Consider the following 72,089-nt stretch of genomic DNA (forward strand, 5'->3'; position numbering starts at 1 on the left):
ACTGTTTCTCTTCCTCGTCATCTTATTCTAAGTGTAATAGGCCTGAAGCTACCCTATATCATTGTTTCTGGGATTGCTCTCTCATTAGGAAATTTTGGCTTTAAATTAAACAATTTGCTCATTCAGATTGAAAAATTAGATTAACACCTGAATGGGCTATTTATAGCATTCTAATAACTCAATCTAGGATTTCATCAGGTAAATTGCTATTGGTACTCTGTTATGGTGAGGAAATGTATACTCCAGCAATGGATACAGTACACCCCCCACCTTTGCAAATATTTAAGGATAAATAATTTTATGTATTCAAGATGGACTGGTTGGAAACTTCTTTACATAAAGAACACAGAATTGAAAAGTTCTTTTCTGTTTGGGAATCCTTTATTGATACTTTATAAACAGGGCCGGATTAAGGTTTGTGGGGACCCTGGCACAACAACCTTGTTGGGGCCCCTATCAATATACAGTCAGGTGCATAAATGTTGGGACATTGACAGAATTTTCATATTTTGGCCTCTATTCACCACCACAATGTCTTTGAAATGAAACAAACAAGATGTGCTTTAACTGCAGACTTTCAGATTTAATTTGAGTGTAATTACATCCAAATCAGGTGAACGGTGTATGAATTATAACAGTTTCTATATGTGCCTCCCACTTTTTAAGGGGCCAAAAGTAATGGGACAAACTAATCAATCCTAAATCTAACTTTCAATTTTTAATACTTTGTTGCAAATCCTTTGCAGGCAATTACAGCCTGAAGTCTGGAACGCATAGACATCACCAGACGCTGGGTTTCATCCCTGGTGATGCTCTGCCAGGCCTCTACTGCAAATGTCTTCAGTTCCTGCTTGTTCTTGGGGCATTTTCCCTTCAGTTTTGTCTTCATCAAGTGAAATGCATGCTCAATCAGACTTAGGTCAGGGGATTGACTTGGCCATTGCATAATAATCCACATTTTAGCCTTAAAAAACTCTTCGGTTGCTTTTGCAGTATGCTTCGGGTCATTGTCCATCTGCACTGTGAAGTGCCGTCCAATGAGTTCTGAAGCATTTGACTGAATATGAGCATATAATATTACCCGAAACACTTCAGAATTCATTCTGCTGCTTTTGTCAACAGTCACATCATCAATAAATACAAGGGAACCAGTTCCGTTGGCAGCCATACATGCCCATGCCATGACACTACCACCACCATGCTTCAATGATGAGGTGGTATGTTTTGGATCATGAGCAGTTCCTTTCCTTCTCCATACTCTTCTCTTCCTATCACTCTGGTACAAGTTGATCTTTGTCTCATCTGTCCATAGGATGTTGTTCCAGAACTGTAATGGCTTTTTTAGATGTTGTTTTGCAAACTCTAGTTTGGTCTTCCTGTTTTTTAGGCTCACCAGTGGTTTACATCTCTATATTCACTCTTGTGAAGTCTTTTCTTGATTATTGACTTTGACACATATACACCTACCTCCTGGAGAGTGTTCTTGATTTGGCCAACTGTTGTGAAGGGGTTTTTCTTCACCAGCGAAATAATTCTTCTGTCATCCACCACAGTTGTTTTCCGTGGTCTTCCGGGTCTTTTGGTGTTGCTGAGCTCTCCAGTGCGTTCTTTCTTTTTAAGAATGTTCCAAACAGTTGATTTGGCCACACCTAATGTTTTTGCTATCTCTCTGATGGGTTTGTTTGGATTTTTCAGCCTAATGATGGCTTGCTTCACTGATAGTGACATCTCTTTGGATCTCATATTGAGAGTCGACAGCAACTGATTCCAAATGCAAATATCACACCTAGAATCAACTCCAGACCTTTTACCTGCTTAATTGATAATTAAATAACAAGGGAATGGCCCACACCTGTCCATGAAATAGCTTTTGAGTTGATAGTCCCATTACTTTTGGCCCTTTAAAAAGTGGGAGGCACATATAGAAACCGTTGTAATTCCTACACCGTTCACCTGATTTGGATGTAATTACCCTCAAATTAAATCTGAAAGTCTGCAGTTAAAGCACATCTTGTTTGTTTCATTTCAAAACCATTGTGGTGGTGAATAGAGGCCAAAATATGAAAATTCTGTCAATGTCCCAATATTTATGCACCTGACTGTAATTGTATTAATAGAATATACTTATGTATATTTGTGCAGGAGAGCTTTATAGGCAGGCAGGACAGGGAGTGGGTGTGCTTGAGCAGGTACGGACACTTCCCCGACACGCCAGGATACGAGGGAGCACTTAGTGGTCAGGATCTCCATCTCCACACTGCGGCCATCCTGGAGCACGGATACAGTCAGCAGGGGCAACCACAGGATTTTACCAGGAGGGGGGGTAGGTTATACTGTATATATTCATGTGTGGTGTGTGTATGTATATACAATGTGTTTATGTATGTGTGTGTATATATATATATATATATATATATATATATACACAAACACCACACATGCATAAATTTATATACTTACACACACACATGCTGTACATATAGATATACACACATACATACATATATTCACACAGAAAAACACATATATACACTACACACACATTACACACACACTTAAATTGCAGCATCTGCAGACTGCATGTTGTGGATGGGATGGGGACGAGACCTTGCAAGCTGGCACCATGTTAGTAAGCTCCGCCTCCCTCACAGCAAAATGGCGCGATTTGCGGGTCAATCGGAAAAGGGCGGGGCCAAATTAAAAAATTTTATGCAATCGCATCATATTGCCTACGCCTCCAACCGAATGACCCTCGAATCACGGCATTTTGCAGCAAGATGGATGGGGCTTAATAAAATAGTGCCTGCTCAGGTGCAGCTGCTGCTGCTTTGTGGGGGCGCCCCATTGCCCTCCCCTTTAATCTGGTCCTGTTTATACACACATGTTAAACAACAATTTCAAAGTTGGTTTCAATCCATTTTATGGTATAATCCATTTTATGGTATGAGACAAGGTTATTTTTGTTGGATCCTCTTATCCAAGTTTGATGTTAATCATGTTTAGAAGTGTTTATTAGTTGTAGGTGATCTTTCCCTATATTCCCCTCCTCCTCCTTTCTGGTTCCTATCTCCTCTCACCCCAATAAAAATGGTCACATGCACACACTACACTAATTTAAACAGAAAGTAATACATTTTTGTTAATGGAATAATGCAATCCATTAATGTCTCTTTGATCTTTGAATATCTACCTGGACATATATGTTTGTATTAGAGATGAGCGGGTTCGGATTCCAGAGATCCGAACTCACCCGAATTTAGCAGATCCGAGTCGGATCCAAGCAGGCTTGGAGTTTCCCGCCTGACTCGGATCTCGAAACCGAGGCAAAACCATACAGTTGGAAATCTCGCGCTTCGCGAGCTTTCATCTCTATGATCAATGTAGTATATAAGGGACCACGCGACGGACGCCGTTTCACTCCTGCTGTGGAGACTGAACAGGGAGGGTGGGTAGTGTAGGGCTGGGACAGGTGCTGGTGCTGTCTGCTGTGTCCTGGGCTGGTGACTGCTGATCCATTCTGGGCTGGTGCTGTCACTGTGCTGTCTGCTGTGTCCATCTGGGCTGTTGCTGATCCATCTGGGCTGTCTGTGCTGTCTGCAGTGTCCTGGGCTGGTGCTGCTGATTGATTCTGGGCTGGTGCTTTGCTGTCTGCTGTGTCCATCTGGGCTGGTGCAGAACTGCAGATATATCCGGGCTGGTGCTGTGTCCATCTGGGCCCCAAAAAAAAAAAATGTATATAGTCAAAAGAAAAAATCAATCACAGTGTCTTTTATATTTTTCTGTGTGTGTGAGCGTGCGTGTTAGGCTTAACCACAGTACCGCGCAAGATCCAACCAGCAATGCAAATTTCAACCTAGTGCTGCCCGACTCCAGTCGTGATCAATCTGTGCTCTGGGCCCAAGTTCTATAGCTGAAAAAAAATATAAATCAATTGTCTTTTTTTCTAATAATTGTCTGTGTGTCTGTGCATGTTAGGCTTAGCCGCACAAGATCTAGCAAGTCGGCAACGCAACCTAGTGCTGCCTGACTCCAGTCATGATCAATTTGTGCTCTGGGCCCAAATTGTGGCCCGGCAAACAAAAAAAAAACATAGTGTATTTTTTTGGTCAATTTTTTTTCTGTGTGCGCATGACTGCACGTGTGTGAATTTTGTAACCGCACCTTGGCTACACTATTGGTGCTTGTGACACTGCTTCAAGACCGCAGAAAATATGGAGGGCTGTCACATGACAGGAGAGCAAGGCCAAGAACTACATGTTGTAGCTGCCGCCAGCAGTGCAAGGCCATAAACTTACTCATCCTCTATGAAGGCCCATGCCCAGGGCTTTAGTCACGCCATCGATATGGTAAAGCTACTTGTACTGAAGTTAAGAAAAAAAATTGAAAGGAAATTTGCCTTTAGATAAGCAAAAATTGGCATTATGCCATTCACTACACAAAGTGGCAAGGAAAGGATAAGGTCTTGGCCTTTCTTTATGAAGACTGCTGGTTCTGATTCTGATAGCCCTTTTGAAAAAACAACTGTGTGCCCTGAGAAATTGAAATCACAAATCCCAGAGGAGAGTGCAAGTGTGTCCGCGGTTGCCATGTGTGAACCAGACCTAAATACTAGTGTACCGGAGGATCCACCAAGTTCTAACATTTGTGTGCCCTCTGTAAATGTGGGGAAGGGCAGTCAACATCTTGCATCTTGCAGACATAGTCAGTGAGGATGCTTCTGTGGAATTGCACATGGAGGAGGAGGATATTTTGGTAGTTGAAGTTGCTAAGGATGATGAGGATGTTGATGATGAAGATGTTGGTGATGAGGATGTTGATGCCGAGGATGTCCTTTGTGTAAGTAAGGCAACCACTGTTGCCCATGGATTGAAAAAGCCAAAGCCCATTGTTGTAATGCCGGGCAAAAGACAAAAAAATCCACTTCTCACGTGTCGAATTATTTCCACCACAATCCGGACAACAGTTGTCAAGCCATATGTAACCATTGCAAAGCAAGAGTGAGTAGAGGGAGGGACCTAAGCCACCCAGGAACCTCCTCCTTGTTATGTCACTTGGAGCGCATTCATCAAATATCAAAGTGTATGTCGCCAAGTTCCAAAACTCAAAACGTAACAAGTTCAGTGTCACCTACCTGCTCCCTCTCTGTGGGATCCAAGCACCTTCGATCTCCAAAACCAACACCTGCATCATCATCAACCTCCTCATTTGTGATCGGAAGTAATTTAAAAAAACAATTGACTATTAAACAGTCCTTTGATAGAGGAAGTAAGTATAACAGTTGTTACCCAGTTTCACAGCGGATCACTGATGCCATGACGGCTGTGCTAGTATTAGATGGTGAAATAATAAAAAATGAGGATGATAGTGTGGAGGAAGTGCAAAAGGAGGATGAGGGGGAAATTTGTGTCCTATCTGATGCTAATGTGGATGTTGATGATAAGTATGTGGTTTGCGTAAATCAGACACAGGTGGCAGCAGTTCTTGCTAATGATAAAAAGGAAAGCCAGAAAAGCAACATCTTGGGTGTGGAATTATTTTAATTTAAATTCTGACAACAGTTGTGAGGCATCTGTTCCATTTGTAAAGCCAAAGTTAGCAGAGGAAGGGACATTAACCATCTAGGCATCTCCTCTCTGTTACGTCATTTGCAGCGAGTTCATGCAATTTGTTTAACAAAATTATAATTTGTAAATTAATAACAAGCAGTCAAGTATCAGCTACCAGCAGTTTGGACCAGCACATGCAATCTCCACCACCCTTATCATCAACCTCCTCCTTAATAATTGAAGGTAGTCCTTCCAAAAAAGTTTTGTGGGGCTCCAAACAAACCAAGGAGTTCAGCCACGAAAGTGTCAGTCCTAGTGGCTAAAGTGCTTGGTTTGTTAAACTGTGCATGTCCTTTTTAATATTCCACATAAGAGTGGGTGGGAGGGACAATTCCATCTTGCACCTCTTTCCTTTACATTTGGCACAATTTGGGGCATTGCCGACTGACATTATTATGGTTTATTAAACTGCCATCCTGTCTGCCACTGCTGTGTGGCAATGTTTCATAGATGTCCTATATTGTTTTAAACTGCTGTGCATTTGTGCTGCTGCTCTGTTGCTTACTTTAGCCAGCCAGCTTGCTGCAGCCTTTGGTCTGTATTGGTGAAAAATAGTGATATCAATATTGTGAGCTGTGAGGTGTTTAAAAATGCCTAGAAATACATGAAAATGATTGTTATTAAGGTTAATAATACTGTAGGAACAAAAACAGGCCCAAATTATGTAGTTTTAGCTGTTTATATAATTTTTGGGAAAAAATACAGATCCAAAACCAAAACCTAAAAACAAAATAACAAGGAAAAAAATCCAAAACCAGGTTCAGATCAAAAACCAGGGGAGATCCAGATCCAAAACCAAAACACGGGGTCGGCACACATCTCTAGTTTGAATATATTATTAGTGGATCCATCAGCTGCATCTTATGCGGATACTCTGTATCTCAGTTTATGCATTGGATATTTATTTTTACTGATTCAGTGTAGTATGCGCATGTGGCTATTTTTATTGTATTGTGATTGTCATTAAATTTATATATATCAATCTTGGAGTAGCACTCACTTATTGAAGTTTGCAACAGCTGGGGTGCTTTACTATGCTTCAGGCTTTGTCCATAAGACCCAGTCCATATTATCCAAATAGAGAAGCGCACTCACCAGACTTGATTTACAGCAGTAGGTAGTAGAAAAAACTTTTATTCTTTATTTTATTTATTTATTTATTTTACAATCTATAGCACAATTCTTAGATTCCTATCTGCAACCTTTTGTTAAAACTACTGATAGTTTTTTGCATGACACAGGACATTTCCTAAATGAACTCAACCAGATTGGGGACTTAGACCCTGATACCTTGTTGGCTACACTTGATGTTGTATCATTGTATACAGCAATTCCACATGCTGATGGTATTATTGCGGTGAAAGAAGCACTTACACAAGGTCCATACGAAGGTCCTCCAATAGAATTCATGTGTGAATTATTGTCCAAGGTATTGATGTGCAATCATTGTTTATATCAAGGTGAATACTATATTCAAGTAATGGGGATGGCGATGGAATCTAACATCGCGCCCGCTTACGCAAATATATTTATGAACAGGTATGAACAGAAATATATTTTGAGTACATTTTCAGAAAATATTGTATATTACAAGCGGTTCATAGATGACATCTTTATATTATGGAAGAAGGATGCTGAATCCTTTGACACTATGATCCAGAATCTCAATGAATTAAGTAGCCCTATACGAGTTACAGAGTCAATCGATGCCACTAAGATGAACTTTCTGGATGAACCAGTAATAAAAAGTGGGTGCACACTTGAATATACGCTCTACCATAAACCAACAGACAGGAATACATTATTGAGGGCCTCTAGCCACCACCTAGACTCCCTGAAATCAAAACTGCCAATTTCGCAATTCTTGCGTATTATGAGAAACAACTCCAACATCATGAGGGCTGATGCTCAATTGGCCGAATGCAGACAGAGATTTATATTGAGGGGTTATCAACCTAAAACTGTGATGGACTGCCTCACTAAAGCAAGAAACATTTTCTATAGATGATCAAAAGAGATGACACAGTCTGATAAAACTTGTAACCGGATGATTTTCAGTACTCGCTGCAACACAGGTCTGAGATCGGTACAGAGTGCTATTAAGAAACACTGGGCCTGATTCAGACCCGCTCGCGACTGCTGAGCACTCGCAAGTGGGTCAATGGTACCCTAGTGCGCACGACGGAGGGAGCTCCGTCGTGCACATGCGCGAGACCCGAGGAGCGATGGGGAAGCCGTCGCTCCAGGTCTGCAACCAAAGGGGGCGTGCTGTCGATGTTGATTGACAGCACACCCCCTTTGGTGGGCGTGCTGGGGGTGTGGCTGCCAGACAGAGGCGTTCCCATGGGAATGCCTACAGTCTGGGTCCGGCCCCACTGACATCACTAGTGATGTCACTGGGAGTGATTTTGGCTCTGATAGAGCCAAAAGCACTCCAGGGCTTGCAGTCACCGAGACCCTACCACAAGGGTCTCATCGCAAGCCCGATGATCGCGATGGTCTTGACCATCGTGACCATCATCATGGAAGCTCGCATAAGCTGTGGGTGGTCACCCACAGCTATGCGAGCGGCCAGGAGGCCGCACCAATTTTAGATAGGAGGGCCATGATTCAGAGCGAGCACTCTGGTCAGAGCGTCTGGCTCTGAATCAGGCCCACTGGCCTCTAATTACTAGTGATCCAGCTTTAAAGAAGCTGCAAGGTCAGAACCCACTGCTGAGTATTCGGAGAGGTCCTAATCTAAAGGATGCCTTGCTGAGACCTAATATGCAACCTCAGAGATTAACTGAGAGTAACTGGCTGATACAACAAAATGGCTGTTACAGATGTCTTGGCTGCACTAGCTGCCATGGGATGAATATTGGTAAATTTTTCCATCATCCACATTCAGGATGAAAGATTTACCTCCGCCACCGATTAACATGTCAGATGGACGATGTGGTATATATGCTTACCTGTCCGTGTGGGCTTGTATACATCGGTAAGACTATCCGTACCTTCCGAGAAAGGATGACCCAACACAGGTCTTCTGTTCACCTGGCATATAATACAGGGTCCTCAGATAAACCTGTGATGCAACATTTTGTGAAACTGAAACATCATATATCTACACTTGGGTGTATGATTATCGACTGGATACCCCCATTACCAAGGGGAGGTGATCGTGGCTTAAAATTGTTGAAAAGAGAGGCGTGGTGGATTCACCAACTGGACACTTTGGCCCCCAAAGGGCTAAATGAGATGAACCCTCTGTCGATTTTTCTATAATAATGGGCTGCTTAATATGGATCTAGAGTGGTAGATGGTCGTCACTTTAAAAGCGTCACTTTCTGGAATTAAGTTTCTCTATTTCTTGGCATAAGGGGGTATAAAGGCAATCTGGTATAGTTTTTACTTTGGTTTTTGTTATTTTTCTGATTATTTGCATTTGTTTAGAATATAAATATACGTTGTGTTTTTTATGTAATATGTTTTTTGTGTGTATATATAATGTTGATACATGACGTACATTATGTTATGCTTAATGTATATAACACTGTGGTTATGTATCACATCAGGCATCTGTCCAGTTAGATTTGATATGGCACACAACACCCTGCTTTTGGTATGTTCTTAAGTTTTGGCTGCGGGGGAGTGTGTAACATAACCATACATGTGACTGTTAGATGGTGCGCTGAAACACCATGCAGGTTATGTTACGTGACTCATAATGTGGTACCCCTTATTTGTTATGCTGGGGTTTATACTGTATGACATAAACCTATAGCTGGCCATCGATCGTCTATGCTGGGGCTTTTGTTGTGTGGCATGGCCTGTGTTAGGTTGCCGACTCCTGACAGCACACGGTATTTCGTTTGAATGTACTGTGGTTTATGAGCTGTTTTGACAACTTCCGGTGTTTGTGGCACTGGTGGAACGCAAGCCTGCCCAATGTTGCTATGCGTTCCAATACACTTCGCACCACGTGGTGTTGCACTTGGTGCGATACTTCCGGTTTCCCATGGTGGTGACGGAAAGGGTTGTACAGCTGATTACTCAGGTACACGCATGGAGAGTGACCTAATACTAATGAAGGTAATGTGCTTTTGAGAGACAGGTGTGCTTAATTGGATGTAATTGCTTAATGTGACTTCCTGTTAGATCTCATTTGTGTGCTATATAAGAGTGTACAGATGCCTGATGTGAGTTATGTGTACATGGTTGCTGACCTTGTGGTTGAGTGGTGGTCTTGAGAAAGGTCCTTGTATGGGCCGATACGTCGACCAATAACAAGCTACTGGTGTTTTTATGAAAGAATAAACGTTTTTTTCTACTACCTACTGCTGTGAATTAGGGGTGTGCACCGGCCACTTTTCGTGTTTTGTGTTTTGGTTTTGGATCTGGATCTTTCTTCGTGTTTTGGATCTGGATTGGTTTTGCCAAAACCACCCTTCCGTGTTTTGGGTTCTGGGTTTTGTGTTTTGGATCTGTATTTTTTTTTTAAAAAGCATAAAAACAGCTAAAATCACAGAATTTGTTGGTTTCTCTGCTCCTATGCTATTATTAACCTCAATAACCTTAATTTCCACTCATTTCCAGTCTATTCTGAACACCTCACACCTCACAATAGTGTTTTCATGTCCAAAAGGTTGCACCGAGGTAGCTGGATGACTATGCTAAGCGACACGAGTGGGCGGCACAAACACGTGACCCATCTAGGAGTGACACTGCAGTGGCAGACAGGATGGCAGTTAGAAAAACTAGGCCCCAAACAGTACATAATGCAAAGAAAAAAAAGAAGTGCAAGATGGAATTGTCCTTGGGCCCTCCCACCCACCCTTATGTTGTATAAACAGGACATGCACACTTTAACAAATCAATCATTTCAGCGCCAGGGTCTGCCACACAACTGTGGCTGAAATGATTGGTTCGTTTGGGCCCCCACAAAACAAGCTGGCAATTAATGTGTCCCTGCACAAACTGGCTCTACGGAGGCAAGATGTCATCCTCATCCTCCTCATCCACCGATTCCTCACCCTCTTCAGTGTGTACATCCTCATCCTCACAAAGTATTAACTCGTCCCCACTTGAATCCACCACCACAGGTCCCTCTGTACCTTCTGGAGGCTGGTCTGCCTGGAAGAGCTGATAATTCATTTTGATGAACATCATCTTCTCCACATTCTGTGGAAGCAACCTCCTACGCCTTTCGCTGACAAGGTTCCCGGCTGCACTAAACACTCTTTCGGAGTACACACTGGAGGGGGGGCAACTCAGGTAAAATAGAGCCAGCTTGTACAGGGGCCTCCAAATTGCCTCTTTTTCCTGCCAGTACAGGTATGGACTGTCTGACATGCCTACTTGGATGCTGTCACCGATGTAATCCTCCACCATTCTGTCAATGGTGACAGTATCATATGCAGTGACAGTAGACATGTCAGAAATTGTTGCCAGGTCCTTCAGTCCGGACCAGATGTCCAAACTTGGTCCTGCCTGCCCTGCATCACCGCCAGCGGGTTGCTTAGGATACCTAAGTTTTTTCCTGGCAGCCCCAGTTGCGGGAGAAAATGAAGAAGGAGCCGTTGACGTGTCACGTTCCGCTTCAGCTGACAGTGTGTTCACCAGCAGGTCTTTGCACCTCTGCAGGCTTGTGTCGGCCGGAAAGAGAGACACCACATAGGCTTTAAACCTAGGATCAAGCACGGTGGCCAAAATGTAGTGGTCTGATTTCAACAGATTGACCACCCTGGAATCCTGGCAAAGCGAATGAAGGGCTTCATCCACAAGTCCCACATGCCGAGCGGAATCGCTCCGTCTTAGCTCCTCCTTCACTTTCTCCAGCTGCTTCTGCAAAAGCCTGATGAGGGGAATGACCTGACTCAAGCTGGCTGTGTCTGAACTGACTTCACGTGTGGCAAGTTCGAAGGGCTGGAGAACCTTGCACAACACGGAAATCATTCTCCACTGCGCTTGAGTCAGGTGCATACCCCCTCCTTTGCCTATGTCATAGGTGGATGTATAGGCTTGTATGGCCTTTTGCTGCTCCTCCATCCTCTGAAGCATATAGAGGGTTGAGTTCCACCGCGTCACAACCTCTTGCTTCAGGTGATGGCGGGGCAGGTTCAAGAGTGTTTGCTGGCGCTCCAGTCTTCGGCACGCAGTCGCTGAATGGCGAAAGTGGCCAGAAATTTTTCGGGCCACCCAAAGCGTCTCCTGCACGCCCCTGTCGCTTTTCAGAAAATTCTGCACCACCAAGTTTATTGTGTGAGCAAAACATGGGACGTGCTGGAATTTGCCCAGATGTAATGCCCGCACAATATTGGTGGCGTTGTCAGATATCACAAATCCCCAGGAGAGTCTAAGTGGGGTAAGCCACTGGGCGATGATTTCCCTCAGTTTCTCTAAGAGGTTGTCGGCGGTGTGCCTCTTACTGAAACCGGTGATACACAGCGTAGCCTGCCTTGTAACGAGCTGGCGTTTCTGAGATGCTGCTACTGGTGACGCTGCTGCTGTTGCTGCGTAAGGTGATACATCTACCCAGTGGGCTGTCACAGTCATATAGTCCTTAGTCTGCCCTGTTCCACTTGTCCACATGTCCGTGGTTAAGTGGACATTGTGTACAACGGCATTTTTCAGGACACTGAGGACACTTTTTCTGACGTTTCTGTACAGTCTCGGTATCGCCTGCCTAGTGAAGTGGAATCTAGACGGGATTTGGAACCGGGGACACACTACCTCCATCAATTGTCTAAATCCCACTGCACTAATGGCGGATACCGGACGCACGTCTAACACCAACATAGCAGTCAAGGCCTCAGTTATACGTTTTGCTTCAGGATGACTGCTGTCGTACTTCATCCTCCTCGCTAAGGACTGTTGGAGGGTCAATTGTTTAGTAAAAGTAGTGGTGTTCCTACTTCCTCTCTGGGATGATGAACGACTCCCAGCAGCAGCAACAGCAGCAGCGGCAGCAGTAGGCGTAGCAATGCAGGATCCTCCAGAGGAATCCCGGATAGGAGAGTCAGTCATGCCAGTGACATGGCCTGCAGGACTACTTCCGATCCTGACTAAGGAGGAAATTGACGAGGAGGGAGTTGACGGTGTGGTTTGCAGGCGCTTGGATACAACAGGACAACGGGATTTAGGTGTCCCTGGACTGCTTACGGTCTTAGCCAAAGTTTCTGAACTTGACAGTAACTTTTTATGAACGCGCTGCAGGTGCCGTATAAGGGAGGATGTTCCTAGGTGGTTGACGTCCCTACCCCTACTTATTTCACCTTTACATATGGTACATATGGCAAGACAGTTGTTGTCCGGATTTGGATAGAAATATTGCCAGACCAAAGAGGTGGAATGTTTGGTCTTCTGCCCAGGCATGACCGTGATGGGCTTTTTCATCCCACGGACAACAACTGTCTCCCCCGGAGCCTGATTTAAACAAACCACATCACCATCAGAATCCTCCTCGCCAACTTCCTCCTCAGCGCCAGCTACACCAGTATCCTCATCCTGTTGTACTTCAACAGTGACATCTTCAATTTGCATATCAGCAAGTGGACTGTGGGTGCTCCTTTCAGCACTTGCAGGGGGCGTGCAAATGGTGGAAAGAGCCACCTCTTCACGTCCAGTGCTGGGAAGGTCAGGCATCGCAACCACCACCACACTTGGACTCTCCTTGGGGATTTGTGATATCTTCTTAGAAAGCACAGTTCTTCGCTGTGCTTTTGCCAGCTTAACTCTTTTGATTTTTTTAGTGGGAGGAGGGCTTCCATCGTCATGTGAAGCTGAACCACTAGTCATGAACATACTAGGGATCGACCTTAGCCGTTCCTTGCCACTCCGTGTCATAAATGGCATATTGGCAAGTTTACGTTTCTCTTCAGCTGATTTAAATGTCTTTTTCAAGGTCATTTTCCTGAACTTTGCCATTTGGGATTGTATGTGCCCTCTACTATGACATTGGGCATCGGCCTTGGCAGACGACGTTGATGGCATGTTATCGTCTATGTCATGACTAGTGGCAGCAGCTTCAGCACTAGGAGGAAGTGGTTCTTGATCTTTCTCTATTTTATTTTTATCGGAGAAAGTTTGGTCCTCCATTTATGTTATATCGATTTGATATATACGTGCGGCTAAACACAGAAAATAATTTTTTTTTTGGTTTGGACTGGAGTGTACTTTGTGGGTTACAGCACCCTTTAACGGTCAAGCCAGCCGGCCCTTTACTTATGACACAGGCGCACTCTTGGCACTACTTTGTTGATGCACGTGCGGCTACTGCGCACACAATTCACAAACACAGAAAATAATTTTTTTTTGGTTTGGACTGGAGTGTACTTTCGGGGGTTACAGCACCCTTAACGGTCAAGCCAGCCGGCCCTTTACTTATGACACAGGCGCACGCTTGGCACTACTTTGTTGATGCACGTGCGGCTACTGCGCACACAATTCACAAACACAGAAAATAATTTTTTTTTGGTTTGGACTGGAGTGTACTTTCGGGGGTTACAGCACCCTTTAACGGTCAAGCCATCCGGCCCTTTACTTATGACACAGGCACACGCTTGGCACTACTTTGTTGATGCACGTGCGGCTACTGCGCACACAATTCACAAACACAGAAAATAATTTTTTTTTGGTTTGGACTGGAGTGTACTTTCGGGGGTTACAGCACCCTTTAACGGTCAAGCCAGCCGGCCCTTTACTTATGACACAGGCGCACGCTTGGCACTACTTTGTTGATGCACGTGCGGCTACTGCGCACACAATTCACAAACACAGAAAATAATATTTTTTGGGGTTTGGACTGGAGTGTACTTTGGGGGTTACAGCACCCTTTACGGTCAAGCCAGCTGGCCCTTTACTTATGACACAGGCGCACGCTTGGCACTACTTTGTTGATGCACGTGCGGCTACTGCGCACACAATTCACAAACACAGAAAATAATTTTTTTTTGGTTTGGACTGGAGTGTACTTTCGGGGGTTACAGCACCCTTTAACGGTCAAGCCAGCCGGCCCTTTACTTATGACACAGGCGCACGCTTGGCACTACTTTGTTGATGCACGTGCGGCTACTGCGCACACAATTCACAAACACAGAAAATAATTTTTTTTTTGGTTTGGACTGGAGTGTACTTTGGGGGTTACAGCACCCTTTAACGGTCAAGCCAGCCGGCCCTTTACTTATGACACAGGCGCACGCTTGGCACTACTTTGTTGATGCACGTGCGTCTACTGCGCACACAATTCACAAACACAGAAAAATTTTTTTTTTTTGGTTTGGACTGGAGTGTACTTTGGGGGTTACAGCACCCTTTAACGGTCAAGCCAGCCGGCCCTTTACTTATGACACAGGCGCACGCTTGGCACTACTTTGTTGATGCACGTGCGGCTACTGCGCACACAATTCACAAACACAGAAAATAATATTTTTTTTGGTTTGGACTGGAGTGTACTTTGGGGGTTACAGCACCCTTTAACGGTCAAGCCAGCCGGCCCTTTACTTATGACACAGGCGCACGCTTGGCACTACTTTGTTGATGCACGTGCGGCTACTGCGCACACAATTCACAAACACAGAAAATAATATTTTTTTTGGTTTGGACTGGAGTGTACTTTGGGGGTTACAGCACCCTTTAACGGTCAAGCCAGCCGGCCCTTTACTTATGACACAGGCGCACGCTTGGCACTACTTTGTTGATGCACGTGCGGCTACTGCGCACACAATTCACAAACACAGAAAATAATTTTTTTTTTGGTTTGGACTGGAGTGTACTTTGTGGGTTACAGCACCCTTTAACGGTCAAGCCAGCCGGCCCTTTACTTATGACACAGGCGCACTCTTGGCACTAATTTGTTGATGCACGTGCGGCTACTGCGCACACAATTCACAAACACAGAAAATAATTTTTTTTTGGTTTGGACTGGAGTGTACTTTCGGGGGTTACAGCACCCTTAACGGTCAAGCCAGCCGGCCCTTTACTTATGACACAGGCGCACGCTTGGCACTACTTTGTTGATGCACGTGCGGCTACTGCGCACACAATTCACAAACACAGAAAATAATTTTTTTTTGGTTTGGACTGGAGTGTACTTTCGGGGGTTACAGCACCCTTTAACGGTCAAGCCATCCGGCCCTTTACTTATGACACAGGCGCACGCTTGGCACTACTTTGTTGATGCACGTGCGGCTACTGCGCACACAATTCACAAACACAGAAAATAATTTTTTTTTTGGTTTGGACTGGAGTGTACTTTCGGGGGTTACAGCACCCTTAACGGTCAAGCCAGCCGGCCCTTTACTTATGACACAGGTGCACGCTTGGCACTACTTTGTTGATGCACGTGCGGCTACTGCGCACACAATTCACAAACACAGAAAATAATTTTTTTTTTGGTTTGGACTGGAGTGTACTTTCGGGGGTTACAGCACCCTTAACGGTCAAGCCAGCCGGCCCTTTACTTATGACACAGGCGCACGCTTGGCACTACTTTGTTGATGCACGTGCGGCTACTGCGCACACAATTCACAAACACAGAAAATAATTTTTTTTTTGGTTTGGACTGGAGTGTACTTTCGGGGGTTACAGCACCCTTAACGGTCAAGCCAGCCGGCCCTTTACTTATGACACAGGCGCACGCTTGGCACTACTTTGTTGATGCACGTGCGGCTACTGCGCACACAATTCACAAACACAGAAAATAATTTTTTTTTTGGTTTGGACTGGAGTGTACTTTCGGGGGTTACAGCACCCTTAACGGTCAAGCCAGACGGCCCTTTACTTATGACACAGGCGCACGCTTGGCACTACTTTGTTGATGCACGTGCAGCTACTGCGCACACAATTCACAAACACAGAAAATAATTTTTTTTTTGGTTTGGACTGGAGTGTACTTTCGGGGGTTACAGCACCCTTAACGGTCAAGCCAGCCGGCCCTTTACTTATGACACAGGCGCACGCTTGGCACTACTTTGTTGATGCACGTGCGGCTACTGCGCACACAATTCACAAACACAGAAAATAATTTTTTTTTTGGTTTGGACTGGAGTGTACTTTCGGGGGTTACAGCACCCTTAACGGTCAAGCCAGCCGGCCCTTTACTTATGACACAGGCGCACGCTTGGCACTACTTTGTTGATGCACGTGCGGCTACTGCGCACACAATTCACAAACACAGAAAATAATTTTTTTTGGTTTGGACTGGAGTGTACTTTCGGGGGTTACAGCACCCTTTAACGGTCAAGCCAGCCGGCCCTTTACTTATGACACAGGCGCACGCTTGGCACTACTTTGTTGATGCACGTGCGGCTACTGCGCACACAATTCACAAACACAGAAAATATATTATTTTTTTAGCACTTGGTGGGAGCGCCCCTGATGGACAGAGCACCCCCTGGACAACACTACAGCTCTCCTTTAGGACTGGGACACTGCACAGGACTTTGGAGTGGACACAGCCCCTATGGAGAACTGACTGCACAACACAGTCCAGCCAGCCCCTATGGACTTTGAAGTAGTGGACACAGCCCCTATTAACAACAGCAGCACAGCACAACACAGCCAGCCCCTATGGACTTTGAAGTAGTGGACAACAGCAGCACTACACTACACTACACTACACAGCCCTAACTCCCACCCTCCCTCTTCACTGTCCACAGCCGAGTGAGAAAATGGCGCCGACGCGGGTACCTTATATAGGATCCAAAACCCGCGAGACTCGGAAGGCGGGATGATGACGTTTTGCCTCGATTTCAGATCCGAGTCAGGCGGGAAAAGTCGAGCCTGACTCGGATCGGACTCGGATCGGGGGGGCTCGGGGGGGTTCGGATTTTAGAAATCCGAACCCGCTCACCCCTACTGTGAATCAAGTCTGGTGAGTGCGCTTTTCTATTTGGAGATATATATATATATATATATATATATCTCAAGTGTCGGACTGGCAATCCAGTAAATATCAAAGCTGCTTGGGTGCCTTCAGTGATGCATGGAAACAGTAGGAAAAAACACTGCGGCACTCCAAGTCTGATGCAAATAAACGATATTTATTGGCATGAAAAACTGACGTTTCAGAGCCACCAGGCTCTTTTTCAAGGTTCACATAATATACATATTTGAATCTTGAAAAAAGAGCCTGGAGGCTCTGAAACGTCGGTATTTCATGCCAATATAGATAGTTTATTTGTATCAGACTTGGAGTGCCGCAGTGCTTTTTTCTACTATATATATATATATATATATATATATATATATATATATATACACATATATATATATATATATATATATATACACATATATATATATATATATATATATATACACATATATATATATATATACACATATACACATACAGACATTTTTCTTGTGTTCAAGAAATACAATTATATTGTTAATTGCAGAAGTACTATATCCTATTAGGTTTCTGTCAGCGCAGTGACTTTTGTTTATACTAGTCCTCTCTGGGGCTGGCAACCTACTATATTTCCTTTGTTTTTCTGGTGCTTAGTTATTTTTAATTTTTATTTGCTATTCAATAATGAGAACCACAACACCCTGGGCATCGGCCATCAGCCAGTTAGGATGCACATTGAGCTGGTTCTGCTCACATATCTTTCTGCTGCACACTGCAGTCATTAAAATTTCACATTGTGGCCATGTCAGATCCTCATTTACATATATGTGACGTATTTATGTTTTTACCTTGAAATGTGTAAAAATTAGGGGTGAGCGGGTTCGGATTTCTAAAATCCGAACCCCCCCGAGCCCCCCCGATCCGAGTCCGATCCGAGTCAGGCTCGACTTTTCCCGCCTGACTCGGATCTGAAATCGAGGCAAAACGTCATCATCCCGCCTTCCGAGTCTCGCGGGTTTTGGATCCTATATAAGGTACCCGTGTCGGCGCCATTTTCTCACTCGGCTCAGGACAGTGAAGAGGGAGGGTGGGAGTTAGGGCTGTGTAGTGTAGTGTAGTGTAGTGCTGCTGTTGTCCACTACTTCAAAGTCCATAGGGGCTGGCTGTGTTGTGCTGTGCTGCTGTTGTTAATAGGGGCTGTGTCCACTACTTCAAAGTCCATAGGGGCTGGCTGGACTGTGTTGTGCAGTCAGTTCTCCATAGGGGCTGTGTCCACTCCAAAGTCCTGTGCAGTGTCCCAGTCCTAAAGGAGTGCTGTAGTGTTGTCCAGGGGGTGCTCTGTCCATCAGGGGTGCTCCCCCCAAGTGCTAAAAAAATAATATATTTTCTGTGTTTGTGAATTGTGTGCGCAGTAGCCGCACGTGCATCAACAAAGTAGTGCCAAGCGTGCGCCTGTGTCATAAGTAAAGGGCCGGCTGGCTTGACCGTTAAAGGGTGCTGTAACCCCCGAAAGTACACTCCAGTCCAAACCAAAAAAAAATTATTTTCTGTGTTTGTGAATTGTGTGCGCAGTAGCCGCACGTGCATCAACAAAGTAGTGCCAAGCGTGCGCCTGTGTCATAAGTAAAGGGCCGGCTGGCTTGACCGTTAAGGGTGCTGTAACCCCCGAAAGTACACTCCAGTCCAAACCCCCAAAAAAATTATTTTCTGTGTTTGTGAATTGTGTGCGCAGTAGCCGCACGTGCATCAACAAAGTAGTGCCAAGCGTGCGCCTGTGTCATAAGTAAAGGGCCGTCTGGCTTGACCGTTAAGGGTGCTGTAACCCCCGAAAGTACACTCCAGTCCAAACCAAAAAAAAAATTATTTTCTGTGTTTGTGAATTGTGTGCGCAGTAGCCGCACGTGCATCAACAAAGTAGTGCCAAGCGTGCGCCTGTGTCCCATAAGTAAAGAGCCGGCTGGCTCATTTCTTAAAGGGTGGTGTAACCCACAAAGTGCACTACTCTCCAGCAAAAATAAAAAAATATTTTCTGTGTTTGTGTGCGCTTTAGCCGCACGTATATATATCAATATAACATAAATGGAGGACCAAACTTTCTCCGATAAAAATAAAATAGGGAAAGATCAAGAACAACTTCCTCCTAGTGCTGTTGCTGCTGCTGGGAGTTGTTCATCATCCCAGAGAGTAAGTAGGAACATCACTACTTTTACTAAACAATTGACCCTCCAACAGTCCCTAGCGATGAGGATGAAGTACGACAGCAGTCATCCTGAAGCAAAACGTATAACTGAGGCCTTGACTGCTATGTTGGTGTTAGACGTGCGTCCGGTATCCGACATTAGTGCAGTGGGATTTAGACAATTGATGGAGGTAGTGTGTCCTCGGTTCCAAATCCCGTCTAGATTCCACCTGCTTCCTCAAAGCAGCAGCGACAAGCGTGCGTCTGTCTGTTAAAGGGTGGTGACACCCTCAAAGTGTGCTACACAAACAATTAAAATATTGTTCTTTTTTTTCTGTCTTTGTGAATTGTGTGGGCTGTAGCAGCACCTGCATCCTTAAAGCAGCAGCGACAAGCGTGCGTCTGTCTGTTAAAGGGTGGTGACACCCTCAAAGTGTGCTACACAAACAATTAAAATATTGTTCTTTTTTCTGTCTTTGTGAATTGTGTGGGCTGTAGCCACACCTGCATCCTTAAAGCAGCAGCGACAAGCGTGCGTCTGTCTGTTAAAGGGTGGTGACACCCTCAAAGTGTGCTACACAAACAATTAAAATATTGTTCTTTTTTTTTTGGTCTTTGTGAAATGTGTGGGCTGTAGCCGCACCTGCATCCTTAAAGCAGTAGCGACAAGCGTGCGTCTGTCTGTTAAAGGGTGGTGACACCCTCAAAGTGTGCTACACAAACAATAAAAATATTCTTCTTCTTTTTTCTGTCTATGTGAATTGTGTGGGCTGTAGCCGCACCTGCATCCTTAAAGCAGCAGCGACAAGCGTGCGTCTGTCTGTTAAAGGGTGGTGACACCCTCAAAGTGTGCTACACAAACAATAAAAATATTCTTCTTCTTTTTTCTATGTGAATTGTGTGGGCTGTAGCCACACCTGCATCCTTAAAGCAGCAGCGACAAGCGTGCGTCTGTCTGTTAAAGGGTGGTGACACCTCAAAGTGTTCTACACAAACAATTAAAATATTGTTCTTTTTTTTTCGGTCTTTGTGAAATGTGTGGGCTGTAGCCGCACCTGCATCCTTAAAGCAGCAGCGACAAGCGTGCGTCTGTCTGTTAAAGGGTGGTGACACCTCAAAGTGTTCTACACAAACAATTAAAATATTCTTCTTCTTTTTTCTGTCTTTGTGAATTGTGTGGGCTGTAGCCGCACTTGTATCCTCAAAGCAGCAGCGACAAGCGTGCGTCTGTCTGTTAAAGGGTGGTGTAACCCTCAAAGTGTGCTCCACAAACAATAAAAATATTCTTTTTTTTTTTCTGTCTTTGTGAATTGTGTGGGCTGTAGCCGCACTTGAATCCTCATCACAGCAGCGACAAGCGTGCGTCTGTCTGTTAAAGGATTACATCGGTGACAGCATCCAAGTAGGCATGTCAGACAGTCCGTACCTGTACTGGCAGGAAAAAGAAGCAATTTGGAGGTCCCTGTACAAACTGGCTCTATTTTACCTGAGTTGCCCCCCCTCCAGTGTGTACTCTGAAAGAGTGTTTAGTGCAGCCGGGAACCTTGTCAGCGAAAGGCGTAGGAGGTTGCTTCCACAAAATGTGGAGAAGATGATGTTCATAAAATGAATTATCAACTCTTCCAGGGAGACCAGCCTCCAGAACGTACAGAGGGACCTGTGGTTCCAGCAGGGACGAATTAATACTCTGTGAGGATGAGGATGTACACACTGAAGAGGGTGAGGAATCGGTGGATGAGGAGGATGAGGATGACATCTTGCCTCCGTAGAGCCAGTTTGTGCAGGGACAGATAAATTGCCAGCTTGTTTTGTGGGGGCCCAAACGAACCAATCATTTCAGCCACAGTTGTGTGGCAGACCCTGGCGCTGAAATGATTGGTTTGTTAAAGTGTGCATGTCCTGTTTATACAACATAAGGGTGGGTGGGAGGGCCCAAGGACAATTCCATCTTGCACCTCTTTTTTTTCTTTGCATTATGTACAGTTTGGGGCCTAGTTTTTCAATGCCATCCTGTCTGCCACTGCAGTGTCACGCCTAGATGGGTCACGTGTTTGTGCCGCCCACTTGTGTCGCTTAGCATAGTCATCCAGCTACCTCGGTGCAACCTTTTGGACATAAAAACACTATTGTGAGGTGTGAGGTATTCAGAATAGACTGGAAATGAGTGGAAATTAAGGTTATTGAGGTTAATAATAGCATAGGAGCAGAAAAACCTACAAATTCTGTGATTTTAGCTGTTTTTATGCTTTTTTCAAAAAAATACAGATCCAAAACACAAAACCCAGAACCCAAAACACGCAAGGGTGGTTTTGGCAAAACCAATCCAGATCCAAAACACGAAGAAAGATCCAGATCCAAAACCAAAACACAAAACACGAAAAGTGGCCGGTGCACACCCCTAGTAAAAATAAACATAATGTATATGCAGTAAAACATCCTCACATTGAGATCTGAGCGGCTTAACATCATAGGTAAGAAAAAATAATATTGAACAAGATTAATAGGTGTTTGCTAAACAGTATGTGTAGAGATCAGAATAGGTAGCATAAATTGTCCCATATTCATGGCAGTGGGATTAGACTAACTCATTTTCTTTTCTGCATTGTATAATTGGCAATGGGACTCCTCTCAATGCTCAAAGTATTGCAGAGGTTACATTACCCACTGATGTCCAAACACTGGGGGCGATTCAATTCAGCGCAATGTTGAATAGCTCCGGAAAGGAGTTCCTGGGACTATTCAATTGACTGCGCTAAATCTGCCTACAGGACTTCTGCTCGCACCCTCCTGAGGTGTGAGCATAAATCCGACGTAAGTGCCAGCCACAATGCTGTATTCCGGCTTAGTGCAGCCCGAACAGCCTCATGGCTGGCACTTTTGTCGGAAAACGCTGGTTATCGCGACTAAACATCCAGTCTAAGGCATGGTAACAACCATAAAATCAGCAGCTCATTTATCAGGATGAATTTCAGCAATGTCAAGTGGTTAAGGCAAGATTATAGTGGTAATATAACTCAAACAACCTATATTATAAACTTTCATCACAGGGGTGTTTTAAGAGAGGGGGCCCGTGTGCACTCCTCGTGCGGGGTCCCCTCCTCTCTCCATGGTGGCTGTCAGCCGACTGACGTGGCTGGCCAGCCACCGGAGCATTAGTAGACTCCGGGCACTAGAGTGTGCCCGGAGTCTACTGCGCATGCGCAGCACGCCGAAAAAATGGCCGCGGTGGTCATTTTCCGGCGTTCTGTAGACTCCGGGCGCACTCTAGTGCCAGGAGTCTACTGCGCATGCGCAGAACACCGGCAAATGCCCGCGGCGGCCATTTTTCCGGTGTTCTGAGCAGCAGTGACACCTGACGCGGGACCTCGGACAGGTAAGTTTAAAAAAAAAAATGGGTGCAGTGTGTGCAATGCGGGGCCCCCCTGGACCCGGGGGCCCGTGTGCCCCGCACACACTGCACCCATTATAAATATGCCACTGTTTCATCACAATGTACAGTAGCGTGTCATTTCCCTTATGTACCAAACATTGCAAATGTTCTCATAGCAAATGCTGACAACTTTTACACACACAAATTAAATTGTGCAATGTAACTTATTATGTATTTATGGAATTATACACAGTAAGACAAGCAGCCTTGCAGTTACACTTCCCATTTTATAAGAATACAGTATAAGCATTAAAAAAAACAGCACTCATGTTCACCAAAAACAATGTATATCTGCAGTTATAATTCTGATTGGCTATTGCTTTATTGTATATATATAACATGCCTTTTTGAAATGTATTTTAAACTCCTATTAGTCAAGTTAATTGCAAAAACATACTCTATATTATACGTGTCCACTAATTGTTATATAGGTGTTTCATGAATAGTGCTTATAAATGCAGATGATCATTGGCTTTACAAAATTACCGGGACACCCAATATTTAAAAGGTGTAATACTCTACAAACTGTTTATCAATGAAAAATTTTTTAATGCGTATATTTTCATTTTAATAGATTTTTTAAAAATGTTTTAAAACTTCTGTTATCCTCTTAAGGATTAAAGCTCTCTGGAACCATATTACACCACTTACCCCTAGACATGTTTGCAGTAAAATCTGTCTCTGATAGCTTGATATGGTGATTTAGAATTACTCAATCCACATCTGTTCATCATGCAAGTTGATAAATGCACTTTTTTCTTCTTATTTTTTTCTTACAAATAGAAAAGTAAATTTTACTAATCTCTCTTTTATAGAAAACACTTTGCATTTTAGATTTACTAATCCCTCAGCCACTTGATGACTACCCCTAGCAGATTTGCATCTAGGTTACACATACCCCTGAAAATAGATAAATAGCAGGCAAGTTAATGTATCAGTATGTACCGTGGTGTGTTGATAGTGTAGGAATGGAATTATTTTATTATATATAATGCTTCAGTATAATATCCCTTTAAGACTAGAAGTGATGTACAGTAATTGTCGGTCATGTTACATATATTTTCCCAGGACTTACTGAAGAATCACTCTCCGATAATGGCTAGTAGTGCATGCGCAGCTGTGTATGAGATTTACATCAACCGGATCAGAAATCTGTAAGTGAAAACTTTGCCAGGACAGTGGGGTAACGTGGAGCTGTCCGGTGAAAATAAAATTATGGATTCCATCTGACCTTAAAGCAGGTAAGTATTGGGACGCTTATGACATTAAATGTGATTCTTAATACATCTCGTTCAATGTATATGATGTCCCATAACAACATGAGGATTCCACGTAGTTGAGTAGGTGGGCTTCTAAGGCATTCAAAGTGTATCCATGTTCACAGAAAACCAATTCACATGTCTTATTTGTGTTTTTATTCAGGCATTCTTTCAAAATGGATGAATACATGCAGCTTAGATACAATACTGGATAACACTGTTGGAAGAAATGTGATTAATATTGTTTCTGATTCTTGCTTAAGAAGGACTATACTTTATGTACTGTACAAATATTGACCATTTCTGTTTCTACTGAAGTGAATCATTTGCTTTAACAGAATAAGATACATTAATCATTCATAACTTGGCCAGAGAATAATCTTTCTTATTTCCAGATTTCCTGTGTCTGTTTATGAATATAATCACTACAATCAGGAAAACCACAAGGGCAGGAACTGCTGCAATGTACCAGGCAGAAAAGGAGGCTGTGGAAATATATAAAAAAATAACAAATATGCTTACTAATATGCTCAGCAGCAAAATTTATACAGCAACGTCAAGTGACAGGAACAGGATAAATCACAATTGTATGCAGGCCAAATGAACAATGGGGGCTCAAATATAGTAAATTAAACCAATACTCTAAAAAGATAATGTATATGTAAGTACTTAGTATGGCATATGGGCAATGTTTAACACCACAGCTGTTCCTGTCTACTGTACATCTGCGATGATGTTCAACAAGTGGTGGTTGCATCTAAACTAGGGATGTGCGGGCTCGGATTAGTTTGGATTTTCCCGCCAAATTCGGATTTTCGCTGACAAAAATCGGGTCTCAGAAAGAGGCAAAACGTCATCTTTCATGGACAAACATCATCATTCCTGGACTGATGTTTGTCCATGAAAGATGACGTTTTGCCTCTTTCCGAGACCCGATTTTTGGCAGCGAAAATCCGAACTTGGCGGGAAAATCCAAATTTATCCGATCCCGCACATCCCTAATCTAAACACATTATTGTGGGGAAACCACTGATTTAAAAAGAAGAAATTAACTTTTTCCCAGTAGGATAAAATTCATTTAGCTGCACTATAAAAGCAGCCTCATAGTGGGTTATGTAATAGGTTACAAGATTACTGAAACCATGGAGAGATTTCAGCAAGTTTGCTGTTAAATTTAAAGCAGCAAACAGTTTTACGTCTAATACTGGTGTGTCCTCAAACACCTAGCCTCAATTTAGCCAAACGGGAATACGTTTTAAACACGTACAAAGTTGGAAATGTACCACAACGGAACTTGGTGTGAGAAAAAGCTGCAGTCGCTGCATCGTAGCACTTCATATACAGATTCAGACTCAGAAGCACACAGATGTACAAATGTTGCACATCAAATTGATCAGTGTAGTCTAATAATGTAGTTTTATTTGTGCGAATAAGATGTACATTTTGAGCAAAAAAGCTATTTGCATAATTACCCCCACAAACATAAAAAAAATAATGGGCCTCCTTTACTAACGAGCTTTATCACCAAAACGATTCATAAATGTCACTGTGTATGATAAATGGTGCTCCAGCCAATCAGCTCCCAACTGTCAACTGTTAGAAAAATGACAGTTGGGAGCTGATTGGCTGGAGCACCATTTATCATACACAGTGACATTTATCACTCGTTTTGGTGATAAAACTCTTTACTAAATGGGGGCCTATATGTGCTAGATTTCCAATTACTTCTGACAGGGCTGCCATCAGGGGGGGGACTGCCGGGACTGGAGTCCCGGGCCTGAACCCTGGCTGAACAGGGGGGGGGGGCCCGTCGGCTCCTACCGCCACTGCCCAGCCTGCTGCAGCCCGCACTATCCCGCCGCCGACCCGGTCCTCATTAATTAAAAGGAGGAGGAAGCCAGAGCCCGCTCAGGCCGCTCCTCCACCAACATACAGGACACTCCGTCCTGACCCTTTACATGGGGTTGTCGCGCATGACGTCACGCCGGAGGGAGCCGCGTCTGCCGGGGAAGGAGGAGAGAAGCAGCCAGGTGAACTCGGAACTAAGGTAAGTGTGAAAAAGCGGGCAGGGCAGATGACCGGCTTTATTAACTGGGGGATTGTGAAGTAAACTGCACAGAATGGGGGGTAGGGTAGGGGTATAGGTCAGTAATCACGCTGTGTTGCTTCCCTTTATAAAAATCAGTACACCACTTCTGTTATAAATGGGGGCCTATTTATCAATGGGAAAAACTGACCAATGGTTTTTGTCGTGTTTTGTTGTCGACAGACAATGCAATGGTGCTGATGCACTAGCTTTCCCATATAAAGCATGTGGAAGCTAGCTACTGCATTTTAAAGATTAACAGATGTTTTACAGAGAAAAAATCAAAAACACTTTATTCAAATAAGCTAATTTTTAATGCTTAGAATAGAATTAGGCTACAAAGTATTAAATCCTAATATACAACCTCTTCTATTGGACATTTTGTTATAAACCAAAAAAACGTCAAATAATGATAATAGATCTAGGGCAGGCATGTCAAACCTAAGGTGGGGCAGGGCAAACACAGGAATTCTAGGAGGGGGGGTTGTAGGGGGGCAGGGGCAAACCCAGGAACTCTAGAGAGGGGCTTCCCAGTGACAAATGCAGGAAAGTGAAGGATAGGGACACAATGCAGGCACATGGTGGCAGAGGGCAGAATGTGAGGGATACATATGGGGAGAGGGCAGGGAGTTAAGGCCCCCATACACGGCACGATATATGTGCCGATCCGACGGATCGGCACAATATAGGTGCTATATCGTGCCGTGTATGGGCACGATATCGTACCTGATATCATGCTGCATGCTCCGGCGGGGTCGTACATCTCATCCCCAGGTCTTCCTGCAAAACCATCTGACCTGGAATGTGATGTACGATCCCATTCAGATGAAGGAGGGGGACGCTGGCATATCGTGTGGTCTGCGGGGAACGTACGATTGCTGGCAGTGACAGCACTATCCGTCTGCCGACGGATCGGCTGTCGCCCTACACGCTGCATCGCAGCGTGTATGGCCACCATTAGTGATACATGTGGGGAGAGGGCAGAGAGTGAGGGATGCATATGGGGGTAGAGGGCAGAGAGTGAGGGATGCATAAGGAATAGAAGGGGCAAGCAACATGAGGGAAAGTTGCCCTAGCTCTTTGGCTAGGAGGACACCACGCACATGACCCCTGGCTGGGCATGCAAGACAGACCTGGGGACACTGCATAAAGGCGATCCACTCCGGGGGGCTGTTGGCTGGGTAGGAGACAGTCTGCATCTACAAGCCAGTGGATGCCGGAGCCGGGCAGCAGAGAGAATGGCTGGGAGTGGGGAAAGTCCGGCAATGTGAGCAGCTGATTGAATGGCTGTCTTCTGGGCAACATCTCGGGAATGAGGCAGTCAGTGTGGGGTGTGTGTGTGTGTGTGTGTGATAGTGGGTGGCCCACGGCTTGTGCAGAGACGAAGACAAGGCTGTCTCCGTCTCTGAAAAAAAGAGTGTAGTCCCATCAGGGGGGGTTTCTGGGTGCACTACTGGGGGGGGCCCTGCCTATTTTGTCAGTCCCGGGTCCCACAATTCCTGATGGCAGCCCTGACTGATTTAATGTGGAAAGAGCGTGCATATTGCATTGTTTTGCCTTTCGCAACTGATTTAAATGCTCTCGGATTTAAAACCATAGATGATGCACTGAGCAAATCACATGTCTATGCACTGTACACATTTTTGATACAAATATAGCATATGCATTTTGTAACCCTCAGTACTTATATTACCTGCTTGTTTTATCTGTGTTGGCAAAACTTCTTGACCATAGTCATTGCTGGCTATACACTTAAAATCAGTGCTAAAATCCTCCTCTTCAATCCTTTCAAAAATCAGTGGTACTTCAAAGTATTGGCCATCAGTCTCTGTAGTTGTTCTGGTTAAAATAAAAAATAAGAAAGAATTAAGATTATTAACTTTTTTATGACAATTATTTACATGATACATTTAAGTCTTAGTTAATCTTTATTCTTAGAGGGTTATTCAATTCAGCATGATGGCTGTGATGTGCCGTTCCAGAAAAGCGCATGTCGTCCGTCAAAATCACAAGTTTCTTGATCGTCAGGAGGCTTGCCACCTAACAACAGCATGTGGGTGGATGAGCAAACCTCCAGAATACCACTGGAACAAGGTAAAAAAGTAAAATGAAAAAACAAATTCACTTACTTAACTTGTCAAGAGGGCGGGGCCGAGCATCTGCTCTCTGAGCTAATGGTCATGTGACTGCTAGAGCCCACCCTCAAGTAGATTTTTCTACAGCGCAGACATGGGAGTGAGCTGGGTCTGTTTCTTTAACAGAACACTTACAGCTGTCCCCCATTGCTTTGCCATAATATGACAGCAGAGCCACTAAGTAATGTTGGCAGTGGTTCTCTATCATTTACACTGTTATTTAAAAAAGCAGGTGAGTGTAATGTTTGTTTGTTTTTCTTTCTACTTCAGAGACTGAGGTAAAGTCACTGCCAAAAGTAAACTCCTCTGTTCAAGAGATAGAAATAAAGTGGTATCTTCCTGCTAGTAATGATTCTTTCTCATTTAAACTGTTAATTCTGATGAAAAAATATATATTCTCTGAAGTAAGTGTAATAATTTTTTTACTACCTCAGAGTTTGAGGTACAAATCACTGCCAGAAGTCACCTTTTCCTCCAGAGACTACTCAAGCAAAGGTGGCAAAACATGAGGTGTAAAAGTGGATGTGGAGATAAATTCACACAGGGAAGCCTGTTCAGACACAAATGGATCCTTTCCTGCAATTGCCCCAAGGCAGCAAAGCATGAGGTGCAAAAGCGATTGTGGAGAACAATTCGCAAAGGAATGCCTGTTCAGGCACAAATGGATCCTTCCCTGAAATTGCCCGGAGGTGGCAAAGCACCAATGTTCGCACCAGTCACATTTCTCCTGCTAGTAGCTGGCATAGTATTGCTGCCTAAAGCCAGCACCATTAGGACACCCATTTAATGCAGAAGTGGTTCCAACAGAATGCTTCACTATTAAACTTTCCTGAGTATGTGTGTCTGTCTACCAAGTTCCTCTTCAGTGGACTGTGAGTCAGAAAAGGTGACTAGGTCCTCAGCCTCTTTAGAAAGAGGCAAGTATAGTGATATACAGATGGCCAGCATGGCACTTATTAGGTAAGACCTCCCACCAAATTATATAACGCACACTGGAAGCTTAGTCAGAGGTATGAGGTGTACAAGTTTGCCCAGCTAGACCAGAGAACAGCTGTAGGCGGCCCTCCAATTGCTGTGGGATTATGCATCCTAGCATGCCCAGCCTAAATTTTGCTTTCAGGGCATGCTAAGTTTATGGTAGGGTGTGTGGGATGTGTGGTTCAGCATTGGCTGAGGGCCCACTTATTGCCCACTCCTGCTGCATAGCCAAAACTGACAATTGGGGTTTAAGGAGTTTTACAGGGCTCCCATATGCACCAACACTATTTGCCTTGAAGTTCTCCTCTCCTCTTTATGTTCACATGAGGATGATAGGTCTTAAAGCAACCCCATGGACCAAATGGATGATAGATCTTAAAGCAACCCCATGGATGATAGGTCTTAAAGCAACCCCATTGACCAAATGGATGATAGATCTTAAAGAAACCCCATGGATGATAGATCTTAAAGCAACCCCATGGATGATAGGTCTTAAAGCAACCCCATGGACCAAATGTTAAGGTAAATCAGTATTAAAATAACCAATGCTGCTGGTCCTTTATGTTCTGTTCAGAAAGATTAATTTTGCCATAGCTTGAAAGCTAAGCAGGGTGATAACTGCCAGTGCTATGGATGGGAGATCAGGAGCTATAGGCTTTTTCTGCACAATAGCTTTTAAATATATCCTACTTAAGGCAATTAGTTAACGCTCGCTGGTTGACCAGAACTGGACTAATGAGTTTAGCCCTGAGGTCACTTGACAATGCCCATTCTGGTAGCTGCAGATCTCTGAGGAGAAATTTTATAGGTGAGATCAGAGGTCACATTCAAGGCCAAAAGGTCATGCCTAGACAGGTGGCTCCCAAAAGTACACTATATGGGAAAAAAGTATTTAGACAACTGACCATTACACCAACAGGGACTGTAATGACATTGTATTCAAATACATATACTTTAATATAGAGTTGGTCCCCCTTTTGCAGCTATAATAGCTTCCACTCTTCTTGGAAGGCTATCTACAAGATTTTGGAGTGTTTCTGTGGGAATTTGTGCCCATTCATTCCATTTATGAGGTCAGACACTGATGTTGGACGAGAAGGCCTGGCTCGCAATCTCCGTTCCAGTTCATCCCAAAGGTGCTCGATGGGGTTGAGGTCAGGGCTCTGTGCTGGCTAGTTAAGTTCTTCCACACCGAACTCATCAAACCATGTCTTTATAGTCTTCCCCACACTTTGCCACAAAGTTGGAAGCATAGCATTGTTCAAAATGTCTTGGTATGCTGAAGCATTAAAATTGCCCTTCACTGGAGATAAGGGGCCTAACCCAAACCCTGAAAAACAGCCCCATACCATTATCTCTCCTCCACCAAATGTCACAGTTGGCACAATGCAGTCAGGCAGGTAACATTCTCCCGGCATCTGCCAAACCCAGACTCGCCCATCTGACTGCCAAACAAACAGAGCACATTTCCACTGCTCCACAGTCTAGTGTCGGTGTGCTTTACACCACTCCATCCGACGCTTGGCATTGGACTTGGTGATGTGAGGCTTGCATGCAGCTGCTTGGCCATGGAAACCCATTCCATTAAGCTCCCGCCGCACAGTTTTTGTGCTTACATTAATACCAGTGGAAGTTTGGAACTCTTCAGCTATGAAATCAGCAGAGCGTTGGTGACTTTTACGCACCATGCGCCTTAGCAGTTGTTGAGCCCACTCTGTGATTTTATGTTGTCCTTCGCTTCGTAGTAGAGTTGCTGTTGTTCCTAAATGCTTCCACTTTCTAATAATATCACTTACAGTTGACCGTGGAATATCCAGCAGGACTGAAATTTCATGAACTGTCTTATTGCAAAGGTGGCATCCTAACACAGTACAATGCTTGAAGTCACTGAGCTCCTGGACAAGTTGCCACTGTGCATATTGAGAATGACATGAATGGGCTACTTACAAGACTCAAGATTGTCACCTTCTACAGTAGTCCTTATAATTGCCTCACTGAGGCCATGCAAGCACCAGATATTCTGCCATGATTAAAGAATTTAATGTATGGCATAGTACTGCTAATACATCTAGAACAGCTTATCTGCTTTCTGGACTTTCAGGCTGCCAAATTTGAAGCAGGCCTTGCATCAGCCATCATATGCTATTATGGTTCAGATCTTCTCTTTTTATCACCAAGGCTAGCTGAAGACATAGCTAACTATCACTTACTCAGAGGAGTTTTTTCCTACCCAGTGCTATTAATCCACAGTATTCTAGTACAGTACTTGGAGCATAGAACCTGTTCTAACCCTCTAAGCTGCCTTGGACACAAGTTTAGAGAGTGTCATTTTATTGAGAATTTGCATTATTTCTTGATTTAGCCTTAAGGGCCAGGGGCGTTGGGCTAACCTTAATTTATATTACTGATCTAAAATGCCCTCCTTTGCCAATTGTATAGTTGAGTTTGATATAATCAAAGATAGGACAAATCCAATTATTAATTTCCTAACTCACCTCATAATTGAAACTTACTGGTCCACAAAAAGGTGAAGCTTTGCAGTTATTTATTACCTGCTGTAAACTCCATTAAGGCACACTCCATCTGGGATACTGCCACCTCTAGTGCAGCAGCAAAAGTTATATTCCTACATTCCATAAAGCATGCCACCCATTGATTCTCTGAGCATACGTTTGCCAAGCATTATTGGAGACCAAATGATCTTCCATGCAACTACCAGGTCTTCCCACCAGCTGTTGCTAGGTGGCAAGCCTCCCGACATACAAACAGTAGTTTACAGGAATCTATGACCTGCAAACTATGGGCCTGATTCAGACCCGCTCTCAAGCGCTTTGAGCGTGTGCGCAAACCTCGGAGCGAGCGAGAAAATCTCTCGCTCCGTGGCTCACTACAAAAGGGGCTGTTGTCGATGTTAATTGACAGCTCGCCCCATTTTGTAGGCGGGGGCGTGGCTTCACAAACGGAGGCGTTCCCAAGCGAACACCTGCCGTTTGTGGGTGGCCACACTGACATCACCAGTGATGTCAGTGAGAGAGTTTCCGGCTCTATTAGAGCCAGAAGCTCTCTGGGGCTTGCGGCCACGAGACCCTACCACAAGGGTCTCGTCGCAAGCCGATGGTCGTGATGGTCTTGATCACCGCGACCATCATCCTGGCCGTTCGCAATAGCTATGCGAGTGGCCAGAAGGCCGCACGAAAAAAAAAAACGCCCAGATTCAGAGCGAGCGCTCTTTTAGAGCGTTCGTCTCTGAATCAGGGCCTATATTTGTTGTAGGGAATAGAATTGCCACCTAGCATCAGCACCCAACCTACTCACCCTATACCTTGCTAGGTCTATTGGTTGCTCTGTCCAGAGTTGCTTCAAGAGAGTAATGCCTTTATTCGTTTCTCCTGGGTGGGCCAGGGGAGCATGAGAAAACACTGGCATTAACTGCTAGAGACATCAAATTATTCTCTGTTTTTCAATTTGGTTGTCCAAATTATGATCAAGTCAGCATCTTTTCATTTTTCTTTCATGCCATTTGGGCCTAGAATGAACCTAGCCTGTGGATGCTCTTCATGTTGATATGTTTGTATAATTACTTCATTGCATTGATCAAAACTATGTTTTTGTTACCGGTTCAGTAAACAATCTAACTTGGAAAGATTAATGTCAGTGTCTTCTTTCTTTGCCTTTGAAGTTATAAACCTTCCTTCATTATCCAAGTCTAGACTTAGGATTGCCATCAGTAGGCAAAAAGGTGCAAAATTACTCCTTTCTTTTGCTTTGCCCCCAACTCTAATCAATTCCACAGTGTCGGACTGGGGCAGAAAGGGCCAACCAGGGGAAGGCAGTAAAAGGGCCCATGCTTAAGGGGTATGTTCAGTAAATATAGACTGATATACCTGCATGATAATTCACCAGAGTGATGGTTTGTAGTAAATACAGCAATGCATTGTAGTAAATACATCACAATCCTGGGAATGCAGTATAATGTAACATATGCACAGTCTATAACCAGACACCTAGAGAAGGGATGGGGCCCTTGTCAGTGGAGCCCAATGGGGATTTCCCCTGTACCCCTGTGGGCTAGTCCAACCCTGCAGCCCCATAATGGCCCCATAGTGCACCACCATTGAACAGTGCCTGCCGAAGGAAAATACATACAATAAGGAGTTGTAAGAGCAAGTCATCCCATATGTCTTTCTCACAATTAAAAAAAAAAAAATGTCTCATGGAATATGTTTATCTTTAGTAGACCCAACCGCAGCACAATTTTACTATATGGAGCAAGTAGTTCACGCTAAAGCAGGAGGTAATGGACTGTGTCCCATTATCAACCCAAAGCTGGGCATAAATGTTGCAATATCAATGTTAATAGGTGGCATTTGACCAAATTTTTTTTGTGTGGCCCCTAATTACTCTGATGCCTAATAATAATCCAATATTATACTCAAACATGTTTTAAATACAGTTGGAAGATGGCTGCTGTGAGTCTTTGTGTTTGCAGTCTTGTTATGGGTGTGGTTAGGAAGAATGTGATCCTCATGTAACATTGGCCGTTATGTGACTACTTTACAGACACACATAAGGTAATATGAAGAAACCTAGCCCTAATAAAAGTAATAGAAGTGGGGCACTGGCCAGGGGTGGTTTAAGAGAGGTGGGGGCCGTTTGCAGACTCCATCAGGGACCCCCCAATCTCTCATGGCACATCTGCTATGTAGACTCTGATTCCTACACCATTTTCCACATTATTTGTTATATATGCAAGCACAAATCTTCAGGGAAAATGGTGCCTGCACCACTTTCTCATGGATTATACCATTAATTACAGTGGCATTGTTGTGGAGGTAAGTATAGGTAATGGCTGCAGGGCCCCATGTGCACCACACACCCCAAAGTGTCCAGACTCCTATATAGTGATAGTTTAAATTTGCTGCCCATAGTGACGTCACTAGTGGGTGCACCTGTCCCTTTAAATCTGTCTCTGAGTGGCACACACAGCCCTATGAAAGCCGCAGCTGTGAGGAGGAGCTGCAGCTGGCAGCAGAGAAAGAGCCAAGGACTTCAGCAGCGGGTGCCCAGTACTCCCCACCCGCTATCCGGATGATGACCAGCGCTGCCGAACCCTGTAAGTAAGCACTGGGATCCGGTGTGTTGTGACACATAGTACATTGCAGCTTGCTGCATAAGGGGCTGCATAGCCACAGACCAATCAGAGTGCCTATGCTGACCCCTTCCACTGCAATGGGCAGGTGAGAATCAGAACTGGACCATGGAGCAATGGAATAAGGTCTAATCATGTTTTCTTTTACATCATGTGGACGACCAGGTACTTGTGCATTGCTTACCTGGGGAAGGTACTTGTGCATTGTTTACCTGGGGCAACAGGATGCATTATGGAAAGAAGGCAAGCTGGCGGAGGCAGTGTGATGCTCTTGTCAATGTTCTGCTGGGAAACCTTGGTTCCTGGCATTCATGTTGATGTTACATTGACACCTACCTAAACATTGTTGCAGACCAACTACATCCCTTCATGGAAATGGTATCCCCTGATGGAAGTGGCTTCTATCAGCAGATAATACACACTGCAAAAATTGTTTAGGAATGGTTTGAGGAACATGACAACGAGTTTAAGGTGTTGTCTTTGCCTACAAATTCCCTAAATCTCAATGCGATCGAATATCTGTTGGATGTGCTGGAAACGCAAGTACGAGCCATGGAGGCTTCACCTTGCAACTAAACCTTCAGAGGCATTGGTGTATCTGTAACAGATGCAGGGTGTGTGGTGTGCACGGGCCCCTGAGTCCATGAGGACCCACACCGCACACCATGCACCCATATTACATTATATAGTACTTAACTCTCCGGAGTCCTGAATTGGCCAGCGCTGCAGACAGAAATCACTGGAAAAATGGTGCAGCGGTCATTTTTCATGTTCAATAAAGATGTCTCCGGAAACATAGAGTGCGTACCATGTTCCTGGAGACCTGTGCATGCACAGTAGACTCTGGCACAAAGCCAGGGTCTACTGCACTGCCGGAAAGGAGGATGCCCTCTCAGAGGCTGCACACGGGCCCCCTCCTCTCTTAAACCACCCCTCTTCAGAGGTCTTGTGGAGGTCAGGGCTGTTTTGGCGAAACGAGGGGGACCTAAAAAATATTAGGCAGACGGTTTTAATGTTTTGGCTGATGGCAGGGGCGTATCTATAATGGGGCCCCTGGGTCCAGGGGGTCCACGCACCGCACACCCAGCGCCCATTATATGACTTACGTCTCCGGAGTCCCACAGCGGCGCGGGGGTTCAGCGCTGTAAAATGACTGGAAAATGGCCACGGTGGCCATTTTCCCGTCGTTTGTGCATGCGCAGTACAGGGAAAATGGCCGCAGTGGCCATTTTCCCGGTGACCTGTGCATACACTATAGACTCTGGGCACACTCTAGTGCCCAGAGTCTATAACTCCGGCGCTGGCCGTGCACAGCTCAGTGCGCTGCCGGCTGCCGGGCGGATAGGAGGGGACCCGTGTCGGAAACTGCACACGGGCCCTCTCCTCTCTAGAAATGCCCCTGGCTGATGGGCATGCGGTTTCAGGGGCAAGCGCAGAAAGGTCCCATACAATGTACAGTAAATTCCTCATACAGTAGAAAAGGCAGAAAATTGCAGACTTCTACTCTTTTCACTGACACTGTGAAAACATTAATCGTTAGGGCAAAGCATTTGGACATTCATTAGGGAAGGACTAGGACTATGGACTGGAAATACCATGAACCTTAACTAAGAGCTAAATAGTGGGAAAAACCAGCATTATCTTGCTTTGCAACTAACTACAAGACAAGGAGTGGAAACCTTCTATAAGTGAAAATATATACCGTATATACTCGAGTATAAGTCGACCCGAATATAAGCCGAAGTACCTAATTTTACCACAAAAAACTGGGAAAACTTATTGACTCAAGTATAACCCTAGGGTGGGAAATGCAGCAGCTGGTAGTGCCCCCAGAAGTAATTCCCCCTGGTTTTACCCCCAGAAGTAATTCCCCCTGGTAGTGCCCCCAGAAGTAATTCCCCCTGGTAGTGCCTGGTAGTGCCCCCAGTAGTAATTCCCCCTGGTAGTGCCCCCAGTAGTAATCCCCCCCTGGTAGTGCCCCCAGTAGTAATCCCCCCCTGGTAGTGCCCCCAGAAGTAATTCCCCCCTGGTAGTGCCCCCAGAAGTAATTCCCCCCTGGTAGTGACCCCAGAAGTAATCCCCCCCTGGTAGTGCCACCAGAAGTAATACCCCCTGGTAGTGCCCCCAGAAGTAATTCCCCCCTGGTAGTGACCCCAGAAGTAATCCCCCCCTGGTAGTGCCACCAGAAGTAATCCCCCCTGGTAGTGCCCCCAGTAGTCCTAATAAAAATAAAAAAAAACACTTACCTGAAACCCCGCTCCTGGTCCCGCCGCTGTTATCAGCTCCTTCGGCCGCTTTGCATTATGGGAGAGACGTCGTCATGACGTCTCTCCCATTACCCACTGCGGGAGCCGGAAGATGGCTCCCGCAGTGGGAGCAGCAGCAGCCGGTGAGAGTCTGACAGACTCTCATCGGCTGCTGATTACAACAAACAGAAAAAATGTCCCTACACAGGCAGGTTAAGTGGACTCTTTTACTGGGGCACTCTTGAATAGTAGTTTGAAATGATATGATGAATAATTGATAAAATAACAATTTTAATTCACTCGTTAAAATATTGGTGCTAACAGCACTGGAAATACTGAATACCAAGACAAGACAAAAAGACGAACATAAACATATAACATATAATATAATAAATCCTGCCTGAAGTATCCAGTCAATATTCTTATCGCAGGGAAAAAAGATTAGGGCGAAAATATAGCCTATCTCTTTGAAGAGATGGTGAAGGCTGGCAGCCGCAGACAAGGTAAGTGTGGAAAAACAATAAACACAAAGCAGGTATCCCTTACCAATGGTGACCATACATATCCCTGTTGTTTAACAATAAGCTTAGGTAGAAATGTAATCACATAATAAATCCACTTATTTCTAAATGATGGATAATAGTGCCTCTGTGTCTAAATATCATAAACCACAGTCAGATATTTATCAAGCTACTAATTGAGGCCTAGCATGCAGTCTGCAATCAGTGTAAAATGATTCTAGGCTTGGCACAAATGGATAACAGCTTTAAACAAACCTAGCAAATGATGATCTTTAAAGCTGTTATCCATTTGTGCCAAGCCTAGAATCATTTTACACTGATTGCAGACTGCATGCTAGGCCTCAATTAGTAGCTTGATAAATATCTGACTGTGGTTTATGATATTTAGACACAGAGGCACTATTATCCATCATTTAGAAATAAGTGGATTTATTATGTGATTACATTTCTACCTAAGCTTATTGTTAAACAACAGGGATATGTATGGTCACCATTGGTAAGGGATACCTGCTTTGTGTTTATTGTTTTTCCACACTTACCTTGTCTGCGGCTGCCAGCCTTCACCATCTCTTCAAAGAGATAGGCTATATTTTCGCCCTAATCTTTTTTCCCTGCGATAAGAATATTGATTGGATACTTCAGGCAGGATTTATTATATTATATGTTATATGTTTATGTTCGTCTTTTTGTCTTGTCTTGGTATTCAGTATTTCCAGTGCTGTTAGCACCAATATTTTAACGAGTGAATTAAAATTGTTATTTTATCAATTATTCATCATATCATTTCAAACTACTATTCAAGAGTGCCCCAGTAAAAGAGTCCACTTAACCTGCCTGTGTAGGGACATTTTTTCTGTTTATAATAATTGACTTTTGGGAGCACCACCAACAATCTCAATTCAACAGGAGGTTTTTCTCCAGTAATTTGTATCTATAGTTGGTTATCTATATTTCTATTCTACTTTTTCTCTTGTGCAGAATCCTTTTTCCCAAATTTCCCTTTTTCCCCCCCATTCTAGGATTACAACAAACACACAGCTGCTGGCACCGGCGGCTGTGTGTTTGGCAGTGTGTAGTGCTGACCGAACTCCGTCCGGTCAGCGCTACACACGCGGTGCAGCTGTGTCACAGAGACACAGTCTGCACCGCGGCCCGCATGGTACGCTACTCAGCTGCGTACCATGCGGGCATCACTCGAGCATAAGCCGAGGGGGTGCTTTTGCAGCACAAAAAATTTACTGAAAAACTCGGCTTATACTCGAGTATATACGGTAGTTAAAATTTATAGTTGAAGGGTCATCAACAGACTTAGGGGCCGATGTATCATTTCCACAAAAATTTCGTTAGAAAATATGAGTATTATTGTGAATTTTATCTGTGGAATGTAACAAAAGGATTCTGAGTAAACTCACAATGCAAAAACCACTGTGGAATGAGAAAATAGTTTAGCGATGCGATGGTTTTCATTTCAGCTTATAACAAATTTGTAGACCAACACCCTGGAATCTGAAGCCTTGTGTATGTGCCTGCAAGGAGTGGAGCATGCGCAGTCATCCAAACCACAAACAACATATTTTGATTACCCATTGCCAGTAAGGTAGGATTATAATTACTCAATTAAAATATATCATATATTATGGACACATTTACCTACACAAGTAGAATAATTAATAATAGTAAAAGATTCAGTTGAAGTGGTCTGTGATGAAGGCATCTGCTCACTAGTAACTAGTAGGCCAAGAAAAAGGAGGAGCTGCACTACATGTTAGGTCTTCCTAAACATGGGGGTTTCTCATATCCTACTCTCTTAACTATTTCTTATAAAAAAGCTATTTCTATGCCATGAAGCATGCGATAAACAAGAACAAGAAAATCCGATAAATATTTGCAATATTTAAATGATATACTGTATATGCAAATATTGCATTTCTACTATTTTTCAATTGAAGACACTGGTTTTGCGATCTTCACTAAATAGATATTTATCACAGTAATTCTCTGTGAAAAAAATCATAATTTCTTGCTTAATATATCTGACTGATACTACTGTACATTATCAAAGTTATTAAGCAATAATTAAGTAATCCATCATGTTACATTGGCCTTTTAATTGTAATACTTAAAGCATTATTAAACAGTACAACACTAATTTTTGCTAATGATATAATCACAATGTGTTTTATATATAAATGACGATCATTCTATTAACTATTTGGAACAAAGGTTATCTTTGGCTATCATTATTGCCAAGCATTTAAAGGAATTAATAATAACATTGTTATGATTAGCAGTATTTGGAGGAAAACAGTAAAAAAACTTGACATTTATTTATTAAGGTAACAGATTCATCTTAGCCTTTTTGCTGCTTTAGAAAACTATATTGTAGTCAAATTATCTTAGTTATCAAATTACAACTACAGTATGTTCCATTGCTTATTATTGCATCATAACATTTAAATACAAACTATTAATACAAAGTATTTATCACTTATACAGTACATTGGGTTGTCTTTCAATGATCATATGAAATATAATATACTTACTGTAATATCCCTTCTGTAACACGGCCATCTTCAAAGAGTTCATTAACAAATGAGTCATTGGCCACCCACCACACATTGAGAATGCTTTTGTCGTGCCCTGTGAAGACCTTGCATGGAATCACTAATTTGGAACCTGTTGGAGAAATCAGCATATATATTATATCCTACTTGCAATTACAACACATTCAGGCAACTGTAAAACATACTGTATAATGATAGAGCACGGTGTGATGAATAATTTTATTGGGCCAATATTTTGGTGTACCCGAGTCGCACTAGATCAGTAGTATGTGATAGGTGGCCATTTTCCTTATTTTCCTTTTAAAGTTCTGTAACAGATTGTCTCTTTTTACATAATGACAAGTATGGTCATTATTAGCCAGCTGCTTAGCTTATGTGCAAATGTGCACTGATGCTGTGATGCCGAAATGAACTATATATCTACCAGTGGTTCTCAAACTCGGTCCTCAGGACCCCACACAGGTCACGTTTTCCAGGTCACCCAGCTGGTGCACAGGTGTAGTCATTACTCACTGACACATTTTAAAAGATCCACAGATGGAGCTAATTATTTCACTTTTGATTCTGTAAGGAGACATGGAAAACATGCACTGTTTGGGGTCCTGAGGACCGAGTTTGAGAACCTGTGATCTATACAATAAGTAGGAGTGAAATGGTACTTTCAAATGCTTACCACTTGTTTACAGACATAATTTTACAGCCCTCATCATTAATAAAGGGCCAAGTGTGAGATCCTTATTTTTTACATAACTACCTCTGCACCGCATGATGGATTCAGGGGCTAATATAGCATGCAATGCTGAATGCAGATTCCCAATTTTCGGGAATCTGAGCATGCGCTGGACCTGTCCTACACATGTGCAAACAGGGTCCTGCGTGATCACATGCAGCCCTTGCTATGCCTCTGCCTGATTGAAGATGGTCGTAAGTGCTAGGATCGCAAATGCAGCAGGGTGTGTCAGCCACCTCCTGCTGTATTTGCATAATTGCAAGGACGGAATTGCAAAGCTGCTTGCAATTTCGTCCTGTTCTGAATCACCCCTTCAGAGCACTGACAGGAGACCTCGGGCAGTATATATATTAGGTTTGTCATTTTGTACTTTTAAATTAAGACTGTTTTTTAGAATAACACAAATTAGTGCCTTTACCTCCAATTTTCTCTGCTTTAATAGGCCTAATGTACTTGCATTGAAATTATTTAGGCACAAATAAGTCCATTAAATTCTGTATAATAAATGTATGGGAATTCCCATTTACGTGACTACCCTTCAGTTCCAACATTTCTCTTACTTGGTTTTTGCATATAACATGGGCTTGTTCTGAAAAATAAATGTATGAATGGCACCTACAGCTATGCCATTGTTGGAAGTGCTCAGTGCAGGAAAGGATCTTCTGGGAGGCATATACTGTAAATGGCATTTTCCAAAACTTATTTTTATGGTAGTAACGTATTTTTATATGGTCCTTAGGATATAGCTGAAAGATCTTCCAACCCCTTGCCATTGTTTCATAGACATAATATAGAATATTCTATAAGGATACATTGCGGACTCCTAATATACCACTGGAGGGGCATGGAAATTTATGTAAGGGGTGAAACTTCACTCACAGTGGGGTTTGTATAGTGCCTAACAAGGTCTGCCATAAACTCCTCTCTTCCTTTAAAGGTCACACACATCAGTGATGAGGGCACACTATGGAGCATATCCAATTAACCCCGCGGCTAATTATTGCGCTGGTCGGGATTCAATTAGCGGGGATTCCATGCACGGGTGTCCCTGATACCTCGCGTACGAGTCCCCGATGTTGGGATTTACCTCGCACCTCCTGTAGGTGCAAGGTAAAATCCGCGTGAAGCCACCCTGTTCGGCATCGCGTGAGAGAGTTTAACACACTGATTCCGCAGTTCTCGCGGAATCAGTGTGTTCTCGCGCAAGAGTCCCGTTCTAATGGCGCGGGGAAAAAGCTTTTTAATTGAATAGCTAATCCCCGCGTCGCGGGACTTTTGCCCAAGAATTAGCTGCGGGTGAAACCCTGCGGCTAATTGGATATGCCCCTAAGTAGGGGGAAAGGAATACACCATGAAACTACTACTGAAGGAAGCACTAGCTACTGACTAAGGTATAGCAGGAGTCATTGGCACCAGTTCTATTGGGATTCATGAGCACTCTCAAAATTTATGCTTCCACTAGCCATGTGAATGCATGACAGTTGTCAGCCATATGGGGAGGAGGTCTTATTATTATTATCTTTTATTTACAGCATATGGCACCACGAGGGTTCCGTAGTGCCAAACTAAGTAAATAGAAAAAAACAAGTTACATAAATACAAACCGATGCAAACAATTTCACATCTTTACATAAATACATATTGTCACTGTGCAATAATAGAATTATGCAGAGAAGACAAAGGGGAGAGGGCACTGCTAGCAGTAAAGTACAATCTAGAACGGCTATATGTGGACACAACAGGCAGAATAGTGTGGGACGTCAGAGACTGGAGAGTTATGAGTATAGAAGGTAGGCTAGAATGAATAAAAGAAGGTTTAAGGGCATGTTTGGATTATGGGAGGCTGGATGAAAGATTAAGCGTGGGTGGGGTAATACAATCATTCCAATCATTTAAAAAATACATCTTCTATGACTTGGATTGATTTACTCTAATGTCTGAAAAGAAAAAAAGTGGAGATATAGTTAGAACACTTAATTAGGTTCTAGCTATCATTTTTCTACTAGATTTTCAAAATTATAAAATCTGATTGGCTGCTATGGCAAAGCCTCCCCTTTGTCTCTAAATTGCCCAACCTCTTAGTCCTACTAAATACAGGATAGATAGATGTATACTTATACCACTGGGACTGTATCTCCTCCTGCCAGTGTAATAGTGAACAAATAGAGCATTTTTCAACAACCTTTAACTGGGTTGCTTCTTTACCTTACCAGAGTCCCAGGAACTAAATTTTTAAGCATAACCTTTCTGTGAAATGGATCCAGGGTTATTTGGCTGGTTAAAAGTTGCAAACAGCCAAATAAGTCTGCTAGACAGTGGGGTGCCAGCGGGCGATCACATACCCATAGGCTGCACACACATCCTTGCAGGAACCTCTACCAAAACTATTTATCAAAAAAGAAAAGGGTCTGGAGAAATGCATTAAGTGTGGTTCTTTGGGATGGTTCCAATGGCACTGCCCAAAGCTAGCCTTGCCTACATCATTAACTTAACATCCTTTGGGTCATACCTATGGCAGCTGCTATAGTTTTGCAACTCGGATTCACAATGACTGGATGCTGTCTCTTATCTTGTCCTATACATGGCAAAGAAATAAAAGCTGTTACACAACAAACTAAGTAGTATATCAAAATATTAAAGCACAACAATTTTATAACCATGTGAAAAACAATGTCATAATGAGAGGCTCCATTTCTCTTCTGGTTTTTATTTTATTTTCATGGACATATTACAAATAACATTTCCTGTGTATTTAGTGACAGGATATCATGGTACTATATAATACAGTACCAAACATGTTTTCTTAGGCTATAAATTACCTACAGTCCGTAGATGGATAATCCTTGAAACAGTGAAATCTGTGTTTTCATGGGTAATGGCTAACTGGCATTTGTAAAATCCTTCATCATTATGGCTTACATTATTTATGAGAGCATGTGTGTTGCCATCCAAGTATTTGAAATTGGAGTTATTCAGCAAAAGTTCTCCATCCTAATCAAAGAAAACATAATGTTCATGTACTTATCACATACTGCAACATATCTCTGTATATGATCCTGGTGAGCTAACTTGTTTCTCAATTCTGTATCCTTATGTGGGTATAAAAAAAGAAAACTGCACATTTAGAACTCATAGTTTAACACAAATGTGCACCAAAACGTGTAAGCATGCATCCATGCATAGACTTCTGCATACTGTTGACTTGTATCCCCTTTCCCTGGAGAGTCAGTACAGGGGCAGCCAAACCTAGTGAAATAAAGGCGCTGTCACATAATGCCTTATACACATCCACAGTTACAGTATGCATCATAGGAGGGATATATCTCATATATATCAGGTGTTGCAGAGCTGGCGCAATGATACACTATGATAATGGATATCAGCATTACTGTTTAGCCACTTCTGATTAGCTCGTTGTGTATTGACCCCTCCTGCTGTAACGTTTGTATGCAACACCACATTCTTTGTATGTCCAACTGCATGCACAGTATAAAAATACTCCATGTAGGATATTTAGCTATTGATCAGTAATCTAACTGCTGGCACCACTGCTATTCAACTTCTTAGATTTATTTGATAAAGATTCTAATTAAGTGGTTAACTATTCATACCTTATACCATTTTAGTCGCATATTTGTAGGATCTTTCTTAAAGTCCTTTAGATCTGGGCAATTCATGTGAAAGTCTGAGTGTTCAAGGGCAATTTGTGGATATTCAATACCAGACAATGACATTTCTGTATCACTCATGACAGTCAGAGACATTGTTATTTCAATGCAGAAGGATGCATTTCTGAAATGAAATATATTAATATTATAAGCAACAACTATAAATTCACTTCAAGACAAAAAAAAGTTGTTTGCTAAAATATTTTACATTAGAGGAAAGCATGGCACAGAGGCACAGGCTCACTTTTCCAAAAATGGTGTGCAGTTTGCATCTTCTGATATTGTTTGAGTTATAAAAAGAGATGCAGAGAGCAGCCATTTTTTATGTGAAACCACATTCATGTTTGCTTAGTACTGTGTTGTCCTTACACATGCGGATAAACGATGTACACCAGGGAAGGGCTTCGCAGTGGCAATTGCATACAGTTGCGAACGCGTGAAAGGCAGAAGACGCAGACACGTATGCCGCTACGTCCGACTTGGAATCAGGCCTAATGCGTCATTGCAGTTTAAGGAAAAATCAGTTGGTGTAAATCAGTGGTTCTCAGCCTCAACCTCATGTTTTGAGGATTTCTGTCTGTGGAAGCAGGTGGTATAATTACTGACCCAGCAAATTAGATTAACTCTTTTATGCATGATTAAAGAAATCCACAAAACATGACCTGAGTTAAGAACCCCTGGTGTAAAGTATGTTTCCAAAAAGAGTCTATTTATAAATATTAGTCATAATATACCAATCTGCCAATTAATATTTTCCCGGACAGCTGAGCAATGCTCAGCTCCTCACCAATATTGTCTGTCTGGAAGCAGAAATAGGGATCTTGCGGCTCCCTGGCCAGTCTAGCTTTGCTGGTTAACAAATCCACACTGTGCTGAAAGCCTGGACTTTAACTACTAGTTAGTAATAAGCTTTTGTTCCCTAGCCAGACCCGGCTGACGCCATCCAGAGATGGCGATAGTGGTCAGAGGACAGCGCTATTCTTATTAGGCTTCCCCATGGGTGTAGCTATTGCTGGAAATGCCTGCAATGGCCCTGTAGCACTGAACCTTATTGTGACAAAAACCGGGACTTAGTCATTCTTACCCTGTCCGGCAGTGCTTAACCAAGATGGGCGATTCTGTCCCAGTGTGCTGTCAATCCATTTCCTGATATTCATGGGTGCAGCAATGTTGTCTATGATAATGTGAACACCAGTATCCTGTCTCCTGTGCTCACATGACCACTTCAGCCTATTTCTTCCAAGAGCACCCAATTTAAACATGCACCTGGCACAAGCACCTTGCCTGAACAATGTGGTTCTTTACCTTCCAGTCATCTCACTCACTAGTGAGCAAGTGCTACCTCAGATCCACTGCCTAAACCTGTGTTGTGGATTCCTGCAAGCTGCTGCCTCTGAGTACACCATCCACTCTGCAGTCTTGAACTTGATGCTGTTTCCAAGCCCGCACCTACCAGCCTGTGTTCAAGCACTGGTTCCACTTCGACTCGACTACTGTTATCCTCACCAGTCTCACTCAGGACCTAACTTGCAGTCCCACTCTGGCTGGCTACTGCTACCGCCAATCAAACTCCGGTCCAAACCTGTAGTCCCACTCCTGGTCGGCTGCTGTTCTCTCCGGTCCCATTCCATTTCAAGCCTGCAGCTCCAATCTGGCTGATTGCTGTTCTCTCTGATCCCATTCTGGTTCAAGCCTGCCGTTCCACACTGGCTGGCTGCTGCTCTCCACAGTCCCACTCATCTACAGCCCAAGTCTGTGAGTTAAATCAATATGTTCATTCATATATGATTCAATTCCAGCTTGCTTGATAGAGTATTCTGAAGTAGCCTGGGCATATCAAATACTCTCCTAGTGCTTCCAGTGCCAAGTCTTATGCCACAGTGACCTCATCTTCTAGGAAGTCATCTGAGTATATCTCTTTTGCTCATTGCAGGTTCAAGTGCACTTTAAACCTACCTATACTTCAGCTTACTCCTTACCTCATATACTGCTTTTATTCAGCATTGCAGCTCACTACTCACCATGCCATCTGTACCTCTGTCGATTGTGGTTGTTACCCGATGGGTCCTCTCCTAGAGTGTTGAGGTTCATGCTTAGTTTCTGCTACAGTGTTCATTCCAGTTGTTGGCATCTGGGTGCTAGGTCTAGGTTCCTCTTTGAGGATTTAGGGTCCAATGATCCAGCTCTGATAATCGGTATGCAGCATCTGTTAGCAGATTTCAGGAAGACTACCAATTACCTGAATTACTCACTGTGCTGTCCCCTGAGTTCTCCAACACTGTTTCCAGACTCTTATCCCTACTGTATATTCACGGTAAGGGGTTGAGTTCCACTTAATTGGTTCCAGGGGCAGACTGGGAGCCTTGCAGGTATCACTGACCTCTCTGAAGGCACCAGGTGATCCTAACACCACTATTCTGCTACAGCCCGTCATCCCAGTCCAGGGGTCCTGACTCAAATCTTAAAACCCTAAACATGACACTTATTAATTAATTCCATTCAAGTAGTGTGGTAAAAGTCCCCTAAACTAACTAATTGTACAAACAAAAATAATTATAAAATCACACACCAAGGGGTAAATTTATCAAAGGTCGGTTTTGTATTTTTTGGTCGATATTCTGTTGATTTTTCAAACGACCAAAACCGCATATTTACCAAGGGCAAAAGTCTGGGGAACAAAAAAACCAGCCAACTTTAGAACATTTTACAACATTGGACCAACAATAGCTTTTACATAGACAACTATACAACCCGTAGATTTTAAAACTGACCAAAACCCGATAACAGAATGATGGCAAACCTGTCCAAACAATAGACCTTTCTGAGACAGGCGAGTTTGGGAGAAGAAATGCACAGATTACTATGATTTGTGCAGATTTTGTTACAGTAAACAGTAAAGAAATGGTTAATGTGTTGGGTCCTCCCCTAAATCAGTTCACTATTTTGGGGATGGTTAAAGTTATGGCAGTGGGACCCCGACTGTGTGTCTCCCTGCTATGGCATTACCATACTGGCTAGTTCAGTCAGGTGCTAGTTAAATGAAAATAGGGAGAACCCCACACTGTGCCATCCTGTCCCTCTATTTTCTCATACCAGTCCAGGCTGAAAGGTCCAGGGCTACTTACTTACTGCCCTACGCATTTTTTTATACCCTTTAATTACATTTTACCTAAACAAACCTGTTTGGACAGGTTTGCAGCTGTGTTTGTACTTTTAAATGTCATCAGTTTTGAACTGAAAGATCAAAACCGATGGCATTTAGAGCAACAAAGATCTAAGTTAGTAAATATAGATTTTTTTAAATCAAAACGACGATGTCCATTGATTTTGGTCGGTTTTGTTTTAGAACCAAAACAGAATTTTAGTAAATTTATCCCCAGGTGCCCTCTTAATGCTGTTTCTAATTTAAAAAGCTATTTCAATTCAGGTTACAAAATAAATTCATTGGTCAATTTTCTCGGCATGGGCACATCCATGTTTTAATACAAACTAACTGTAAAGTGCTATATGTAGTATGCTAGCATTATATACATTTTTTTTTATAATAAATGTTAAATTGTTGCCCTCCCAGCAAAATTATGAAGACACCTTATTCTTTTAAATAAATCTTGCCACCTTGTAAGTTCCTGTATTGCCCCTTATGCTTACAACAATAATCCCAATGGTTGGACATGCAGCCATGGACTTACTGCTAAACCTCTCATGACTTGACCAACATATTTTTAAGAAATTTGTTCTACAGAGATTTATAGAACAGTTTTTTCTTTCCTCAAAAGGACCTACAGTATTATTGGCTCTAGTGACTATTGATAAACACTATTCATAATTCCAGGAGGTTATGACATCTATATCAATTATGTGCATATTTTGTAAGATAAAATTGTTTGGAATTTATTTTGTAAAGCACAATGTCCCCAAAAAAAATGTACTCTGTAAAGAGATGTGTCCAGCTAGATCCATGAAGTACATGATTCAGTGCATGAAAAGCTGGTACATACCAGAAGAATAAATATATGGTAAGTGTATTATTAGTACCTCAGAACACAAGTATAGATTCCACTGTCCTCTAATAAAGCTGGCAGGAACCATAAGGCTTCATCGTTAGTCTGTATTCTAGATTTTTCTTCAATATTTACATTTTCAGGACCATTTATGGCCCACTCCAAATGAAATGATTGGTCATGAGTTATAGAACGGTCCAACTGAACATGCTGGAAGCCTGGGCACTTGATGATTGCTGGTTCTTCATTCAGTACAAAATAACCCACAGAATGTGAGATCTGCTCTTGACATTTTTCTAGAAACAAAAAGGCGATCCGTATAAATACATCTTGAAAAACAGAAGAGTATAGAAAGTTTTTTACATTTTTTAATGGTCTAATAATCAATGTAAGTGTTTCTTATGGGAAAATTTAAATGTATATTTGTCAGTTTTTTCCAGTCATCACTGGGAGTAAACCCACTATAGGGCATTAGCATAGATCAAAATATGTTTCTAACAGAGCTAAATCATGTCTATGTAATTATAATGAATAAACAAATTAATTAATTGATTGACTAAAGCTGTCCAACATGCTATCTGTTTCATCACATTGCCAAAAGGTTGAAGTAATGGCTTACTACAGTTTTAATATATGCATTGGGAACATTACCAACAAGGTTTATTTATGGACCCTATCATACCAGATTCTCCTAATGACCAGTCACACTAGTATGTGAGTATAAAACCCTGCAACAAGTGAGCTTAATTTCTCTCAGATAAGCCTACCACACTATTAACAATATGGAAGCATTGTGGAATCTATATGTCATGACATGGTGGACATCGACATCTCCTTATTGGCGCTGGTCCCCTTCAGTTGGTGCTGATCTTGGGCCACACAGCACATAACTCCATGAGTGCCGTCCCTGGGCTGTAGGGCTTCCCCACCATGCTGTCGGCATGAGTGCTCGGCTCTCTGCTAATTTTGGAAAAGCGGTCATGTTACTGCTAATGTCACGCTGGCGCTATATTTGAATAGTCCAGTCCTTTTGAACTTGCAGTATGTATCACTGACAGAGTATTAGGCTCACATCAGTCTTTCAGCGGTCTATCTATTTGATCAACCTGCTACTTACCTGTATCCTGACCCGGCCTATTGATAATCTTTAGAAAATTCCTCTTTTTTTCTGCATCCTGTGTCTTCCTGGTAGCCCTATTGACCACCTGTTTACCGACCCATGCTTGATGACCATGCTCCAATTTGTCTTATTGTGACCAGCTCAGCCACTCAGTCTTTCACTACATTCTCTGAAGACCACCAGACTGTACACAGGAAACCCAGTCATAGGGCTGTGACATGCATGTTAAGTACAGTGAAACCCAAACTCCCATATACTATAGGGGTCCCTAATGAAGACCACCAATTCATTAGACTCCATGCCTCTGTTCTGGGTCTGCACCATTTTTTGCGTACTGATAGCATCTATATATCCCAGTTAGAAACGTAACAGCCATTGTTGGCATTTTTCGTGCTAGACTATTTCCACAATCATCTCATTAAGTGGCCTATTTACTAAAGAATATTTGTAGGATATCTCCCAAAAAGACCCATTTTTGGGGAGTACCAACAACTATTTGTCAGGGTTGGAGTTAGTTGAAACAGGTGTGGGAGGCTGAAGTTGAGCCTAGGAAGGTGTTATTGATACTGGGTGGCTTGCGCCAGGACTTCCTCTTGCAATGAGGGAAGATAGGATGCAGTGGAACTGCTGGAGGTGATGAGCCCGAAGACGAGGACAGTGGGGAACTGTTTAATTGGAACTGTAGTGGTAGAATTGGATAAGAACCAATGTAGTAGAATTGATTATATAGAATTGATGAAGCAGGATTGGATTGAAACCGATGTTTGGAGACAATCAGGTTTTCAACTGATTTATGGAGACAGGTTGGAACTGATGTCAGTGAATTGAAGAACTGGGTCGGTTTGAGACCGATGTTGATGAATTGTATTACTGGATCAGTTTGAGACCGATGATGGTGAATTGAAGTACTGGATCAGTTTGAGACCGATGTTGATGAATTGAAGTACTGAATCAGTATTATGTTTAGAGATATTGGCTGGGACCGATGATTGGAGATACTGGCTGGAACCGATGATTTGAGATATCTCCTGGATCCGATGATTGGAGAAATAGGCTGGAACCAATGATTGGAGATATGGGACAGATGGAGGTAGTTATGAGCAAATCTCTGTGGTAAAACCACACTGGAGTACTAGATGGAATTTGAAACTTGATAACCAGACTTGGCATTGGAATGATACAGACTAGAACCGTTCAGATACAGAGTACCTGGGAGCTCAGGGCCTGATTCAGAGCCGGATGCTCTTTAAGAGCGCTCGCTCTGAATCAGGGTGTTTTTTTGGGGGAGGGTTGCGGCCTCCTGGTCACTCGCTAAGCTGTGGGTGACCACCCACAGCTTTTGCGGGTGACCAGGCGATGGTCGCGACCATTGGGGCTTGCGACGAGATCCTTGTGGTAGGGTCTAGTCCGTCGCAAGCCCCAGAGAGCTTCCTGCTCTAACAAAGCAGGAAGCTCTCCACTGACATCACTGGTGATGTCAGTGGTGCCTCCCACGAATGGCAGGCATTCCTTCGGGAACGCCTCCATTTATATAGCCACCCCCCCACCCCACCTACAAAATGGGGCGAGCTGTCGATCAACATCGACAGCCGCCCCTTTTGTAGTGAGTCCCAGTGCGAGAGAATTTCTCTCTCGCTCCAGGGCTTGCACATGTACGCGACGTGCACCGCGCTTGCACAGTACCCCACAATTGACCCGCTTGCGAGCGCTGTGCGCTTGTGAGCGGGTCTGAATCAGGCCCTCAGCACAGAGCTGTAACCTTAGCAAAGGCGACGTTGTACTGGCAAAGTGGGCCAGTCAGGAAATGTAATTTATAGTAGGGGTGTGCATAGATGGATGTATAGGCTTGAATGGCCATTTGCTCTTCCTCCATCCTCTGAAGCATATGGAGGGTTGAGTTCCACCGCGTCACAACCTCTTGCTTCAGGTGATGGCAGGGCAGGTTCAAGAGCATTTGCTGGCACTCCAGTCTTCAGCACGCAGTAGCTGAATGGCAAAAGTGGGCAGAAATTTTTCGGGCCACCCAAAGCGTCTCCTGCGTGCCCCTATCGTTTTTCAGAAATTTCTGCACCACCAAATTTATTGTGTAAGCAAAACATGGGATGTGCTGGAATTTGCACAGATGTAATGCCCGCACAATATTGGTAGCGTTGTCAGATATCACAAATCCCCAGGAGAGTCTAAGTGGGGTAAGCCATTTGGCGATGATTTCTCTAAGAGGTTATCGGCAGTGTGCCTCTTACTGAAACCGGTGATACACAGCGTAGCCTGCCTTGGAACTAGCTGGTGTTTCTGAGATGCTGCTACTGGTGACGCTGCTGTTGTTGCTGCATAAGGCAATACATCTACCCAGTGGGCTGTCACAGTCATATAGTCCTTAGTCTGCCCTGTTCCACTTGTCCACATGTCCGTGGTTAAGTGGACATTGGGTACAACCGCATTTTTTAGGACACTGAGGATGCTTTTTCTGATGTCTCTGTACATTCTCGGTATCGCCTGCCTAGTGAAGTGGAATCTAGACGAGATTTAGTATCGGCGACACACTACCTCCATCAATTGTCTAAATCCCACTGCACTAATGGTGGATACCGGACGCACGTCTAACACCAACATAGCAGTCAAGGCTGCAGTTATCCACTTTGCAAGAGGATGACTGCTGTCGTACTTCATCCTCCTTGCAAAGGACTGTTGGACGGTCAGTTGCTTTGTAATAGAAGTAGTGGTATACCAACTTCCTCTCTGGGATGATGAACGACTCCCAGCAGCAACAGCAGCAGCGGCAGCATTAGGCATAGCACTGCCGGATCCTCCGGAGGAATCCCGGATAGGAGAGCAGTCAGTCATGCCAGTGACATGGCCTGCAGGACTACTTCTGATCCTGACTGAGGAGGAAATTGATGAGGAGGGAATTGACGGTGTGGTTTGCAGGTGCTTGGATACAACAGGACAAAGGGATTTAGGTGTCCCTGGACTGCTTATTGTCTTAGCCACAGATTCTGAACTTGGCAGTAACACTTTATGAACATGGTGCAGGTGACATATAAGGGAGGATGTTCCTAGATGGTTAACATCCTTATCCCTACTTATTACACCTTTACATACACAACATATGGCAAGACAGTTGTTGTCCGGATTTGGCTGAAATATTTCCAGACCAAAGAGGTGGAATGTTTGGTCTTCTGCCCAGGCATGACGATGGGCTTTTTCATCCCACAGACAACAACTGTCTCCCACGGTGCAAACCACTTCACCATCAGAATCCTCCTCATCAACTTCCTCCTCAGCGCCAGCTACACCAATATCCTCATCCTGTTGTACTTCAACAGTGACATCTTCAATTTGAATATCAGCAACTGGACTGTGGGTGCTCCTTCCAGCACTTTGCAGAGGGCGTGCAAATGGTGGAAGGAGTAACCTCTTACTGTCCTGTGTTAGGAAGGTCAGGCATCGCAACCGCCGCCACACTTGGACTCTTCTTGGGGATTTGTGATATCTTCTTGGAACGCACAGTTCTTTGCTGTGCTTTTGCCAGCTTAACTCATTTCAATTGTCTAGCGGGAGGAGGGCTTCCATCATCATGTGAAGCTGAACCTCTAGTCATGAACATAGGGAAGGACCTTAGCCGTTTCTTGCCACTCCATGTCGTAAATGGCATATTGGTAAGTTTACGTTTCTCCTCAGATGATTTCAATTTATTTTTTAAGGTCATTTTCCTAAACTTTGGCATATGGGATTTTATATGCCCTCTACTATGACATTGGGCAACGGCCTTGGCAGACAACGTTGATGGCATTTCATTGTTTATGTCATGACTAGTGGCAGCAGCTTCAGCACTTGGAGGAAGTGGTTCTTGATCTTTCCCTATTTTATTTTTATCGGACAAATTTTTGTCCTCCATTTGTGTAATATTATACGTGCGGCTAAGTCACACACAAACACAGAAAACTATTTTTTTCAATTTTTTCCCGGCACTTTGGGGGTTACACCACCCTTCCACAGATGAGCCAGCCGGCCCTTGACTTATGACATAGGCGCACGCTTGGCGCTGCTACTTTGTTGATGCACGTGTGGCTAAGGCGCACCGCGCCGCACACAAGTCACAAACACAGAAAAAAATAATATTTTTTTCAGCACTTTGGGGGTTACACCAGCCTTCAACAGATAAGCAGCTAGCCCTTGACTTATGACACAAGTGCACGCTTGGCGCTGCTACTTTGTTGATGCACGTGCGGCTAAGGCACACACAAGTCACAAACACAGAAATATAATTTATTTTTATTTTTTCCTGGCACTTTGGAGGTTACACCACCCTTCAACAGATGAGCTAGCCAGCCCTTGACTTATGACACAGGCGCACACTTGGCATTTCTACTTTGTTGATGCACGTGCGGCTAAGGCGCACACAAGTCACAAACACAGGAAAATATATTTTTTTATTTTTTGGAGCACTTTGTGGGTTACACCACCCTTCAACAGACCAGCCGGCCCTTGACTTATGACATGGGCGCACGCTTGGCGCTGCTACTTAGTACTTAGTTGATGAACGTGCGGCTAATGCGCACACAAACAGAATTTTTTTTTTTCCACTTGGGGGGACCATCCCTAATGGACCGAGCACTCCCTGGCAACACTACAGCACCCCTTTAGGGCTACAGCCTTTATGGGACAACAGCACTGCACAACACAGCCCAGCCAGCCCATATGGACTTTGGACACAGCCCCTATGGACAACAGCAGCACCAGCACAACAACCCCCACCCTCCCTCTAAGGACAACACAGCCTTTATAGGACAACAGCACTGCTCAAGACAGCCCAGACAGTAGGCAATCGGGAAGCCGACTGCCTAAATACCGGCAGCCGGCTTCCCGACTGTCATATCCCGGCAAGGGTGAAATGCCGGGCGTCTAGATGTAGACGCCTGGCATTCCCCCGACGCCGGGAGACCGGCGCCCGGCATCCCGATCGTAGTGATTCCGGGCACTACGAGCGGACAGCCGCGGAGGGGGGAGGGTTAGGTTTAGGGCTCCCGGTGGGGAACTTAGGGTTAGGCACCCCACCTGGAGGGTTAGGCTAGGGGTAGGGAGGGTTAGGGTTAGGCACCCCCGGGGGGACTTAGGATTAGGCACCCCCCCGGGGGACAGGTTTAGGCAGTTGGGAAGGGGGTGGTTAGGGTTAGGCACTTAGAGAGGGGATTAGAGTTAGGCACTTGGGGGGGAGGTTAGGGTTAGGCACCCCTAAGGAGGGTTAGGGTTAGGTTAGTAGATACTCACCTATCCACGATCGGGATTTCCAGCGCTGTCGGCTTCCGCTGCTCTGAACTCTGCTGATGTTGGGCTGCTGCTGCCAGGAATCGAACCGATATTTCATACCGATTCCGCCCAGACAGCCCCTTTGGACTTTGGACACAGCCCCTATGGACAACAGCAGCACCAGCACAGCAAACCCCCACCCTCCCTCTTCACTGTCCACAGCCGGAGTGAAAAATGGCGCTGACGCGGAGACCTTTTATAGAATCCAAAACCCATGAGAATCCGACAGCAGGATGATGACATTTTGCCTCGATTTCAGATCCGAGCCAGGTGGGAAAACCCAAGCCAGACTCTTTTCCCGGCTCGGATCGGGGTGCTCAGGGGAGTTCGGATTTCAGATATCTGAACCCGCTCATCCCTAATTTATAGGGGTGGATCCCCAGGGATTGAATGCTGTAATTAGCTGCTCTGGAAGCAGCACTCTGAGTGGTGGAGGAGAGTCAGGTGACTGAATCCAACATGGCTGCACCTATACAGAGTTTTGGAGGGAACTCTGGTGTGCACTCGCTCAGAATCAGGGCCGTCCCTCTTGATTTTTAGAGAGGCCTCCTGGCCGCTCGCATAGCTGTGGGTGACCCGGAGCGACGGTTTGCCCATCGCTATCCGGGTCTCGCGCATGCGCACGACGGAGCCGGCTCCGTCGTGCGCATGTGCACACTGGGTCACCAACGACCTGCTTGCGAGCGCATAGCGCTCACGAGCGGGTCTGAATCAGGTCCTGAGTGCTAGTATACTGAGTAAACACTTAGAGTACAGAGCAGGATCAGTGTGGACAGATCTAATAGCCAGCTGGATGCAATGTGCAGTGCAGGCGGTCCTCTGTGTCATCCGGGTTTGATGTACGGTCACCGCGCAAGTGGACTTCAGCACTAGCTGGAACAAATATTGCAGAGATAAAACATAGGAGAATATGGGAAAAATTTGTCAGGATCATGACAGTATTAAGGTTTGATTTTAGGAGGAGGGATATATGACTGCAAAGCAGACCCCATAGCTGTACATGTGTCATGCCAAACCCGGAAGCAGAGTGGTATTGTAAGCTTTCCCTGGGGAGAGCTCTTATCAGAGCCTGTGTCCCTGCAAAGTATAATGCTACCATTGCGTGAAACTTTTATTTTTCATGTACGGAATTTAGGCAAAAATAATTGATCACATCTACATTAAAAATGCAGATTGTGATCAATAGGGTCCTTAATCAATTCATTATGTTGAATTCTTCAGAGGTTGTAGGCTTTTATTAACAGCAGCACAAATAGACTTTTGTTGAAGGAGAGTGCTCTACGCTGGTCATATCCCCTAGGAGATGTGCTCTGCGCTGGTACACAATAGGCCCTTCATAAATTTCACCACCAGGCCAGGGGAGTATTAGGAGAGGGCCCCCTCCTCTCTCCCCAGCTGCCGTCAGTGAACTGACAGCAGCAGTAGACTCCATGCACAAGTCTGTGCACGGAGTCTACTACGCATGCTCAGATCACTGGGAAAATTATGCGGCAGCCATTTTCCTGGTGATTTCCTACTGCGTATGCGCAAAATGCCAGGAGAATGGCCACGGCAGCCATTTTCCAGGTGTTTTCTGTTGCATTACTCCATGTAACATCGGAGAAGTAAGTATAAGAAAAACAATATGGGTGCAGGGTGCGGGCCCTCCTTTGACCCAGGGACCAGTGTGCAAATGATGACCCAGGGAACAGTGTGCAAATGATGGGTGCACACCCTGCACCCATCATTAATACGCCCCTGCTCCAGGCCCATGTGGACCTTAATCTGGCACTGTGTGGACTGACCTCAATTACACACTGCTTCCACCTATATCAGGTCAACATCTATAGGTTCTGCCATCTGTCTGATCATTTATATGAGGGACACTCAGTGTTGTATACAGTGTTGTATACATCTGTCTGATTATTTGTATGGGGAACATTCAGTGTTGTATACTGTATCCATGGAAATATGACCTCCTGATTTTCAATTATTTTGTAAAAAAAACAAGAGAGATAAAGAAATAGATAGAATCACAGAGAGGAAATATTTGGGAGGGACATAGAAGGTAGAGAATATGCCTTAATTGTCAATTAATTTTCAAGTTGTCTACAGCAAAGGCCTTTTTGTATTGTACTGTGTTTTGAAATTTAATCAAGGCAATATAGGTAATGTAGGATAAATTACTGATTTCTCTGCATTTTCCCTTTTGTTAAATATGGATATATGATACATTACATTACCATTTCTTTGGCAAACACACTGGATTGATAAATATACCCTTTACTCCTAACAGTACAAAGTCATAAAGAAGCTGATCACCTGTGATCTGTATGGTGGGTGCCTATATTTATGGAAAAGCACATGGATTTGCAGTAAATAGTAAAGGGTATAGACTCCATTTATATGATCTCCTTCCTGTTCTGTGAGCCCTATCATTACATTACCTAGCAAATAGGAAGGGAAGAGAAGAGACCAAAACCCAAGTTCATTTCAATTGAATTAGGCACAATACATCAAGACACATACAACTGCCAAAAAATATGTATTATTACATAATGCCGCAAGACACATACAAATGGAAAAAATATATGTATTAATATTTATTAACAGTAACTACACAGATTCTTAACAGTGCTGATAGAAATATGTCCCATAGGTGGAATAACATTAAATTAACATAGATCATGGTCATATAATTTTTGCCTTACCTTCATTCTTCATACGATAAACACCAAATCCACATGTCTCCAACAGACAGGTTCCAACCACAATGAATGGAAACCACATCTTAATTAAAAAAAAAAAATCTGTAGGATAAAATGTTGATAACTCTATAGACGCTGAGTATCAGTGCTTGTCCCAGCTGCTGTTCATCAAAGTCTGCTACTTGGAAAAATCAAAGGTAAAAAAAGAAAATTAGAAGCAGTAGTAGCAGAAATAAGTCCTTATTACAAGAGTGTAATAATGATATAAATAAAAACACACATACATTTAAACAAATACTAAATAAACACCATAATAATGTTATGATACAATTACCTATTTTTCATAAAGGTTCTAGAACAGTAGCTGAGTTTCCGCCTATAACAACCCTCTCACTGGTACTGAGATGCCACCAGGTCTTAAACTCAGAGTAGTAGAGGTTTATACAAAAAGACAGGTGATATCATGATTTAACTGGAGCAGTGGATAAACACTTGTAATGCAATGTTATAGAATGGTACAATGGTGCGTAAACAATCACCGCAGGTGTAGCAATAAATGACTGTCACAGATGATAATGGTAAACACAATCACAGCACGCATAGCAACAACTAACTGTAGCAGATGATAAAGGTGTGAAAACAATCCCAGCAGGTGTAGTAACAAATGGCTGTAGCAGATGATAAAGGTGTGAAAACAATCCCAGCAGGTGTAGTAACAAATGGCTGTAGCAGATGATAAAGGTGTGAAAACAATCCCAGCAGGTGTAGTAACAAATGGCTGTAGCAGATGATAATAAAGTTTATTGTTCAAAAGTAAGTAAAGAGATACTTAGCAGTAGATGTATTTGCAGGAGACCAGAGACCAGACTGGCTAGGCACACAGCTATAAGAAAATCCAACAGCACAGAAGAGACCAGGATAAGCAAGCTAGCTCCCATGCAAAAAGCTATAACAGGCAGGGAGTCTAAACCCTCCTAACCTTATATGAGAAATAGACAATCAAAGCCAAGCCCTCTCGGTAACAAAAAGCAGCAGCAGCTGCACTGCTACATTTTCAAAAGCAAGGTGTCCCAGCTGCAATCAGTTAGCTGGGACACAAACCAATAAGCCAACTGATCCTTTGTGGCTGACATGGCATCACATTCGCCAAGCAATGGCTGGGACCTGTCGTCTGCCGACATGGCTATAATCAAACAATATTATAAGCCTGAAAGCAAATCTAACTTTAATCAATATTTTGTTGGTATCTGTATAATATCAAACACATTTTTTTTTCTGTTTTATCTCAGAGTCTTATATATTGCAGATTTGGATAAAAAAGTAATTTCATTAGTGTCTTTGCAATGCATGCAAAACAATCTGAAAATACTACAGAACCATTGTTCCAGTGCCTGCACATCTCTGCTGTTCACACGAACACAGTGGAAAATGTGGGTCAAAGGAAAATTATTAAAAATCATCAGTCAAACTGCCCATGTAATATGTTTAAAGCAGTCTACTCTTATTATGTTCCATGTGGAATGTAATGTGAGCAAGTTTAAAACATCTGCTGAAAAAACTGCCTCCATTAGTAGTTATAATAGTTCATTTTAAGTTTCGATACTAGAGCACATACCTATAATTATAATGTAGTATATTTAATTTGTGATATAAAGTAGCAATTTACAGACATAAAAAAATAAAACTTATCTGAAGTAGTAGTTATAATGATAAAAGATAAGTAATGGTGCGTACACACGTAGCGATAAGCTGGCGATACGATATCACTGGCTGATCATCATGCACCCTCCCTGGCGTGCTGGATGATTGATATCGATAACCCAGCACACCACATACTTACCAGCGACTATAGCGACCTGCGATCAACGTTCGCGGGTCTCTATAGTAACTCTCGATATCGAGCAAATTGACAGGCATGTACATCCGATTGACGATATTGCTATGGTTCATACGTGGCCGCGCATCGCTGGTCGATGGTAAGTTGGTAGGGTCCTTTTAAATTAACTATTTGAATGATAATGGTAACGATATCGTTATCGTTCAAATCGTTCTTTAAAATCGCTACATGTGTACACACCATAAGACAATTAAAGGAATGGGTTATACAGATTTGACAGTTCTCATTGTAGAACAGACAGCATTGATACCCTTTCAGTATATATGTACCTCTGAGGTCTGCTACCCCCGTGTACATGGGATAAAATAGGGATTAGGTTTTAGACATTCAAATTTTATGTATTCTCTGAATTCAATTGTAAATAAGGTTTAAAAAAAAAATTCTAGAATTTAAAAAATTTGATTGTCATTAAAATTGAAAAAGCAAATCTTAAATATTTTTTTTTAGATTATATCATCTAACCTATTCATATATTTGTTATGCAAATAATGATGCATATACAGTAAAAGAAGTAAAAATTAAATTGATCTTACCTTCGTTAGGGAAGTTCAGTGGTCTCTGGCTATATTTGTCTTTTATTTCTGTGTAGCGAGTAAATTCTTTGAATTTTGTTTGTTGATTTGTATATAAATAACAGTGTTTACAGTACTGGTCCAGTGCTGTGTAGTGCAAAATGTGTGACCATTAAATATATGTATAGAGTGTGTATATATACCTTCAACGTGCATGGTGGAACTTCCTCAGACATTTCTCAATCAAAATTGTGTCTAAAATCATGCATACATTTTCCAGGTCCCCTCAATATCCTTATTGTGCAAGTGAGGAAATGCAAAGGGAAAGCACAGAGCGGGTTCCTTATTTGTGATATAAAATAATAAGAGCTACACTAAGAGTCTCACTTCCATGATATATAAACTTTCTGTTCACCAATGAGGACAATTTATTTGATTTGCTGATGTATATTAATAAATACGCACAAAGAAAGGTTAAATACAGAGTTGTTAACAAAAATTTTGTTTCACAATTTTTAAAAAAAAATTGCAAATACTTAGAAATTACAAGAATAAGGAGGCCAGAAGCCCGCCACTAGACTTTACATTATTAATAGTGGAGGGCTTTTAGTTTTCTTTAATGCTACATCCTTAATTCTCAATTGCCAATACGGTAAGGATAGGTGAAGGTGACCTAAACAAAAGCAAAAAGCATCCATTGCTAATGAGATAGTCTTACTGGAACCATATTAATAAATTGTCATTACTGTTTTGTTTTATTTTATAGACCTTTTTGTTTTTAAAATATTTTTAAAGAAAATTTGATTTTAATAGTATTTTGTCCTTAAAGGTTTTGTAAGGTTTTGTAAGGTTTTGTAGACGTTCCCATGGGAATGCCTCCATCTGGCCAGCCACGCCCCCGGCACGCCCAACAAAGGGGGCGTGCTGTCACTCACCATCGACAGCACGCCCCCTTTGTAGCGAGACCCGGAGCGACGCCTTAGCCGTCGCTATCCGGGTCTCGCGCATGCGCACGACGGAGCCGGCTCCCTCGTGTGCATGCGCACTGGGCCAACATCGACCCGCTTGCGAGCGCTCAGTGCTCGCAAGCGGGTCTGAATCAGGCCCTGAGTCCTATATATATTGAAATTTATTATCATTGCAATTGTTGCCCTTTTCACTAAACTCCGTCAATGAGGAATAGCTGAACAAAAAAAAGAATGAAAACAATAAACTAAAATATAATCTATAATTAGCATTAAGGAGATTTTAAAAAACTATGATAAATGATGCTACTGTTAAGGTGCCTGTCCACTTGAGCGATTGAACGATAACGATATCGTTATCGTTCGATAATCATTTGAAAATCGCTTGCAGATTGTTTAAAAGAATGTCTAAAACGACCAGCGATGCGTGCTCCCGCTGGTCATTTAGACATCTATCATTGGGCAAACATGCTAGTCAACCTGACCATAACGTCAGGTTCAGCATGTTTGCAGATGATTGATTGTGCCTACACTGAACAACTGCTCGTTCAGTGTAGACATATCACAGACTGACAAACGACTGTACCATTACAATGTCGTAATCGTGCAGTCTTTTGCCTGTCTTCTAGTGGATAGGCACCTTTACCATTAAGTAGAGATGAGCGGTTCAGTTTTCCAGAACTCCGTACAAACCCAAACTTGACTTTGTCTTGTTCTTAGATCCCACCAAGTTCGGATCTAAGAACAAGGCAAGATTTAATTTTCCCAAAATCTCGAATCTTGCGTATTTTGCATATAAGAATCCATCCCACATGATCAGGTGCCATTTCACACAGGAGATTGTAGGGAAAGGGTGTGAGCTTTAATTGGTCTAAAAAAACACCATTGGGAGGACAGAGTTGTAGTAGTATGTAGATGGGGAGGTCAGTAGGTCTGAAGAGTCACTGGCTGCATGCATATTTGTCACTGTGAATTAGGAATGTTTGGTTCGGTTTCCTGGAAACCAAACACATCCGAGCTTAAGGGAAATGAATAGATCAGTGTCCCGGCTTTGTTTTTCTCATCAAGTTAGTATCCCAAAATGAAGAAAAACGTAATTTTGCCAGTGTCAGATCTTGTGTGTTTTGGATAGCAAATAAAAATCCCTCCCTCATGATCGGATGCCGTTCCACACAGGAGAATGGAGGGAAATGGTGTGGGACTGTGGGCTGGAGCAGTGAGGCACTGTATTAAAAAATTATAGTTTAACAACTTGCAAGCCATCAGGGCACCATTAGGGTGCCCTTAGCAACATTTGTTTAGGAGGAGTTAGGTTTAGGTCGTAGGAGTTTAATAAATAGTTCTGGAGAGTGGAGACAGAAGTACAGTAGGTGTCTGTGAAGTGTGACTGCAGGCATCATTGTCACTTGTCACTGGTGTCAGTGTATGTGTGTTTGTCACATAATGAACACTCACACACTGCAGTGCAAACAAACAGCCTAGCTACTGTCTGTGTTACTGACAGCTGTTGAGATTGTTTTTTGTTTCTTAAAGTGAACCTGCACCTATATTTCTGCAAATACTTATTGTTTATCTGTCTAAGACATACTCTACTTTGAGGCTGCTGCACCCCTAGAAGACCTTTTTGTTTTGAAGGCTTTGTTTCCAGTTATATATGAAAAAAATCTGCACCCTAAAACTTCTCACAAAGACCTGTTCTTCCAAGATTATTTGTTGAAAAATTACTTTGCTGTATCTGAGTGAGCTGTACCCCAAAGAAAGAAGACCTCTTTTCCTGTTTGCGGGTGCTAAAAAAATATTTTAAATCTTTTATTACAATTCAATTATAATTGTATTTTTGCAAGAGTGAGTGTTTCGTAGAAGCAGCATATATTATTACTGTATTTAGTGGGTGTTTGTAGACAGAGTGGGTGTTTGTGGAAAAAAGTCATTATTTTTTTAAAATCTATTTTATTCAATGTTAAGAGAAAACATTTGCATGAAGTATACATTTTGATTGTAAATCATGCTATTATACAATTTGTAGAAGAGAAACAATGACAATAATGTGTTTCCATCATCTAATAAAGAGAATACAATGAAGTGTACAAATGAGTATTAACAAACAATAATTTTGTTGTACATTTGTGAGTGATAAAGTACTCAAGTATTGCAAGGTAAAATATACTTATGAGAACAGTGATTTATCCTGTTTAATAACAGAACACAATGTATCTGAGAGGACAGGGGAGGAAGACACATGAGGATGGTGAAGAGGGGGGGGAATAAGTAGATGAGATGTGATCTCATTAGTCTGTCAATAGATTACAATCTATAGAAGAAAACATATTACAAAATAGAACATAGAACATTAAGGAGATGTAGAGGACTCTGTGAGTAACTGCCTATGAAGAAACCATTCAGTTTGTTGAAACACTTTAAATACTTGAGATTGGGTATGACAATCTAAGGAGTCTATGTAAAAACCCCACTTCATATAGAAACTGATAACACCAGACTCTATATTTGATCGAGCAGATTTTCTATCAATATATAGTATTTGCAATAATTTACCATGCACCTCTGCAAGAGATGGTGACGATTTAGAAATCCAGTGAGTCAGAATTATTTTCCTAGAAATGGTGACTAAAACCGTTAGAAAAGGAATAGTTGATTTTCGAGTGGGACCTAAATCCTATTCTGAGAAGTTTGCACATAGATAAGCTAGAGGATTGGGGTGTAGGCTTAGCACTAATAAAGTGTTAACAAATACCAAAACCTTATTCCAAAATCTTTTGATGTGTCCACACTCCCAGATGCAATGTATTAAAGTGGCGGAGAAGATCTATCATTTAGGACATTCCCCTGATTGAGTTGTATTAAATCGGGCATACTGAGCTGGAGAGACATAAGCTCTTTGTATTGTATGTAGGTGGACTTCTTGCATGTAAGTAGAGCTGAGGATCCTCAATGTAGAGTCATAATGTTGACTAAGTTGCATTGCATCTGTGAGTGATGGGACATCTTTTTGCTATTGGAGAAGCAATCTATCCCATTTTCTATCAACAGAATTAGTAGTTAAAATATTGTAAATGTATCTAATTCAATAACATCTATGCTCACAGAGGTTTAAGACCTATTGTAGAGGACTAGGGCTGACATTCATCTCTTGAGAAGTTGATCATAAAGTTGATTCCGTTGATTCCGAGGAAAGATAATGCCTCATTTGCAAATACATGAAAAAATGTGATTGAGGGAGATTGTATTTTTCCTTCAGATCTGAGAATTGAAAAATAATACCTCCTGGGTCAAATACTTTGGAAGAATCTGATAGTCCCTTATCTTTCCAGATGATAAAATTAGTGGAGATAAGTGATGGAGGAAAAACTGGATTTCCTCATAGCGGAATATGTGGCGAAGATTGTGGATTTCTCTTAAATTTTTTATTAAGAGTAAGCCATGCATAGTGAATATCATGGAATAATGGATTGAGGAGAATGTGAGAGGGAATGTCAGTAGCTTTAGTATGGAGAAGTGCACTCGGGGAGTATGGATAAAATAAGTCTGCGTTAAAACTTGGGATCTGTGAAAGCATTTCTATTATACAGCCAGACAGCAGCACATCTAAGCAATGTGGATAAAGAGTATGAAGCATCGTAGTGTAGTTGGACCCCCACTACATCTGCTTTCCTTGGGGCCATGAGCTTATCTAAAGCTATATAAGATTTTTTCCCTTTCCTGAGAAATTTTGTCAGAATTTTACACAGACATATAATATCACGTTTGAGGAGACCCATGGGTAGCATCTTCATGATATAGAACAGTTTCGGGAAGAGCCGGACTCCGTTCCCGACTTGGATCGGGGGGGTTTGGATTTCAGAAGTCCAAACCCGCTCATCCCTAATTCAAACAAGAAAATTTGTGAGGGGCTAGTGTTGGTGCAGAAAAAAATCCAACCCGAATCACTAAAAATATTTTATTATTAAATATATTCAAGATAAAGTACCAAACAATTATGAAAAACAAAACTTTTAAAATTATCCACATACAATATGGATAAACATTTAACATTAGACAAAGAAAAATGTAAACAGTTTGCCTCTGCCCATCATGTATAAATAGCTGTCATATAATCAAATGTTCTATGCTTGCAGCACTATAACACATAATGAGAGCCTATCTACCTAAGTGTATGCATAGATGTATAGATATCTTCTGATCACATTTTGAGGGAGATTGGGACAGTGTACAGTAAGCTCTGCCCCTTACTTGGTTTCAGGTGCACCATCTTTCTGGCAATGTATTTGGAAAGATAGCATATGTGCAGAAGACAAGTAAGGGTTATTGAAAAAAAAATCATTTGAATAGTTAAATAATTACTTGATTAATAATCTCCCCAGCTGCTGAAAAAATACAGAAAATGACTGCACACTCTGGAAAGCAACAAACCAAAACAACAAAAACCAGCATTTAAGAGGAGATGGCATAATAAAAATAGTAATTTTGCATGCACAGAAGAGAACAAAGACTATGGAGCCATCTTTTCGAATATATCTCTGGAAAGATGGCACTGCTGGATGCAAGTATGGGGAGATTGGCACAAAGGCAAAGTAGTATATCAGTCCTGGGTGTAAGGTGTGTGCACGTGGCCCTCAGGACCCAAGGGCACATGTGCATCGCACACCCTGTACCCATTATAGATATACTACTGTTTCTGATGAAACAGTACCACAATAATTACCATTCTGAAAAAATATTACTTAAAAATTATATGCTGTATAGGAATTCAGTTTCATCAAGAGACTCTTTAGAAGGTGAAAGGATATGGGGCCTGATTCAGACCCACTCGCGAGCGGCTGTCCGCTCGCAAGTGGGTCGATGTTCTGGACTGAGCATGCGCACGACGGAGGGAGCTCAGTCGTGCGCATGCGCCAGATGCGACGAGCGAAGGAAAGTCCTTTGCTCGTTGTGTCTGATCAAAGGGGGCGTGCTGTCGATGTTGATTGACAGCACGCCCCCTTTGGTAGGCGTGCCGGGGGCGTGCCTCCCTGACGGGGGCGTTCCCACGGGAACGCCTCCCGTCAGAAGCCGGCCCACTGACATCACTAGTGATGTCAGTGGGAGTGATTTTGGCTCTGATAGAGCCAAAATCACTCCGGAGCTTGCGGTTGAAAACCTCAACCGCAGGCTCCGGCTCGCAGTTTCGATGGTCGCGATGGTCAAGACCATCGCGGCCATCAAACAGCACGCTCGTATAGCCTGTGGATGGTGACCCACAGCTATACGAGCGTCCAGGAGGACGCTCCATTTTCATGGAGGCCGGCCCTAATTCAGAGCGTGCGCTCTGCTCAGAGCGTACGGCTCTGAATGAGGGCCATGGGTTTTAATCAGTAGACTGAATTGGAACAAATAGGAAAGGAAAATTAGTTATAATAAGAGTTATGATGCATAGTAAAACAGGGAAGTTCAATCTTAAAAAAGGGAAGTTCAATCCAAAGGATTCCATTATACTTTTACTGATTAGTTTTACTTTTAATAAAAGATGTATTATCATCATCAGTTATATTTATAGAATAGTAAAGCAGAAGGCAAATTATTGTTACAAATAAACACATGACAATGTCTTTGTTTATTTTTAAGCATTTGCGACACATGCTCTGAAATCCCTTAACCCATTATCTGCTTTATTAGGAACACCTTTCTAGTAGTGAGTAGGACCCCAAGCCCAAGACTCCTCCTTTGCCCCCACATCAGCCTTTACTCTTTGTGGCAAGGATTCAGAAAGGTCTTGAAGCATTCCTTACATCAGAGGTTCCCAAACTCTGCCATTACAGTACACGTTTTAAGGATATCCTTGCTTGTGCACTGGTGAATTAATTAGTACCTCAGTCAATTTGATATAACCATTTGAATGCTAACATGGATATCCTTAAAACCTGGACTGTAATGATGGAGTTTGGGAACCTCTGCCTTACATACTCTGGCAAATATTGAACTGCTAGCATCACTCAGTTGCTGCAGATTTGTTGACTGCACATTCATGCTGGGAATCTCAAGTTCCACCACATCTGAAAGGTGCCTACTGGATTGAGATCTCGTGACTATGGAGGCCACTGGAGTACACTGATCTTAATGGAGTAGATTAACTAGGGAGCGAGTTGTCAAAGCCACTGATCATCACCAGGTTTGACTGATCTGACTAGTTTAGAATGTATTTCTATTGCCTTTTTAAATGTATCGGTCAATGCCGCCAATGATCAGTGGCTTTGACAACTCGCTACTTAGTAAATTACCCCATTGTCATATTCGTGGAAGCATCTTGAAAATACTGTAGGGCCAAGTTGTAATAAAGGTTGAATTTGTGTAGGCTTATAAGTCAGTGCAATTTACTATGACTTTCCAGTGAATTTCACACAATCTGAGGTTCTTAAGGTCTCCAAGATGTAATGAATTGTGCTTCTGAAAGTAGCCATTAGAAGATGGATAGTCTGAGAATAAAGGGATGACTGTGTGATACCCTAGATTTATATGATTACAATGTTGTGGTATATACAATAGATTATCACAGACTCTTTTGTTATCTTCTGATGGTGTGTCTGGAAGAAGTGATGTATTCCCAATTCTTCTCTTTTGCATCTCTCTTGTAACTTACCCAAAACTTCACTGCAGCAGAGAAGGAAGGACTTTTACACAGACTCAGAATTTGTGGCAGAAAAAATATTTATTAGTAAGGACTCCCAGGGCTGTATTAATGGCAGGGCCTTTACACAAGAGATCTGATTTAAGAGGGCAAAATTGCGGTAGCAGGCCAACAGCTTAAGATTTAATAGACTGTTGCGTCCATGGATACACCATACCTCTGTGTGTATAAGAGCAGAGAGCAGGGGCAGTCCTTCCTGTTGACTCACTTTTAATGTTATGTGACCACAGCTGCAACAGTCATAGTTAAGCAGTAGTTAAGTGTAGAGCAGACAATGCAGGGGGTTCCTGGGCAGTGATAGTGGCTTTCAGGTAAGTAGAAGAGGAATGTGGAGTACACAGCCTGGTAGGGGGTGACATGTTAGGGAAATATTAGTGGCCAGACTCACATACTAAGGATGGTATGTGACAGAAAATCTGGTAGACAGAGGGAAGAATAAGAAAAATCTGGTATACTAGAGGCATGTACAGGAAAATGTGGGCAATCGGGATAGCTGATAATAAAACTGGTGGGGAAAGATGGCAAAATGAGCAAAAAGCTGGAGGCCAGAGATGTACGTGAGAAAAGTTATGCTAGGCAGAAGGAGGCAAATGAGAGAATAGCTGGTGTGCACATGTGCATGTAATAAAGAGTTAATTGGCAGAGGAGCATGTGAGGAAAAGCTGGTGGGGCAGAGGTTCATGCGAAATATAAGCTGGTGAAAAGTGTGGCATGTGAGAGAATTCACAAACCTTAATCCTGTTGGAGTCTTGTAGTGTGCTCCCAAGCTGCCTCCTATCAAGTATCCTGCAAGGTAAGCTGACTCATCAGGCATTAGAAGCTACTGGAGCTCAGGCAGTCAGTCCCGACCTCTGACATACACTACTGCGCATGCGCACCATCTCCGCAAGTATTTCTTCTTTGCCATTCCATGAGAACAGATGGACCCAGGACACTCACAGCCACTGAGACATACAGTAGAGAGTCCACACTGGATGCTGCAAGTACACTGAATGACCACTGCTATAGTGGGGGGCAATAGTACTACCATGCACTGGTGTATTTACTGCTATCATGCCTGGTACACTAGTATACATCAACCAGCAGAAACCTCAGCTCAAGACTGCTCTTATATATGTCCACATACTGCTGTTACAACCTGTGTCCAATGCTGCTTGTTGTTCTTTGTGATTCAATAAATCTAAGAACTGGTTAATTGTACCATGAGCAGACTAACCAACACCAGCAACAACAACTGCATTGTCACAGATTAATCTGTAAATAGGTTATGGGACCAGTACCTACATACTAAAATATACCATCACCCCTTTTAGCCATGTGCTAACAAATACCATCATCCCCAGGGGCAAATGCAGGATTTTTAGGGGGGTTTCCATTTTTATATACACCCCATGTGTATGTGAGAGAGGAGTACTGTGTATTTGTAGCAGAAAGAGGAGTGCTGTGCAGCCAGGTGTACTGACCTTCCTACCTTAGATCTGTAGACCTAAACATCTTCTAAGCATGGTGGGATTGTGTGGTGCTACTGCTGCAGCTGTGGGGATGTGTGGACTGGACTCCCTGTGGTCACCATGCTGGGCTCCTTTTCCGGCTCTCACCTATTCCAACGATGAGTGGCTGCATGCGGACGTCTTTCTGAGTCCAGTCTGTGAGCTGGGGGGTAGACTGTGTGCAGGGGAGGTGCTACCTCGCTGCTGCTGCTCCTCGGCAGTGTGCGGAGGAGGAGGCGTGGGCTGGTCAGTGTCTGTCTGGCTGGATGGAGCTACCTGCTGGGTGAGGAGACAGCGCGGTGGGGACTGTGTGAGGAGACAGCACCGGCGATTGGCTACTGCACCGCTCTGCACATAGCACAGCCATAGACAGCACATCCTGTAGGACCCGCTCAAGTTTTAAAATCTGGTCCGCATAGTTTGTGAACACCGAGTTCATCAGGGGGAGTTTCTGGGTACTTAGAAACCCCCCTGTGTGTGCTAGTGATCCCCAGATAACAATTAGACATCTCTCTATCTAGCATGCTAACACAAGTGGGATCTGTACCAAGACCGTTAAAATGCATGAATCTGTCTGCCACGAGTTCATATACCTTTGGTGTGGAACACACTGATACTGAGATCATCAAAGCTTCAGACAATGCAGAATAAAATCTGAGTGAGTACTGACAGACCCTTATTCACTTGTATGATAAAAATGTACATGCAAGGATCAGCATTAGTTTTGAGTACCTGAAAGATGCTAAAAATTGATGTTTGCCATGGAGATGCAGTTAAATCGGGAGATGTTATGGAAGGTCACTAATAATCCTAGTGATAATCCAAATCCTGAAGATGTAGATAAATCTATAAGGACAATTGGTCTATCAGTGGAATAAGATGTTTATTTTTTTATTCACAGAAAAGCTACAGCATATGATATGTGGATAACTTTGAAAAATGGTTTATGAATATAAAAGCTTAATGAGGAGAATGAACCTAAGGTGCATCTTGAATGCTACAAAAATTAGTGCATGTAAGAACATGAACAAATACAAGTAGACAGGTTGTCATGGCGATGCTGCAAAATCTTACTCAAGAGTACAACTTCTTGGTAGTAGCATTAGAGTCATGTACTATGTGTCACAAAACCGGGACTTGTTTACTCTGTCCGGTGGTATTTAATTAAGGTAGGTCATTCTATCCCAGATCGTTTTCACTTCATTCCTGAGGATAAGGTGAGCACTAGTATCCCATCTCATGACCCCCTCCTCCTATCCCTGACAAGTGCGCCCTAATTAAGCCTGCATCTGCCACTAGCACATTGTTGAGACAATGTGTTCACTTCCCAGTAATTGCTACCTCTTATCCACTGTGAACCTGTGCTGCTGGATTCTTGCAAGCTGCCGCCTTTGATTCTATTCCATCTACTCTGCAGCATTGTGCTGTATCTTTACCAGCCTTTGTTCAAGCACTGGTTCCAGTCTGGCTCAGCTGCTGCTTACTCCGGTCCCACACCAGATTAAGGCTGTGGTTTCACTCTGGCCAGCTGCTGTACTCTCTGGTCACATTCGGATTCAAGCCTGCAGTTCCACTTCGGCTGGTTGCTATCCTCTCCCATCCCATTACAGTTCAAGTCTGCGGCTCCACTCCGACTAGCTGCAATCATCTCCAGTCCCATTCTGGTTCATGCCTATGGTTTCACTCCGGCTAAGTTGCTGTTACCTCCGGTCCCAGTCTGGCTCAAGTCTCCGGTTCTATATATATTGCCTAATATGAAATCTGGTTAGTGCCTCTGTAAACCATATGACGAATACTTTGAACTTGTATCTTGCCATCATATGTAGCAGACATATTTGGAGGTGATTTTTGTTTTTGAGGAGGTGAAGTAGAGACATTTGGTGATGGCACAAAAGTCACATCCCGCATCTGCAAGTGTGTAATCATTCCAAATTCAACCAGAAAATCGTGTATATTCCACAAATCACTTTTTTTGTCACAGTATTCTTATTATGTGATTTTTTTTTATTTAATTAGAATCTCATAATTTACAGTCATTCTGCATGTTATTACCTTAAGTAAATATTTTTGAACATTTAAAAGCCGGCTCCGTCATGCGCATGCACTCTGGGCTGCCATCGACCCGGTTGCGAGCGCTCAGCGCTTGCGACCGGGTCTGAATCAGGCCCAGAGATTTATTTTCTGGTCTCAAAAAGAAATCCCCTATAAGCGGGGCTAATTGAATCCAAGCTGTCGTTCAATTCAGGTAACAGGGCTAACTGAATCCCACCGTTTGTGGTATAAAAAGTGGATGAAGACAGCTTTTCTGCCCAAATGTTATTGCTCTCAAAAATGTACTATATACAGCACTACTGTGACATTGTCCTAATGTCTCTCAACCAAAGTCACAACCAGTTTTACTTCCTTAAACAGGGAATGAATCACTGTGTGTGTTCCTCCTTACCTCTCAATGTAAGGCCCTGTTGCTTTGACTTGCAAATAGGAGATCAGAAGTTCATAGCAAGACAGCTAAACAGTAGATAAATAAAAAGAGGAAGAAAAGCAAAAACAAGAATCAAATTAATTGCAGAACATTATAAATTACATATGCATGCCCCTAGAACATAGTCCAGTGGCGTCACAAGTGGGGTGCGAGCCGAGGGGTGACACCAAAGTGCCCACTCCTCCTCAGTGACAGTAGCCAGGTGCTGCACTGTAGTATTACGTGCAGCACTCGACTCCTGACACAGTGAGGGAGCCGACACTGCACACAGACTGATCTCTGGGGGCAGTCCGCATCTCCCTAACTCCCTGAGTGACTAAAATGGGGGCTTCAGGCCACACCACTACCTGCGAGGCCATGCCCCTTTTTTTGTCTGACCGCCCTTAGCCGCACCGGGTGTCACAAGAGGGAGGGAAGCCACTGAGTTAGCCCACTTAAAGGTAAGGGGCTTGATTCAGAGGTTGACACTAGTAAAACATTGGGCGCAAGCACCCTATATTTTACTTCTGTGCATGCGTATGAGACACACTGTATATACTGTACGTCCCGATGGCTACCG

General features: G+C 43.1%; 1 protein-coding gene across 2 annotated transcripts; it reads right to left on the reverse strand.

Moving 5' to 3' along the window:
* Nucleotides 1-24,453: 24,453 nt before the first annotated feature.
* LOC148480646 (interleukin-1 receptor type 2-like) lies at nt 24,454-60,063 on the reverse strand. Of its 2 annotated transcripts, none has more exons than XM_088454068.1 (9): nt 59,936-60,063; nt 57,509-57,683; nt 48,423-48,684; nt 44,331-44,511; nt 43,539-43,710; nt 43,229-43,294; nt 39,969-40,101; nt 28,090-28,235; nt 24,454-24,795 (listed from the first exon to the last, which is right to left on the reverse strand). In XM_088454068.1, the coding sequence occupies exons 2-9, from the start codon at nt 57,585-57,587 to the stop codon at nt 24,668-24,670; spliced, it is 1,167 nt and encodes a 388-aa protein (XP_088310194.1). In that variant the 5' UTR covers nt 57,588-57,683; nt 59,936-60,063; the 3' UTR covers nt 24,454-24,667. The 2 variants fall into 2 exon arrangements, with proteins under 2 accessions (XP_088310194.1, XP_088310195.1); XM_088454069.1 differs by having other exon boundaries at nt 57,509-57,686.
* Between the last annotated feature and the right edge of the window lie 12,026 nt (nt 60,064-72,089).

This window comes from Taudactylus pleione, unplaced genomic scaffold (assembly GCF_031769625.1).
Source record: "Taudactylus pleione unplaced genomic scaffold, aTauple2 ptg000609l, whole genome shotgun sequence".
In the NCBI taxonomy this organism is placed as follows: Eukaryota; Metazoa; Chordata; class Amphibia; order Anura; family Myobatrachidae; genus Taudactylus; species Taudactylus pleione.

Coding starts and splice junctions, on each gene's coding strand:
- LOC148480646 (XM_088454068.1), bottom strand. CDS start 57,587: ATGTGGTTTCCATTCATTGTGGTTGGAACCTGTCTGTTGGAGACATGT. Junction 43,711..44,330: donor TGCGACTAAAATGGTATAAG/GTATGAATAGTT, acceptor TTCTTTGATTAG/GATGGAGAACTTTTGCTGAA. Junction 43,295..43,538: donor TATCCATCTACGGACTGTAG/GTAATTTATAGC, acceptor TGCCATGTATAG/GACAAGATAAGAGACAGCAT.